Consider the following 72,089-nt stretch of genomic DNA (forward strand, 5'->3'; position numbering starts at 1 on the left):
ATTAATGCTCCAGGCTCTTCATGTGTAAAACAACCCCAAAACATTACTTTAGGGAGGTATTTGGGTGCTTGTTGGAGATGAGCTGCTGTTACTTTTTCGGATCCTTTCCGTACGTAAGAAACATGGTGGCCGTGGACCTCGAAATGAGACTCATCGGAAAAAAGTACATTCTTCCAGTCATTCACTGTCCAGTGTTGATGTAATTTTGCCCACATTAAGCGTTTTTTGCACATAACAGGGGTTAGCAGTTGCTTACGAGCCCTTCGTCCAGCTTCCAAAAGCCTACGTCGCACTGTTGTGACGTGAATATTCGCCCCAGTGGTAGCCAATTAACTCGCGGGTTAAGTCGACAGCAGTTAGTCTAGGATTTAATTTACTTTTCCGGACAATTAAACGATCATCTGCAGGTGAAGTCTTCCTTTTCCGGCCACAGTTTCCTTTTTTCTGGGGTGTGATGGATCCAGTCTCCCTGTATCGCTTTATGATCGAATTAACAGTAGCCAAAACCGATGTGACTTTCTGCAGCAATGTGCCTCTGTGTCGTAGAAGAATGCTCTGCTAATGTTATAATTTTAGACCGTTTTCGTGGAGTTGTATCCATTTGTGAAGACGACAGAATGTACACAGTATTGCAGTATTAAGTCTTCAACACAATTGAAATGCTTATAAGTACAAAACGACAGGCAAAATGTCACATATTATAAAAAAAAAATAATGACAGACCTTCAACAATGGAATTACAAGTACTACAGATGTCAATTAAAGCAGTATGAGCAGCTGTGAGGCCAACAATGACAGAAAATGTAAAAATATGTCGTGTTCGGATTAATTTGCACGCTACTGTATATGTATGTATATATATATATATATATATATATATATATATATATATATACAACATTTAATACTTATGTTTATCACCGAACACAAGATAAATTTAACAATAATAGTGTATTACAGTATATTAAAACATTTTTTCAATTCGATCAAAGTTCGATTAACCTATCGACTAATCGATTAAATTCAAATAGTTAATCGATTAAATATTTTGGTCGAGCGACAGCACTAATATCATCTCATTGACGCTGAATGACCTATACAGTCGAAGAATTTTTCAAAGAAGCAATAAATAAATATGATTGAATGAAACGCAGCAGGGTGAAAGTGCATCAAATAAACCTCGTGTTTTCCGTTTCGTGCAAATTAGAGGACAAAATTAGCATTAATGGACTAAAAGGCGCCAGAAAATACTCTGTTGCGGCCTTTATTGCAAACAGATCCAAAGATTGATCGAAGTCATTTGTTTACACATTGTGAAATGAATGGCCTCGTTTCAGCAGCTCAATAAACAAACGGACGGGCAGGCAGAGAGATATGAGCGGCTTCATCGCATCTGTCGTGAGGAGCGAGCAGGATTCTCGTGCAGGAATGCTGACACGCGCACGTGATGTATTCGACATCCGGCTCACCGCCACCCGGACCTGCGGCAGTGCTGCCTGGCCGCTCACTAGCAACGCGAGGGCCGGGCGCAGCGCCGTGACTCACTCTCCCACAGCCTGTTGCTAACTCGGAACCCGAGATTTCAAGAATCTGTGGCTCATTCTCGATATTCAAAAACCGGACTCGTTAACTTCGCTGGGAAACTTCTTAATAACTCGGAACTCAGATTGCAAGAAACAGTCACTCACTTTCAAGATCTAGAACACCATATGAATCACTAACTAGGAGGGGAAATATTACTGCTAACTCAGAACCAGGGATTTTAAGAACGGGTGACTCACTCTCAGTGAAGTAGTAACTCACATCAGTACTTAAAAATCTGACTCGTTATCTTCACTGGAAAGATTTGTTACTAAAGTCCGGTTCAGACCGTGCTATTTCTGTGATGGATTCCAAGGTGGCTGCGCTGATGGCTACCCTGCGTGCTCACTTGCTGGAAGTAATGAGCTCTGGTGGCTAGCTTTAACAGATAGGTCGGCCTTATAGGCTTTGACGTTAACAACTTTTGTCAGGTTTACTACGCTGCCATCTAGTTGTTACATAAGAAGTCACGTCATAATTCCCATTTTAATTACATTAGCGACTGTACTGCCATCTCGTGTTCGTTTACGGCGGACTGGTGGCGATCCTGGCGGTTGTTCTCTTCAAAGTGCTGCCAATTTTAACATAGCGATGAGTTATATGTTACATACTATCGCCTCCTAAAATATTGGATACTTTTTAACACTCTGTATCTGTGTATTGTGAATGTTATCAGCTTCCATCTCCTATAAATAATAGCCTACTTTAGAAACAATATATACATATTTTGTGAATTATTTATTAGTACTATTCCTGTTACTTTATCAAATTGGAACTGTATCCGAACACGAGCTTCGCCCTTTTGTTGTACTTTTATGTAACCTCTTATGTATTGTAACTATTTTGTTATTGAATAAATAAAACAAATCTGCAAAAAAAAAATATATATACAGTATATATATATATATATATATATATATGTATATATATGATCTAGGCTAGCTTGCTGGATTTCGAGGGTAGGTTCCTTGCTATTTTTCGTGATGGTTTGCAGGCTGGAACCAAAGATGATGATATAGTATCACCACTGAAACCATGTCGCCATGTTCGTTGTTTTCCAACTAAACCTGTTTTTTCTATATTCTCCAGTTTCTAAGAAACAACAATTAAATATCGGACTTTAGCTGTTTTGTACTTATGGCTTAATTACCTTATTACGACATTTATTGTTGTTAATGTAGGACTTTAGTTGTTTTCCACTTACGGTTTAGTTTCTTTTTGATCATAAGTGTTGGCAACAGATGAAACAGCATATGATTTTCCAATTCGAACTGTGATAACCGTAGCCAACACGGGAGCCAGCAAGTGAGCACGCAGGGTAGCCATCAGCGCAGCCATCTTGGAATCTATCACAGAAACTAGCACCGTCTGGACCAGGCTTAACGTTACAAGATTCAGTGACTCACCGTCACGATCTGGTAGAACACTTTTCTCATTAATTCCAATGGGAAATATAGAGTATTTCAAAAGTCAGTTCAAACATTACACCGCTATAAATATTATAATATTTGAGATAGGGAAAAAACAAAAGCATCACAGTGTTGGGCAAACAACAGGTTTACAAAACATTGGGAAGATGTCCGCCGTTCTCTTGTTCAACGTACAGCATTCTGTCTGCGACACCATGCACAGCATTTTGCAGATAATGTCTTGGAATATTGGCAATTTCTTGCGAGATGGCATCTTTCAGTTGCAGTACGGTTGTTGGATGTGTCAGAAAAACTCGTTCTTTAAGATAACCCCACAACCAAAAGTCGGCCGGATTGAAATCTGAAGATCGCGGAGGCCACGTTGTTGGAAAGAGCCTACTGATGACACGATCGCCAAACATCTGTGTAATTAATTGTTTTGCAGGGATAAAGATCGCCATCTGGCATGAAGATTATGTTTTCCATATCGTGATTCCTCAGTCTAGGGATGACGAAGTTCTGTAGAATGCTGTAGTAGCGCTCCCCGTTTACTGTAACATTCTGTCCTATTCCATTATTGACCACACCTGTGGAGTAACGGTTAGCGCGTCTGGCCGGGTTCGATTCCCGGTGGGGGCAAGTTACCTGGTTGAGATTTTTTCCGAGGTTTTCTCTCAACCCAATATGACTATTGTTGATTTTTTAGACGTACAATAAAAATGGAGCAATATTGTTACATAAAATGTAAATGTACCATAATGTTCTATTAATGAGATTGAAAGTTTTTATTTGCTGTTCGTTTTATGTAAACAACAGTATTATCATGGTCCGTTCCTGCATTAGAACAGAGCATCTGTACCAGTATGTCAGTACCCACTTCAGCTGTACTGTGTACTCATAAACCACTCCTCCCTATCCAGCAACGTTGCAAAACGTCTAATATTGTAAACTTTAATAATTAGTTAAATATTGCAATTAGAAAGAATTGTAAGGACATTTTTTCTTTCTTATGACATGAATAATTATCAGTTAAAATAATGGCACTTGTACCCCTTACAGCTCATGCATTTTGTCAAGACACTCGCAATGCGCAGTACGGGAACAACGTTTCTGTAGAGGGGGGTAGGAGTAGAAGGAAAGGTCGGGCGTGTGTCTACCGAGTTCAAGGCAAAGACTAATCCATTCCTCTTTAATTCGTAAGTAGACTCATCCGATCTTGTGCTCAGCTCTGTAGGAAGATTGGGAGAGTGTCTCGACGTAATGCATGAGCTGTACACTCTGTATATTCAAGGGTTCGAATCAAAATTGGTAAAACCTCACTTTTTATTTTGTATAATACGCTCATTTTAATTATTGCGATTTTATTACTATCAGTATCATATTATTACTGTTATTGTTTTATCATCATTATCACTATTAGTATTATTATTGTTATTATTATTATTATTATTATTATTATTTAATTTTTGTCTCTGAATATGATGGTTTTTTTTTATATTTACAGTCAACATTACACATTTACAAATATCGGAATTTCCTGATCATGAGGTCAGCATGGTACAATGTAACCCCCGAAGAAGAAACAGTACAAAGACGAGGTAACGGATACTCTACACTTCTCAATTGGGTCGTCGGATGTTAAACCGAGTACGCTGGTTGCCCAGTGATGAGAATGGAGGCAATGAACGCAGTTTACTCTACTCAGCTATAGCTCGGTCACTCAGCCAGACGACATTAGTATCGTGAACTGCAAAGACACGAGGAAAAGTGACTCAGTCTCGTCGCCCAAGAATCTAATCGGTTCACCCAAGTACTTACTGTTAGAGTTGCTAACTAGGAAAGAACCTTGTGACTCACTGCGACCCAGCTGTTCCGCTCACCTCATAGATGAGAGTCCTGTTCATTAGGAAAGCGAGGTCGTCAAAAGCTGGTGACCCACTCTCAACGTCAACCGGACGTAATGCTTTATGTATATACAATAACGTACAGTACGTACTCAATGTTACGACAGCCAATTATATTTATTCTTCTGATGTGACAGTCCTAGGTCCACCCCTTCAAATCTATGAATATAGTGAGAATCACGTAATTGTAGTTCCTAAAAGTCTACTTTGGCCGTCTCTTCAGTGTTGCCAACTAATACCAGTTATCATCAAAGAGGGAAAAATCACAATGCTACGCACTGAAAATAATAATAATAATAATAATAATAATAATAATAATAATAATAATAATAATAATAATAATAATAATACAGTAATTAACAATAACTACATGTCTTACTTATTTACTACATCTCATTTTATGTTGCGAATTACTTTCTACAGGATTCAATAATTTATGAAATAGTATATTTTCCTTCTGGAATTCTCGCACATTATGTTGGTACCGGTAATTAGGATTACTAAGTTATGATCTAATATTAAAATTTATTTTGCCTGGCAACATGAAATTCGTTGCTTTAACTAAACAGTTTACGATTCACGAGACCTAACCTAAAAATATAGTTTGATCACGTGAAATGATTAGTACGGATTCCGAAAACAGAACACCACTTTAAAATGTATCGCTCACTTAAAATACTTTCAAGCACTTTCTTTCTTGGAGAAGTCGCTAGCATGCTACTGTATTTCTCTTGGACATTTTATTAAAAATCTAAACACAAAATAATTTCATTAAAATGTCAATATATTTACATGTATGTTTCATACGAAGTAGGCCTATAACTTATTTCTTATTTAATTACACTTACCTGAATATAGAGTTGAATTGCCAACACAACGAAACAGAACTGAATTGTGTATTAATATTAATATCAGTATTACTAATTAATTATTCATTCACAAGCCTAGGTACTTGCATTTTCATCAGTTCACTTCACTGCAACCCGAAGTTATCGATGCCAACATAACAGCACAGTCTAGTATATACAGTCGCGAAGCTCAATACGTAGTAAATATGCAAACATTAGATAGTTGCTCACCACTAGGATCGCTAATATCGCCTCATTACAGTCAATGCAAAATAGTACCGTCACAGTCTATTGTTTCTAGTACCCTCAAAACTCAAGCTTCGTGACTGTATATAATAGACTGTGATAACAGTTAGAAAATAACTGCCAGTTGTAGTATTTGTTAGTACCCGAAATTCGAAACTAAGTTCGTGAAAGAAAATTCAACCTGAGAGCTAGAAAATCACTATAATCCACTAGCATATGCAGTAATAGGAAAAATGGTTAGGTTTCACCCTTAGGGTATTAAGTAAGCTGAACCGGACTATATTTCTATGTATGATTATTGCATATGCAGCCTCAGCAGATACGTGGGTATAACGCAGTGGGAGCATAACTTTCTTTTAGACACATGTCTAGCAAAAGTTTTAATACAATTTTATTCGCGGACTATAAAAATTGTTAGTACCATTGAAGGATAATTTTCGGCTAGTTGTGTCCCATAAATCGGAAAGGAAAGCAAAAAGTAATTTACTTTTAAAGCAAGAAATCATCCCACATTATTGTACTCAGTGGTCTAGTGATTACCATGCTTGGTAATACAACATCAGCAGTTCGTGGATTCAATCCTGGCTGACCAATTTCTCTTTTATTAAAACAGTTCTTCTGTTAGCTTTCTAGTTCAACACCGAATTTAAAACAAAATATCTTTATAAACTTTTTACATATATAGCCTAAATCGACACAGTTGATTGGATCTAGGACCTATACTTAGCAAAAGTATTGGTAATATTCCAGAAGTAGCTGGGATCGTTAAGATCGATACTGTAGAAACTTTACTTATACAGAGTGTAAGGGGTATAAGTGCCATTATTTTAACTGATGATTGTTCATGTCATAAGGAAGAAAAAATGTACTTACAATAAGGAAGAAAAAATGTATTTACAATTTTTTTCTAATCGTAATATTTAACTAATTATTGAAGTTTACAGTAACAGGCGTTTGGCAACGTTGCTGGATGGGAAGGAGGGAGTTTACAAGTACACGGTACAGCTCAAGCGGATACAGACATACCGGTATAAAACAGAGGATCTGTTCTAATGCGGGGCGGACCGTTGTTAACATAAAACGAACAGCAATTACAAACTTTCAATCTCATTAATGGTAAATTTCCATTTTATTTAACAATATTGGCAATATTGGTCCATTTTTTATTGTACGTCTAAAAATAAACATTAATGGCTTAGAGCACAAAATCACACAAACTTTCTTTAAAAGAAACATGTTTTAATCTCTCCTGCTTCCATAAAGCAGTACCATTTTTTAAGAAATTTCTGTTTGTGTGATCTTCGAAACGAGGCAAGAGCCTTCTACTTTCTAATAATCGTTGAGAAACCGCTACAAAAGTTCGCCAATTAGGTAACCTTCATTGCGGAAAATATTGACGGTACATCTTCTTGCTTCACTTTAATTACGACGACTTTCTCCATAAATTAATAACACATGATATTCCTAAACTGTGAATGACATTGTAAGTTGTTCATCGAATACCTGGCACCGAACTGTCATCCGCTAGGCAGTAGAGCTATGGACAGGGAGCTTGAACTCAGCTGACATGTATGTACGTCTGTGCAGAGTACTGCCTGCTGAACACGTTGCCACGTCTCTCACGTCAGAATATTAAATTTAAGCATGCAATTTTATTTAATTTCACGAAAACGTAATACAACGCACAAGTATTAATTTAAACTAATATTAACTCTTTGCTAGATACAGGTACCTACTGATGTAATTGTTTTCGTAATTTTACTAACGATCGAATAAAATAGGAAAATAAATATTTTTTCTGAGAAAACTATCAAGTTTTGACCCTATGTTGTATGGACATTTTTTTATCCTGTAGACCGTCCCCGACGACTGTGAAAAGGACAGCACTTATACCCCTTATACCCTGTATTGCCAACATAAATTCTACTATTAGTAGGTGTTATTCTCATACAAGTAGTAATAATATAATAAATTAATGTTTGTCTATTTACTTGCCTCGTTCAGAAAGATTTTTTTCCTTGGCATATCTCAATGTATTTGTTTTTTATTTTGTTGTTTTTTATCCATTCGCTTTATCATCTCCATCCTCATCATCAGGGCGCGGATTTTGATAACATGTCTTTTTTTCTTTCCATCCTTTGCAACCCCCGTAAATATATAAATCCAGGATACGAGCTGCCGGTGCACTTTTTACGTCAATTTTGGTCATTTTTCGCTGTTTTAAGTTTTTAGATCACTTCTTTAATTCTGATGGCATTTTTGGTCACTTCTTAAATTTTAAGGTGATTTCTCAGTCATTAAGCTAAAAATTCCAATAACAAAGTAAAATTTCCCAATATAGGAAAAATCGCAAAATTAGTACTGACACTACCCCATTCAAATTTGGAATCACAAAAGATTTTTTCGACAGTAAGTGCTGTGAAAAGGAAGAAGAGAAATTGAATAGGAGATGAAGCTCTCGGCTGACAAGCAAACATTCTGATGGTGGCAGATAAAACAGTTTAATATTTTTCTTCCACCATGTTAATAATGTCAAAAGAAGTGCTTATACAAATTTTGGCCACTCGGCCGCAATTACGAGGTCGTCCAGAAAATGATTTTCCTTGGGGCTATTTACACAATTGCATGAAAAGATTTATTGAAACAGATACAGCAATTGTTGCGCTATTTGTCAACATATTCGCCACTGGAAATGAGACATTTGTCATATCATGGGGTCAATTTTTGTATCTTTGTGTCGTAGAAGTCAGCCGCCTGGGATCGGAACCAGCGTTTGACAGCCGTCTGCATCTCTCTGTCGATCCCATCTCATTTCCGGTGGGGAATATGTTGAAAAATAGCTCAACAATTGTTGTGTCCGTTCCAATAAATTTTTCCAATGAAATTATGTTTTTTTTTTCTGTTAACGGTTTCTGGCGAACGTATTTTTACAGCCCTCGTAATTGCAGTCTAGTGGCAAAAATTTATATAAGCACTTCTTTCGACATTATTAACAAGGTGAAAGAAAAAAAGAAATAACTTTTTTATCTGCTCCCATCAGAATGTTTGCTTGTCAGTTGTATGCTCTGCCTTCCAAACAAAGGAATTGTGTTAGGTAAAAATCCAGGATACAAACTTTGTGCACAATCGTTAAAGTAATCTCAGGAGAAAGCTTTAAAACAGCGCAAATACGAGAAGAATTATATGGACATAATTCATAAAGAAAAGTTCGAATTAAATAAATTAAAACTAGGGGCATTCAGGGGATATCATTAAAAGATCATAAAATACGTACGAGAATTCGATGGATTGTATGAGAACAGGGTTGTCTCGTGCGCCCAGGGTGCCAGATTGGGCAATCTCATTAAAAGATCAGAGACGTGTGGTAATCACTAGCCTAGGGACATGTGGGGTTGCCTACACGGAACCTGGATAGGCAGCGGACCTTAGTATAGTCAGCTGTGTGTGCGAGGTTGCGCCTAGCTAAGGAGATGCTATAGACAGTTACCATGTAGGATTGTCGCAGTGCAGTAGGTTCGCCCTTCCATAGAAGAATGAAAAAGTATTACTGCAGCCAACACCGTGAATCGAACCAGAGTTCGCGACATGATGAATCCGCACTTCAGCACTGAGCTACAATTCTTGCTATTTCTAAATATTGGTTATGACATGACTTAAATAAGAGTATAGAGCAACTCAGTAAAATACAAGAATGGTTCAAAAATTAACCTAATTTATTTTCAAGAAACTGACTTATCATAACATTAATGACATGAAAGACACTTGTACTTAATAAATTTCACAAAACATGTAGGTGTTCGATGTGGGCGTCATTGGCAACGGGGCAGATATCAAAATGGTAGTCCGATATGAATCGCACTGCATTGGAGATGCGTTGTCGCAATTCGTCCAGTTTCTGTAGCAATTAGAGCACATACATAGTATCCTTAACGAATTTCCACAAAAAATAAGTTTGGGGTGATAAATCTGGCGATCTTGGAGGTCAAAACATAATCTGCAAATCCTCATTTCCAGCACGTCTGATCCAACGTCCCGGAAGAGTGGCATTCAGGTACTGACTATAATCCCGGTGGAAGTATGAAGGAGCGCCATCCTGGTGGAAGATTAAATCGGAAATATCTTCATCCAGCTGAGGCATAAGTTATTCTGTTATATTTAGGTAGAGATTGTCAATGATTGTAAACTCGGCAAAAAAAAAAAAATGAAGGGGCCATACACGTTGTGTCTTATCATTGCATAAGACACATTCACGTGGATTTTCCGAGTCAAAATTTGGTTACAAAGTGTCGCTGCACTGCCACTACAGCCTCTTTTCGGGCAAATCCCATCACGTAAAATGCTTTCTCTTATTTCTAAGTCGCCATTTTCTAAATAAAACAAAATGTGAAATGTCACAATGCATACAGCAACATATCAGCAAAACGCCACTAGCGTCATTAGAAAAAAAAATAGTCCACACCTGTGGAGTAATGGTCAGCGCGTCTGGCCGCGAAACCAGGTGGCTCGGGTTCGATTCCCGGTCGGGGCAAGTTACCTGGTTGAGGTTTTTTCCGGGGGTTTCCCTCGATCCAATATGAGCAAATGCTGGGTAACTTTCGGTGCTGGACCCCGGACTCATTTCACCGGCATTATCACCTTCATCTCATTCAGACGCTAAATAACCTTAGATGTTGATAAAGCGTCGTAAAATAACCTCCTGAAAAAAAAATACAATAAAAACAAGCACATAGCCTACAGGCAGGAATTAAGACCTTTCGTCTTCATTTTATTCTGTGACTGGTCGGTTACCATTTTCAACACACTCATTACAGTAATTTTATTGTTCATATTGTAGTTGGAATCTCCTGGTAGAGGGGCAGAGAAGGCCTGACGGCCTTATCTCTACCAGGTTAAATAAATAAATACTACTAAATAAATACTACTAATACAGGTATTTCTTCTTGCACCATCCTTTTTAATGACTAAAGCCCGAATTTCTAAGCACAGTCAAACAGTAAAATAAGGAAGTAAATAAGCTCGAAAAATGGTGAAAATAAGCACCAAAATAAGCAAAAACGATTACACGGAAACAGTAAAATAAACACGAAAAATGCTGAAAATAAGCAAAAAGGAATACATGGAAATATTAAGATAAATTATTTCTTACCTTATTATTATTATTATTATTATTATTATTATTATTATTATTATTGTTGTTGTTGTTGTTGTTGTTTAAAATGTATCACTACAACTCGATTATTCACCCGCACTGCTTTTAATCAGTTGCTGGTTTAACTTAGATTTATTCTTAAACCTCAGCTTATGCCGCGTTGTATTAATGTGCTGCATGATGTTATATTTTTTCTTCGCAGAAGCACTCTTTTCACACACCGAACAAAATAAGACACTGCTGTCCTCACTGAGAATATTACTTCCAATCTCATTTACGCATTTGCGTAAAAATGCTGATTGAGAGGTTTTTGTGGGTGGCATTCCTTAACTACAACAGCAAGCAATCTCACACACCTTATTGAACCAACGCGTGTTGCACAACTTGCACACTGCAGCTTGGAACTCGGGGATTCACCATCCATGCACATGACATCATTCCGATAACGCGACAAGTGCGGTAACCGACTGACTGCCTAATCGCAGAAGCTTAGTGAGGAATCCCAAGGTTCTCTCCTAATTAAAACTACGCGGTATTATTTAACAACAGCCTGGGTCATACTCTAGCATTGCTTTCTTACGCATTCGACTGAAGTTAATTTTTTATTACCCAATAAAAATAAAGAGAATCAGTGATAAATGACGGCTAGGAGAGAAATATGCACTTTTAAAATTACAGTTTTGGGTAAAATATGCTGTTTTAACCCTTTCCAGCCCAATGATTCCATATGGCATCATACACTTCACCTGCTCTGAGAATGCATGTAAAATGCCAAATGACTCCATAATATGTTATCATAGCCATATTCTTAGTTATTTTTAAGATAGCTGGCACTCCTGAAATCCCGAAACAAAACACTATCGGGCAGCGTTTCTCCTTCATGCCAAAATATTTTTTTTTTTAATTTTCAATTTAATTTGGGCTGGAAAGGGTTAATTAAAAATCGTAAACTCAGTAAGCAAAAACGTTTTCCTGCGAAATAAGCATTTATAAGCACTAACAAACAAAGTTAAAACTGCTTATCTAGGTGTGTCTTACGAAGTATAACCTTTCTGCTTAACTTTGAAAGTTTGGAAAAGAATTTGCATTTTGCTTAGAAATCCGTGCTTTATTAATGACGGTGTACTTACAATAATTTGGATAGTTTGTGACTCCGTGTGTAGTTGGTATAGTTCATGTATTTAGTTAGTATAATTTTTGTGTTCAATTGTATCGTTTTTGTGCGTTTAGTTTAGATAGTATGGGTGTTTAGGCTGTACAATTTATGTGTGCAATTGGTATTTAGTTTGTGTGTGAGTTAAGATTATGTATGTGTTCAGTTTGTGCAATTTTTTTCTTTTTCTTTTATCGTGTGTTTAGTGTGAACAGTTGTGTTCGGATTATAATTTATGTGTTCAGTTTGCATATTTTTGTGTGGATGTTTAGTTTGCATAATTTATGTGTTTAGTCTGTATAGTTTTTCGTGTTAAGTTAGTATAATTTGTTTATGTGTTTAGTTTGTAAGTGTATAGTGTAAGCTCTCTTGGACTGGCTTCCCAAGTGTAGTAGACCTTCAGCTCACCCTACACTCTCCTGTAGGAGGCCGTTGCCCTTATGGGATTTAAGGCTTTTCGTATTTCGTATTTCGTACTTACAATAAAGTGTCAATTAAGGTAGCCTACAGAAAGAAAGGGACGAGCCCCACAGTTTGAAAACTAAAGTCGTACGAGTCGAACTGCACGCCAAGACAGCGGCCGCTCCTTTTTGAACCACTGCCATCGTTCAGTTTCACATCTGCGCGGAGGAGGTATCAATAAAAATGATCACGTGAAGGAGTTATAGAAATTGATGTACTGCTCGTACCGTATTCGTGCCAATCGCATTGGCATCGCCGTATTAATATTGATTTCTACTTTTATTTTTGCTTTCTTACGCCATGGCGTGAGTCAAAGCAGATGGGAAAATTCTTCAGTGATTTCAGACAGTTCGTAATCGGGAGACGAGATTTGTTTTCGTGCCGCAACGGAACCAAGAATGTCTTTAGGAGTTACTGGCAGGAATCAGGGTTCGTATAGGTACGAGAATTCGATGGATTGTTCGAGATATGAGAACAGGGTTGTCTCGTGTGCCCAGAGTTGCCAGATTGAGCGATATTTCGCCGTTTGGTCTACATGAACAGAGATTTTGCGACCTATTTTTTAAGAATTGCGACTAACGCCATTTGGGAGACTTTCGCAAGGAATTTTGCGAAATATGGGCGACATAGGAAAAATAACTTAATCGTTTATTAATTTTATTTTATTGAGTAGACCAGTGGTTCCCAACCTTTTTTTGACTGACGACACACTTTACTGAACGCCCACCATATCGCGACATACTTATTTGTTTTTATTAATAATAATGTAATAACAACAACCAGCGCTTTTCTTCTATAGAAAAACGTGGTGGAACTCTGTGTCGAATATTTTATAGCGGACGGGAGATGATTACTATCATTTTTAACCTCCTATTCGTCCAATTAAGACTTTCAACGCTTAAACGGAATTCAAAGAAAAATTATATTAAAACATAGTTATTCACACATAACTAGGTTTCATGATAAAAAAAAATGCAAGAAAAAGGTGCTGGAACGCCGTTCAAGCGCGTTTCGCCAGAAAAGAAGTACTGATAATTTCTTTGTAGTGTCGGACATCTAGTGTTGTAGATAGGTCAATGTGAACACCCAATCGAAAAAAAAAAAACAAGCAGCAAATTGAGTTTGAGTGGTATTAGAAAAAAAACAAAGGAATGTATCAAAAATCCCAACATACCTATGCTGGAAGTCCGATAAAATATTTTATTATCGTTTTTGAAAACTCACCTATTTAAATTAATGTGAAGTCTGCGCTTGGTGGGTTGCACAGAGTTTCTCTATACATGGCCTTATGGTTGACAGGCCAACACGTAAATCATCTTCAAGATACAGCAGTCTGTTCCTTTGTATAGAACCCGCTATTTTCGTGGTATAAAATGCTGATTCACACAAGTATGACGTTAAAAACGGCAGTTATAAATATTTTTTAGTTTATTCGGCACCATCGACTGATTTGACAAAACATTTCCGCATATAAGACACTCGGGATATTGTTTATATTCATCGCCACGTCATATAAAACCATATTGCAAGTACAGTGAAACCTCTCATTTACGAACATCGAAGGGACGTAACAATCTGACCGCATCTGGGTGATGTCCTTTATTGGGAGGGAGGCTCACCAATCTAACAGTAAATTTATAATATGCATTATGTATTCCTTCACGCTTTAAATGAAATGTATTACTGTAGTTTAATTCTAAATACAGTATACAGTACTACAGTAAATTCTTTGGGACTTTGAATTACAGTAGACAAGACCAAAAAACAAAAATACAGTACTGTGTCATGCAATTTTATTCTAGGTCAACAGTTATGCAGTACTGTAATTTACAGTTTTCAACTTAACCTTTACACTCAGGTGCCATGTCTCTCGAAACAGAACAACTGATTGAAGTGAAGAGAATAATCCTACTAACCCTATCATGTATCGAATGCAATTTCACGATCGCGGAAACCTTGGATCCATCAGACAGGTAAAATGTTATGACTTTGTTTATCCATTCGCTTCCAGCTAACAAGGGGTAACTGGCTGGGCTAGTGGTAGCCTACGAGACCCTTATGTTATGTTTCATGTTAAGGAATTTCTGTCCTAAATTTTCCATTTTTGTAACACATTAGGTCTTCAAATCCAAGTTCTGTCCGCAGTCAGGAGATAAGGCAAGCTTTGGGACTATGAAACAGTTGTCCGTGTTCGTGTCTGAGAGTGTCCGTAAACATGAGTTAAATTTATCATTTAAATTGGGACATAAAAAATCTTTCCGTATATGAGGAGTGTCGGTATTTTGGGGGTGTCCGTAAGAAGAGGTTTCACTGTATTCATCACTATATTTACGAAACGGCAGTACGTTTTTGTGAACCCTGAAGGGAATTTTCGCTCAAATATTTCAATTAGACTGCTGTCATCTAACGCAGAACTTGATTCAAATTGTCTTTTTCGCATTAAAAATTTAACCATGATAAAATCTAAATAAAGCACTTTTGATAAAATAGTCGCACTATCACCCGCTTACACGTATATACTGTAACTGACCAATATGTTCTGACGATTCTAAACTCTGTTAATTACTGAGTGGGAAGAGTAAACGAATTACTAAGCATTGTCGCAGTGTTCACTCTCATTCGAATTTATCGCAAGACAGAAAAATTAAACTGAGTATTGTTGCAGGTGTTCACGTTTCATTGGTAAAGTCTGTCTTAAAATAAAATATACTATAGTCCGTCACTCTAATTTCCGGCAGCCAATCGCGTTGCAGGTCGGCTACATTTAAACGTGTGCGTCTTGTTATTCGCTGATTCATTTCTTAAGGTTCGATAAATACTTGATATATAATCGCCCGCCATTTTAGCTCTTTCGTTGGCGTTCGCAGAAAGCACACGAAGACGTTATTTGCCGCTCAATTATTTGCTGAATTACATTGAGTTTGATTTATTATCATAGGAGCTACGACATGATCATGTTTAACGGTGTGGCAAATAGATTCCTCATATGGTAGCTCCGCAACGTAAGAACAAAAATGGCGAACAATACTACCTACCTAGACTTTATAGAGCCTTCACTTTCTAAGACATAAGCAAAGAGGCGGAGTCACGCCGGAAATAACAGCGTCGGGACTATATATCAAAGACTTCGTTGTGAACAAAAAAAAAATGCGTTGTAAAGAGACTTTCTGGATGGCATAATTTTTTTTTTTTTCAATTTCAAAATTTCGCGACACACTCTATAGGACTCCGCGACACACCGGTTGGGAACCCTGGAGTAGACCATTGCTGATACATCGTTAATCCAATCCAATGACTGACATGAAATATTAGACTTATCATTGTTGACACGCCGGAACTTGTTTTTTTAATCCAAGAAATCTTTATTATAGTTGTTTATGTTTATTCTCAACATTATAGTTGAGCGCCGGAACTTATCACCGATCTTTGACACTTGTTTATTATAGTTGAGCGCCGGAACTTGTCACCGATCTTTGACACTTGTTTATTATAGTTGAGCGCCGGAACTTGTCACCGATCTTTGACACTTGTTTGCACAAACATATCGCTCTTTCTTCCTCGCCCCAGGAAGTAGGCCTACTGCACTATTTTTTCTTAATCTGAGGACCAATAAACTGATCAATACTGGAACTTATAGACGAAGCATTGTAGAGAATTTTATAACGTGAAAAATAGCAATCTAACCCTAGTTTATATTCCAGCTTCTTAAATATTTAATTCTTTTAAAGGTGTTAATATCGAGATTAGTTTAATTTATAGGGAGTATAACAGTGATTTGTGTTGTGCAAAATTGGAGAATGGGGAAAATTTGAGAAGACCGGCACAAAAATCCAATGTAAAGCGTATGCCATAAATACTAAATTTATAGAATTCATTACATAAATATGATATAAAGTAATGATATTGTAATATTATAAGACGCATACATTGAGATTTCTTATTTATAAAGTAGAAAATTGGCGACATAGGGCTACACTAGCACCAAGATTCGGCGACTTTAGATCAAATCAATCTGGCAACCCTGCGTGCGCCAAATACTCTTATACAAGAATTTCATCGAAACGACCATTTTTGTTAAGTTATAAGATCAGATTACATACATAGCATGCATTACATTACAGCAATGTAGTAATTTTGTATCATACTGGTTGAGTGGAAGAGAAGGCCGAACGGCCCTAACTCTACCAGTTAAAATATACAATTATTATTATTATTATTATTATTATTATTATTATTATTATTATTATTATTATTATTATTAGTGAATATGTTAGGAGAAAATCCACAAACGATTAGGGAAAACACGGAAATTTTACTTGAAGCAAGTAAAGCGATAGGTTTGGAACTAAATCCCGAAAAGACAAAGTATATGATTATGTCTCGTGACGACAATATTGTACGAAATGGAAAGATAAACATTGGAGATTTATTCTTCGAAGAGGTGGAAAAATTCAAATACCTTGGAGCAACAGTAACAAATATAAATGATCCTCGGGAGGAAATTAAACGCAGAATAAATATGGGAAATGCCTGTTATTATTCGGTTGGGAAGCTTTTGTCATCTAGTCTGCTGTCAAAAATTATGAAAGTTAGAATTTATAAAACAGTTATATTACCGGTTGTTCTTTATGGTTGTGAAACTTGGACTCTCACTTTGAGAGAGGAACAGAGATTAAGGTGTTTGAGAATAAGGTTCTTAGAAAAATATTTGGATGAAGTTACAGGAGAATGGAGAAAGTTATACAACCAGAACTGCACGGATTGTATTCTTCACCTGACATAATTAATAATAATAATAATCCGTGGCGCTACAGCCCGTGAAGGGCCTAGACCGACCAGCCGGCTGCTGGCCTCACGCCCACATGCCGAAGCAGAGGTGGACGATCATCCAACCAGAATGGAGGTATCGTGTGGTTAGCACGATGATCCCCCCAGCCGCACCTGACATAATTAGGAACATTAAATCCAGACGTTTGAGATGGGCAGGGCATGTGGCACGTATGGACGAATACAGAAATGTATATAGAGTGCTAGTTGGGAGGCCGGAGGGAAAAAGACCTTTGGGGAGGCCGAGACGTAGATGGGAGAATAATATTAAAATGGATCTGAGGGAGGTGGGATATGATGATAGAGAGTGGATTAATCTTGCACAGGAGAGGGACCGATGGCGGGTTTATGTGAGGGCGGCAATGAACCTGAGGGTTCCTTAAAAGCCATTTGTAAGTAAATATAATAATAATATTAATAATAATTATTATTATTATCATCATCATCATCATAATCATCACTATAGTGATATTTACTATTATTGTTATTAGACATACGAAAATTTTTATGTTGGTTCGAGAATATTACTGTAACTACAGTATGTACGAACGCTGGCAGGAATTTGCATTTTTATTTTGTAATGAACACTAGCCACAGTGTAGAGGCCTTTCGTGATCTTGTGAAACCAAATGCGTGCGTGCGTGCGTGCGTGCGTGCGTGCGTGCAAATAAGCGTAGATTCGGAAATTCTGACTTAGGCAGCATAGCGAGCAGTTCTCATTATAAGCTTCCTATGAAGAAGTGTTCGGTACTGCAATATATTACATGTTAGCTGTGTACACTTGGTCAAAATGAAAGTGGCCGGCGTCTGAGAGACTAAGTTCGAATCGGGTATTTCCGTGAGCGCTCGGGATAGCCAGGGTTTGTTCAAAAGATTGCGTATATTCTTCTAGTAGTTATAATGGGGAACACAACTATTAATCACTAAAATCTTCCGAGAAAATAATTCACATACGAGAGACTAAGTTCGAATCGGGTATTTCCGTGAGCGCTCGGGACAGCCAGGGTTTGTTCAAAAGATGGCGTATATTCTTCTAGTAGTTATAATGGGGAACACAACTATTAATCACTAAAATCTTCCGAGAAAATAATTCACATACGAGAGACTAAGTTCGAATCGGGTATTTCCGTGAGCGCTCGGGACAGCCAGGGTTTGTTCAAAAGATTGCGTATATTCTTCTAGTAGTTATAATGGGGAACACAACTATTAATCACTAAAATCTTCCGAGAAAATAATTCACATACGAGATTTACAACAGACAGATCGTTCAGAGTGTTTAAACAGTGAATATTGTAACATAAACACTACATACTGCATATCAGGTTCTCAAGTGAGTATCACCATTGCTCGTTACAATGCCATTCTGACACATTGTTCAGTAAATCAATTTTAGCGTAGTTTGTAGAGCGATAGCTAAGAGTACAGCGATAGCTATGAGGTCGGGAGGATGCAAGTTGAAATCTTCGTGGAGTTACTAAACTTTTTTTTTTGCCTTTTAAATGTATCAGTGAAAATATAATAGGTTTTCGTCATTTTTTTATCCTTAGAATACTTTTCGCTTTATTATTATTTTTTTTTCGTATTAATAGAAACTTTTGACGCTAGATGGAAGTAACACTAAAGACTTTCATATTAAAATGCTGTGTTAATTATTTCATTAATCCCTGCTGCTTTGCACTCTATTGCCTAAGGAACATTCAGTAAATATGTTGATGGTTAAATAATTGGCAGTAATTAATTTGCAAGTTGTGCTACAGGGAATATGATTATTATACTAATCTAAATCCGTGATCATCAAGGCCTAAACGTAGTAATTGTAAACAAGAAGAAAAGCCATAATTCTGATGACAAAATATATCCTGATTTCCTGGAATTATAACTACAAATTTTCACCAATTTTGTAATTATCTGTAAGTAACATGAATTAACATAAGCAAAATTATTTGATTATATTACACTAAAAGAAGTTGTAAAACATAAACGAAAGGACAAAACAAAAAATTCCCTACGGAGATTCGAAGCATGCTGTGGAGGTAGCCCAAATCAGCGCAGCGCCTTGTATTATGGAGTTAACTAAAGCGGCGTACGGAGGTTTACGGTAGTGAACTGTACCACTGCCATCGTGATCTAGACCAGGCCGTAATGCAGGTTGTGTGACGTCACTCGATGAGTCGGGCTTTTCTATTTGAGTATACGGAGCTGAGTGAAATATATTACTTTATAGCGTGTCGGCGCTCAATTTTATTTAGTGTAATGTGTGTATAAGACCCCTTCACACTTCTTATTGCATAATATGTTGCAGAAATAATTACAAAACTGTGTTATTTTAATGTGAACGGAGTTTTACATGGTAACATAACCTGGTTGCATCAACATTTTAAGTTTGGAATGGAAGCTATTTTGAGATTTAATAAAGAAGAATTATCTATATTGTGATTTTAATTTAGCACATCTACCTTCCTTACTTGTAGGTACAAAATTTACCACAGTCCCTCCTATGAAATTAGTGTATGTACAGTTGTGTGTTAATCTGGTAGGTTAGATAAATACAATTCATTACAACCCAGTATAGTAGGGAACAAATACATAATACAATTAAATTTTTATTCAATGTAATATGTGCATAAGTTCCATTTATGTGTTGCATAATGTGGCAGGAATAATAAATAAAACTGTGTTATTTTTATGAGAAGAGAATTTGCCATGTTAACATAAGCTATTTGCGTCAACATTTTAGGCTTAAGTTGAGAACGAAAACGGTTTTGAGATTTAATAAAGAAGAAAATATTTTTAGGATAAACTTCAGAACACGGTTACGTCCTTACTTATAGGTAGAAAATTCGCCACAGTCCCTCCTATGAAATGTACATACGTTATATTACTTAGTAGCGCTGAGGTATAGTTCCGGTAATTTCTGAACTGAAAACAGTTGAATTTATTTTTTGTGGAGATGCATTTGATCCTATAAGCAAGGCATATTAAGATCCTGAACGAACCGAACTAATTTGTATATGCAAGATGTATGAATACGAAGGGAACTACCTCAGCGCTAGTTTAGCCCTAGTAACATATTAAACTAATCAGACTTCAGACTGGAGTACCGTCTGAAACGAATAAATACAACTGAAGTGTAGACAAATTGCATTTATAAGTTATACGTAGCGTTATGCTTAATTATAATGCATAATTGCGAATATGGAAATAAGGCAAGTACTGATAGAATAAACATAACCTATAACTTCAACACAACTGAAAATTGTTGAAACGTGCATAAATGAATGTGCAAGAATTTCGTAATGAAGCATGAGTGCTTTATTTCAACTAATTACAATTCTAGATACTGTAACAGTAATGAAAACTATAGGGTATAATTTTTCGTAATATACTATATGTATCTCGTTTTTAGTTCAAATTGTGTATATTATCAAACGTCGTATTATTTACTCGTATAATGTAGGTTATTCACAAATAAAAAGGGCGCAATAATTTAAATTTAATAAGACAAGTACGGTAAACTAGCAATAATGGATTAGACAAGAGTAACATCGGTAACGCTGCACTTAGGCCTAATCACAACTTACTTTACATGCCAGTCAATGTTTCACTTTCACGTATATATTATTACACATACTTAGCCTACTGTTTATAAGACCAAAATTTCACTTAACCACATAAGGGCGCAACATTTAATCGAAATAAAGGCAGGTATTACACATACGAACTTTGCCTGCAACAACGTAATTTTCACACCAGAAATAATATTATACCTTAAATTGCAAGTAAATTGTGTCACAAGTGTCTCACAATCACTGTTTAAAATTTTACTGACGCAATTACACTGCATTTCAGAGAAATATATGTTATTCTTCATGCACTGCAACTAATTCATATGGTTGAAAGACCGCCTTTCGCGATCAGCTCTTAAGCGAGTCACGTGGTCTGCCTTACGGCCTGTATTAGATCACGATGGCAGTGACTGTACGCTCACCCGAAGGGAGTTAGAAAATTGTCGCTGCTCAAGAGACCGGCCACTTTCATTTTGACCAAGTGTACTATCTAAGTAGTTGACCAGTCGTTTGAAGGGGGAGAGGGAGAGAGGGAGGGGAGGGAGAGAGAGAGAGCGCTTTTGTTTGTATCAGCGTTATTGGCAGGATAGACATTTAGGGCCGTATTCATAGAAATTCTTAGCGCGGGCTTCCGGTGGATGATCAGCGAACTAACGTTTTTCGTATTCATAAACCAGTGTTAGCGATGTGATATGATATGAATCCTGTACAAGTAACCAGTCGATAGCCGGGGCTAGTTTAACACGCTCGTAGCGCGGGCTAGCGAAATGTCTATGACTAGCACCCTTAGTTTAATTCATAACTATTGATAAACTTAGTAGTGCATTGTCCAGAACATCAACATGTTCTAAATAATTGTTTATTTTATTTGTGATTCCCTTTTCTCTCTTTGCCGGCCTGCAGATTTAAGGAAAGTTTACATTTGTTCGTATTTGTCAGACATCCAGACTTATTTCATTGTGCACATTTGCTCACGACAATTGAGTTCCGTGTACCCCACGTCTTTGTCCACGTCTGCAGCTGTAACTCACGGCAGCACACGCTGTCCTTTTGACACCACTCTTGACCTAAGCCATACATAGCCCATGGGCGTTACCTTGCTGAAACAGTATTGAAAGCATGCCTTCAGAAGGTCAGTGCACTCGATTATGGAGTCCAGTTTCTACACAATGTCTCGAGTGATTTACAGAGACAATATGTATTTAAAGTAGTCGTGCAATGATAATAATGCTTGTCTGAAACGGAGCAATGTGCCTGAACAACGTGGATGGAAGGTAGGAAGTTTGGGTGGCTGGAAGAATAGATGGACAGATGGATAGATAAATTAATAACAGGATGAAGGGATAAATGAATGAGTGGAAGAAAGTGAACGAACAAATATATGAAAAAGAGCAACCAAGAAAAATTCAATAAGCAAAACAATGGGTGAATGAATAACACAGGTCTGCGAAATTGTTGTTTAGTCAACTGTTCGAAGACAGGTTTGAACCTCACAAGTGATACAAAGAAGGCACCACTTATGAGGCAACTAGGCCAGGAGATAATGGGGTAGGATGGCCAGTTCCTTTCCCCCTCCATTGCATACATCGCCGACTAGCTACATATTACACTAGTCAGACTTTAAATGCATACAAACAATTGTTCTTTCTCTGACACATATCGTCAAGTGAGATGTACTGCCTGATAATAGAAGTACACATTAGCCAGAACCTCAATCAGAGGAACCTGCGAAATTAAGGTTCATAAAAAGTTGTTTTTTAATTGTACTAAATTCACTTTTTTTGGACGGGGGGGGGGGGGGAGTGTTGAATCCAAAACTCAGCTCAGTTTTCTCAACTACGTATTAATTTCCCAAATTTTGATTGGAAATTTTATATTGAATTTAATGTTTCTTAACCATAAATTCACTATAAATGTAACAACATTTATCTGGGGCGGCTAGCCATGTTTCACAACGCACTACAAAGTCAGAGGTTCGAGGTTACACATGACCCAGCCTTCTAGACTTTGTTTGCAATGATCACACGAATGCTGTAAACTGTCAGATCCCCATTTTATAGGCCTATTTATTATTTATTTACTTGAATATACAGTAGAACCTCTATTGTCCGTGGTAATGAAGGGGGTGGACTGGACTGTTAATCGAAAAAAATCGTATAATCCGTACCATAAAATATTTTCATAAATTAAGGGTATATTACAGTTTTGTAATTCCCACCGTGACTCTGTGTTTAGCATGCTAGGTAGTGGATCAGAAGTTCACCAATTTAAGTCTGGTTGTCAATGATGGGTTTATAAGGGCCAAGAAAATTCCTTGTGATGTTTGTTTGCGGAAAGATAGGAATAGTAGAAGTGTCATGTTGTATATTTACATACTTCGTACACTTTATCCTTGTTTTTTCTTAAATCGCGCACAGTTTTAACGCCAATCTCGTATTCTGATGCAAAATGAGCCACGATTTCTCTTTTCCCAAAACTCTCAATTGTTTGCAGGTATATTTCAAAATTTAACAAAACACTTTTCATACCCGTGAAAGATGTTTTGCGTTGAAAATACAGAGTACGTACATTCGAACAGTAGGACAAGGACTGAATGCTGCTCAGGTTTGCTATATATTGTGCGGAAGTTCTTGGGATCATTTCTTTGAAGGCAGGTAGTGATTATTTTACAAGTTGGGGAAAAAAACCTTCAAGTAACTGTTCTTATTGCCGACAGTATAGTACTATTTAAGGGTAAAGGCTTATAATAATACGCTCTAGAAAAAATAAGTAATAATAACTTACAAGGCATAATACTACATTTTTTACGCTACAAAGAAAGAAAGAAAGAAAGAAAGAAAGAAAGAAAGAAAAGAGCGAGAGAAAGACAGTCGGATAATCCGACTATCGGTTAATAGGGTGACGGATAATCGGGGTTCTACTGTACAATTTATTGAACCCTATTTTACCCGAAAGTACATTACGGTTACAGTAATACAGTTATAGTCTGAGTTTATATTATTATAATGAGAATTCTTTTGACGTGGGTAACACAGTCTTGCTACTTGAAATTAACACTTACATCCACTACATTAATTTGAATTAATTACAAGTTCTTAAGTATATTACATTATAAAATTACAAAACTGTTTCTAACAGCACGTTTTTCTGAACCCATTAAATAATGGTTTGTCATATACTACATTACAAAGACATAAATGTCCGACCAAAATAAATCTTTTGTTTTCGAATACTGGACAATGAAACAAAAGGTGATCTACTGTTTGCTGTTCCTCACAGATACATTAATAGCCATTGTCCTTATGTAATTTAAATCGTTCTGAATAAGACCCAAATTTTCTATGACCCGATAAAAATTGCGTTAGTATAAAATCCGGTAAAATTTTGTTGCTATTTAAGCGGGTGTCGACGATAGGAAAAAAGATTTCTCTTGTAACTGAACCCTTTGTACAGCATAGCCACTGATTGTTCCACCTAGTCATTATGTCGTCGTTTATTTTTATTTTTGCATATGAATAAGGGCACAGACTATAGCTCAAATTGAAGTTCGAAACTGCAGCACTTTTTGCCAATTCATCAGCCCTTTCATTTCCTACTGTTCCACTGTGCCCTCGCACTCATGAGAAGCAAATGTGTTTGTTAATACCACACAAAGATTAATTTCAATTTTCTGAAAATAAAAAATACTTCATGTGAAATATTAAGCGTAATTTTCTCTTTTATGTAGTATACAAAAATACGCGACAGCTAAAATTTATTTAAAAACTAGCCGTACCCGTGCGCTCCGCTGCACCCGTTAGAAATAAATATAAAATAATTACGTAATTAAAATAGGACGTTTGATCCAGGGAACATTCGTGTTTGTTAGAAGGATAAATCGTTTAATATGTTACTTAATTGAAATTGTATTTAAATAATTAAATTGCGATCATTTTGGTCCAGAGACCACTCATTTGGTGCAATGACAATTCCTTTAACATGTTTCTTATTTGTTATTACACGCAACTATAGTTTAATGAAGATTGACATATCATTTAGTTTTATCGTGTATACTTTATATTATGATTCCATTGAATTAAGATAATAACTTAATTTTAATCCTTGTTTTCTACGTCTTCAGTAAATGGCGCTTGGCCCACTATGGTTCTGAAACCTTCAAATAACTTAAATAGTGATACAGCATAAACAGTGATATGTAATTATATTTCTTTCTTTCGAAAATATAAGAATTCACGATCTCCTATGTACCATTGCCATGGAATGAATAAATGTGTTTTTTCTTCCTACTCAAAAATTTTATATTTTGCACATGGGAATTACTGCAGGAACAACAACGCTACAATCTGAGGAGGTGGTGAAAACGTATTGTGTTATTATTTTAAAAGTCTATCAGACCTACCAAATTTTGCATACAATAAAACTTATCGGAAATCATTTTTAAAGAAACTTTTGTTATGTTATAGCCTAAAATCTAAATTACAACGAACTTAACTTATATTTCAATTTTCATCGAAATCCGTTCAGCCATCATCGCGTGAAAAGGTAACAAACATCCAGACAGACAGACATACAAACAAAAATTTCAAAAAAAGCGATTTTCGGTCTCAGGACGAATAATTATACATTTTAACACCAATTATTTTTGGAAAAGGGAAAATTACCAGAAAATTTTCGGCTACATATTTATTATTATATTATATTATATTATATTATATTATATTATATTATATTATATTATATTATATTATATTATATTATATAAAAAGTGCGTTGATAACGGATGTACTCCGATAAGAAAGTTTTTAATTTGTTGTGGGGGCTCTTGAATCTCAGAAGTAACAACCTTTACAACAGCGCAACATAATCTGCTTGGCTCATTAACCAAATTTTTTTTTTTGCATTGCATTTATTGCATATATAGTCTATGTTATGTATTTTAACACGATTCAATTGAGCATAGTTAAAATTTGAATTATAAAATAATGGATTGCTAAGCTAACGTCCTTTTACTGCATACTAAATCAATACACTCTCGTTGTTCATTAATTCTCTGAGATTAAAATGAGTACATAAATATTATTTTAAGAAATACAGAAAACGAATGTACAAAAAAGCCTATCAAATTTTCTGTGCATAGAAATAGTTTAATAGCTTTCGATTGTTGCTGTCCAAGGCCCCTTTTTCGATTGTTGTTGCCCAAGGCCCCTTATAGACGAAGTCATTTGTTATTTCATTGCACCGTCTTAGATGGCGTTATTTTAATTTTAAAACTCATTTATCTCATTAAATATCAGTCCTATCAAAATTTTGTAAAGAATAAAACTTATCGGAAATCATTTTTAAAGAAACTTTTGTTATGTAACATTTGTCACAAAAATCAATAATAAGCGAGATATTTCGATTTATTTAATTCAGGCCCCCTTGTAACCTCCCTTTTAAATAAAGTATTTTGAATGCCATATAGCCTAAAATCTAAGTTACAACGAACTTAATTTATATTCCAATTTTCATATAAATCGGTTCAGCCATTATCGCGTGAAAAGGTAACAAACATACAGACAGACATACAAACAAAAATTTCAAAAATGCGATTTTCGGTTTCAAGGTGGTTAATTATATATGTTAGGACCAATTATTTTTGGAAAATCGAAAATTACCAGAAAAATTTCGGCTACAGATTTATTATTAGTATAGATATCATTGCAGACTTGTGTAATCGGATAATTCTGTGAGTGTATAGATAAGAGGTTGGGGATACGTGGATGGATGAAAGTTTGGGTGGATGGAAGGGTAGATTAATGAGTGAATGGAACAATGAGAGTGAATGAACAAATATGTGAATTAATTAACTAACGAATAAACGAAGACCTAATTCTATAGGTGGTTGAATAGGTGCTTATGGGTGAGTAAAAAGAATTTTGGATATATGAATGAACAATGACAGGTACACGGAATGATATAAGAATCATTGAACAGATAGTTCAGTGAGTTGAAATGGGTATATGGACAATGTAAGAGTCACGGAAATTCATATGAATTAATTAATGAACAGATGGTTAAGTGGGATGGATATATTATGGACAGTGTTGCCAAGTCAGGGTTTTGTAGCTAAATCTGGTGTTTTCAGGACTATGGTCACCTACAGAATTTTACCGTCAGCGGCTAGCTATTTATTTGGCGTTTTTTATGATTCCGGGTAGAGGGAGATTATATATTTAAGTTTTTTTTCTGTAAAGATTTGTATTATTTTTATATGTACTTGCGGACAACAGTATTAGTTAATCATAAACCAGAATTTAGTATGGTATTATCACGCTTTTTAATTGTATGAGTATAAAATATTAACGTTTTCTGTTAACTCGATTTGGTGTAACCACCTTTGTCATCCATTGTTGTTGTACAAATAAGGTACGCCGCATCCGTTAAACTCTTAATCTAATGTATGCATTGTTTTGTAAATGAATTGATGTATTTAATCACAAAGAATAGATAATGAACTGCATTATTATTTTAATGTATTATATATTATTCAATTTATCATTCCACATTATAGTTTACGTAACACAGACACCGGACTCATTGTTGGCAGCCACATCTCCAGCTCAGTGTGAAATCAGATTTCGAACCGACTGGTGTGATTTTGAATGTGATTATTTCCGAAGTGTCCAGTATATTCTTGATTTACTTTACGGCCTTAACTGTGCCAGCTAAAATAATAATAATAATAATAATAATAATAATAATAATAATAATAATAATAATTTAAAAACAGTATCTTATCACAAAAATATTTTCATAATAAACACGACACGACTATGATTTCTTCTGTTTAGGTACAATGGCTGCATGTAAGTCGGGTAATGAAGGAGAATCATCTCGTGAGTTGCAGGGTTGTACGGTACATCATCTCTCCTGTACGTGGATGAAGACGATTTTGCATAGAATATAGAGCCCTAAAGTAATACACATTTTCTATAATTTAGTGTATATTTATATAAAATTCTCCAAGTCCTAAAACTGTACATATAATTTGTATTTCAAATTTGGAAGTGATGTGTTAAAAAAAATCTGGAGTTTTTAACTACAATTTAGCGGTTTTTTTAAGGTTGTGCAGCAGTAAATGGAACTCTGAGTTGGCAACACGGATTATGGATGAGCAATGAGAGACACGGAAAGATATAAGAATTAATCATCAGATACTAATACACGTTTTTAGGCTTTCACGGTGACTGTGATCGTAATTAAACTTTTGGGTATTTCACTTTGTCCTCGAAGAATCTACGTAAAGATTAATTTTTTGGTCCTACAGAAAATGTCTGTTACGGTAACAATTAATATTAGATTCTTCGAGCAACAGTGCATATTACTGTGGAATCCCGGCCACCAAGTCCCTCAACTGCGCCCCTTGTATAATGACAGTTGACTTAATATAAAAATGTCAACATGCATGTCGAACTTGGAGTTAGGCCACAAAGGGAAAAACACTAGAGGAGAGGGATTCGATCCGGTGCTGTGGATTGAACTTCGGCGTAGCTCAATGGTCAGAGCGTTTGGCACGTAGAACCAAGGCCCGAGTTCGATCCCCGGCGCCGGAGCGAATTTTTCTCCTCTAATATTAATTGTTACCGTAACAGACATATTCTATAGGAACAAAAAATTAATCTTTACGTAAACCTAAGAGTTGCCTAGAGGGGCAATTTCTAAGGGGTCGGCATTTTCTCTCTCTCTCTCTCTTTCTCTCTTTACAGTGAAATTTGTTTTTAAAACACTTGTTGGTAAATATTTTCTGAAGTTTGTTCTTCAACACCTCGTGGAATTCGGATATCGTTTTGTTATCGCATTGTCGCGGTCACAGCGAGAGTAAAAGGAAAGTGTGCAGCTTCATAGTTGTATTGTAATGCCTGTATCACGTTATTGTACTACGAAACTGCTTGTATAAACAAGAATTCATTGTTGAAAATAAAATTTTATGTACGTTTATTAGTTATTTATCGCTAATGGATAGTAACCACAACTCTGAGTTACATCATTACCAATATAATTGTATCGTCATCAATACTATTTAATCACTTTCCAGCATGTGCACTTACTTACAAAAGGCTTTTAAGGAACCCGGAGGTTCATTGCCGCTCTCACATAAGCGCGCCATCGGTCTCTATCTCTATCCTGAACAAGATTAACCCAGTCTCTACCATCATATCCCATCTCCCTCAAATCCATTTTTATATTATCCTTCCATCTACATCTCAGCCTCCCCAAAGGTCTCTCTCTCTCCAGCCTCCGAACTAACAATCTATCTCCGCAAAGAGCTGGAATTTATTTTTCAATTTACTTTATTTCCTATCTAAGTAAGAAATGAAGGGTTCAAAGCCATAGTGGGCCAAATGCCATTTATTAAAAACGGAGAAAGCAAGGGTTAAAGTTAATAAATACCATAGTTTAATGAAGATTGACATGTCATTTAGTTTTAATGTGCATATTTCATATAACTTGTTATATGTTTCCATTGAATTATGGTAATAACTTCATTTTAGCCCTTGTTTTCTACGGTTGTAGTAAATGGCGCTTTGCCCACTATGGTTCTGAACTCTTCAAATACTCGTAATAATTATACCACCAACAAAACCAATGCTTAAAAATAAACCACAGCCTGCCTTTCACAAATCAATTATTTTATTTCAACAATGAATACGTTTGAATATGTTTCTTTGCATTGAGTTTGATGTGCTTCATCAGATCAACTTTGATATCATCAATGCTTTCTCTGTGAAGAAAATGCGAAGGAGACCTTTATAATTCTCAAGTAAGATGCATGTATTTTGATTCCATTAATTTATTTTTTTCTGAATTGCAACATTTCATTTAAAACTAATTTAAACTAAGCATGACCTGTATAGTAGCTACTCCTAAACTGTTTGTGGGAATTGGGGGGTGGCAAATTTTAGCACTGCCTAGGGGCGGCACTGTAACTACATCCGGCCCTGATCACGATACATTTTCTGTACACTTCTTAGAATGAGAAAGTATAATTGAGAAAAGAAACATTTTGAAACATTGCAAAAATTTCTGTCTGCAAATTGGCAGTAATGTCTAAAAATATAAGCATACGTGCAAGTTGCGTACTTTCGAATTGTACATGACATTCTTCACCTTGCTGAAATCCGGGTGCATCGCGAGTTTCTGAAGATCTCCCAGTGGTCAGCGTAACGCTACCGGCATAATTCGGAGGAAGTTGAACCCGGAACCTCGGGAGTCGTGCCGTCCGCATGGCCTTGAGCCGGCCTGACCTACAATCACAACAAACATTATGCAGCGCAGGAACATCATGGCACACGGATTCTCCGTCTCTCTCTTCTGTTTCATCCTCTTGCTCCCCCTCAAATTCACTTCACATCACTCTTACTTTCTTACTTAGTTACTTCCGTTCAACCTTTCTTCCTTCTTTCTTTTTAATAAGCCTTTTTTTCACTTTTCCATCGTTTGCACAGTCTGTCTTCCTTGGTTTCTCTAAGTATAATGAGTAAATCAATATTGACGTCATCTTCCACACTTTGAGAATCAGTCAATCTGGTCTTTTCCGGTTTTAATTCGACCAGCGCTTTCTGTATCGTCTAGTGTCCATTGTCTATAGCTATATGCTATTGCTGGTTTTCTGTTCTCTTTTCAAACATTTGCACATTCTATCTCTTCCTTCCTCCGCTTGAAAATAAATAAATATGCTTATTCAGAAGTCAGGAGAGATTTGAAAGTCTTCTAACTTTGCCAAGAATTAAGTTTGTAGAAATACATAGGCTATATAATTCAATCTTCCTCAACTTGGTGAGGTTGCCAAAGACAAAGAATGTTAAACAGTAACATTTAAAATGACATTAAAAATGTCTTACAAGAAATTTGTTTACAAGAAACTAAAATTTGCAGTAGATAATATTTGACATAATTAAAATTTATAAAAATACAGATAAAAAATAGACTGAGAAAATTCAACTGTAATTTGAATTGAAATACAAATGTCGCCGTAAAATCTGCAGAGAACCCTTCAAAGCTATAATAGAAATTTTCTTAATTGTTGTTGTTGTTGGGACTCCAAATTTATAACAGAATGACACATTGTTTTGTTATGGTCCCTCTAGCGCCCACCATTAATCTGATGACTTCTATATCCCTGAGTTTATATGATGTTTTGTAATAAGGGATAGTGGGTTCATAAATTCTCCTTTTCTCTAGATTAACCTCCTCAGGTTGATTCTGATGCGTTTCGAATCTGATGGTCGGATCCAGAATATAACCTTTTGTCTCTCCAGATTTAAATGTTATAATATCAATACGCCGAAGAATTCTGGTATCCGCTATTCCATGAACTTCTTCATAGGTAGTGTAGCCATTGGACTTAAGGCATGTTGCGATTACAGATCTGATTTTGTGATGTCTGCTGTTACGAAGAGTTTCACCAAATGGGCATGAACCCAAGACATGAGCCAAAGTTTCAACCTCACTGTGGCATCGCCTACAGTGGTTATTATCTTGAGTTCTGCCTGGAATAGCGCGTAAAGGGGCAACATTACCGGTCATCTTTAGCGCATCTCTCCACTCGGAGCTGGAAAGGTCTGTATGATGTCTGACCCAGCTGTTTGCGGGAGTGAAGTCTTGATATAAGCCGACTCCTTTACCTTTCTGTGGCAGTTGACACCATTTATTAAATTCTTCAAAGCGCAAAATTTTCCTGAGTTTCCTTGAGTCAACTACAGTATTGTTCAGGAAATAATACGGTTTATTGAAGTATAAATCAATTTCAAGACATTCAAATAAGATAGCTATTTTTCTCCTTTATCATTAGGAGAGACTGTTCTAAGAAACGAAAAGCATCCAGAAGAAATTCTTGTGAAATACCTTCAATTTTATAAGAGCTTCCACAATGACAACAAATTGCAGGGTGTATATTCCAATCCATTTAGAGTTTTGAATCTTCTCAGTGCGCTGGAACAGTCTCTATTACACTCATAGCAACACTGAACAGGGCCAATTCGCATTTATAGTGACAAAACCATTGTTTTTGGTATAAATTGACAAAAAAAAACACAAACTCAAAAACAGGTTGAAAATTCCTGTTTATGTATTTTATTTTCCATAGCAACAATAGTAAAACAGTTTAAACAGAAGTTTCTGCGAAAATAAAATAATATTTTCTGACTTTTGAATAAACATTATATTTTATATTTATTCAATTATATTACCGGTTGTTCTGTATGGTTGTGAAACTTAGACTCTCACTTTGAGAGGAACAGAGATTAAGAGTGTTTGAGAATAAGGTTCTTAGAAGGGTATTTGAGGCTAAAAGGGATGAAGTTACAAGAGAATGGCGAAAGTTACGTAACGCAGAACTGCAAGCATTGTATTCTTCACCTGACATAATTAGGAACATTAAATCCAGACGTTTGAGATGGGCAGAGCATGTAGCACGTATGGGCGAATCCAGAAATGCAATAGAGTGTTAGTTGGGAGGCCGGAGGGAAAAAGACCTTTGAGGAGATCGAGACGTAGATGAGAGGATAATATTAAAATGGATTTGAGAGAGGTGGGATATGATGATAGAGACTGGATTAATCTTGCACAGGATAGGGACCGATGGCGGGCTTATGTGAGGGCGGCAATAAAACTCCGGGTTCCTTAAAAGTCATTTGTAAATAAGTAACTAAGTTAGTTTGATATTTATTTGTCAGCCAACTTTACAATTCATAGTTATGGTGGACCTTTACGTTTCTGCTTTTCGATCCACCATCCCTTTGATTTATACACATATCAGATTAGTGCAATATTTATCCAGTCGGAAATGTATGCAATGGAGGGGGGGAAAGGCAGGGTGCGAATTAAGATTTCTGATGAGAGGGAGGGATAGAATCCTAGATAGAGAATACCAAACATAAAATTATTATTATCCTCATTCGATACGGCTCAACGCTTCGTCGCACTGAGTTGCTTGTCTTGCATTTTGACCATAATAATAATCATATCCATGAGCAGGCTTAAGATAAGATGTGTAATTCCTAAGTTATTGATTGTTGTCAGCTTGCCGGTGATGATAATACATCAATATTATGTTCTTTGCTTACTTTGTGCTTTATAAAATACATATACTGGTATTAAAAAAGTTATATTTTGTGAGATGGGCTAGAAGTTATGGCAGGGATGTTAATATGAATTTATGAGAGGGGGATAACTTTCCAACCGGGAGATATCCCCCCATTCCCCTCGTTAATTCGCATCCTGGGGAAAGGAACTAGCCACCTTACCCCATTATCGCCTGCCTTAATTGCCTCATAACTGGTGTCTTGTTGGTATCACTTGTGAGGTTCAGACCTCTCTTCGGGCAGTTGACTAAACAATAGCATACCACCTTTTTGTGTAAATATATTAATTCGCCAAGTATTTCCTGATTACTTTCTATTCTGTTTTAACTGAATTTCTATCTACCCTTCCCTATCTATCCTCTTCTGTTCTCTCCCATACTTAAACTATCTCCCATTTCTCGCTTGTCTATTAAATGTTGCATATTCCTTTCCTTAATCATTTGCATTATTTTTTAGTCTCTATTTTCAAATCTACTTACTCTTAATCATTTTTTCCAGCTACTTTCTCCTAAATTATTTGTCTACATTTCCACTGTCTCTATTTTACAAGACCTACATCACTTATTATTTCCCTACTATTCTATCCCCTATTTATTTCTCTTCGCTCCACTCCTAAATTCCCTCTTATATTGCCTCTTTCCGTATATTTACAGTATATTTAGAATACTCCTACAATTATATCACCCCTCATGCTACTCCCAACTCACAACACTTATACACATAAATTATCTAATTCAGTTAATTACACTTCCAATTTCTGTCTTTTCCACTTCTCCACTTGTTCAGATGTTCTTTCACTTTAATTCTCTGAATAAACATTTATACATAAATAAATAAACAAATAATTCATCAACGACATTTTCAACACTTCACGGACTAATCACTCCGGTCTATTCTGGAGTTTTCTGGGTTGTCCCCCACCATCCTGAGCACTCGTCAACTTCAACTGACGTTTGTCTGCTTCTGAAATACGAATGCCACTCAAAATACTGCATAAAGTAGAAAACTCAATAGTAAAAATCTGGCAATGCATTGCGAAATTTCGGTTGCTGATTATTCAGGTTGACGCAAAACTTGACGTAAACACATCACTCGTTTTTGTCAGCCATAATGGGACTGTAGAACAGTTCTAACATGTGGTCACAAAATAATATGTGACATAAGTTCCAATGAGCATAGAACGGCGTCACTGGGCGGACTGACTCACTAGGCCTAAGGGTAATTACACCTACCGGCAGAGCCTCATACCTCTCAAGGTCATACAGAGATCCACACAGTCCGTTAACTTTCCGATAGTGCTTTATACGCACTGCACATCATAACTATGTTATACAAGGTCTGTCCGAAAAATATCAAGCCATTTTTAATATCTCGAAAATCTGGCGGCAGGCCTTCATGAAACTTGGCAGCTAGTCAGATGGAACCTTACTGCGCATACTTGAACAGTCACTCTATCGTGAATCTACCGGTACTCAGTCGACATAAGATACCGTTAAATGAACTTTTGTACTGCGTGACGGTAGCATTCACAATAATGTTTCCTGACTTGATTTTTCTAACATTTCCTCACTCTTTTCCTTCTCCGCTTGAAAAGTTAGATCAGCGAATCTGCATTAAATTTCGCTTCTAATTCGGACATTCGGAGATGATTCAGTGAGTGAAGTGCCGATTAAATAGTGGTACCGACGCTTCAAAGATTGCTGGAAGTTTGCTGATAGCGATCTTCATTCTGAAAGGTCTTCAACAAGCAAAACGCTCGAAAATGTAGTATACATGTGGGTTGCAATTAAGGAAATTCAGCGACTGATAGTGAGTTTTAGTGAATTATGGTTTCAGAGATGTTTAAATGGAACTTGTGACATTACCTTCATCATGACAATGCACCTGCCCATTCTTCACGTCTCGTACAGGGTTTTTAGGCAAAAAAAAAATCGCATCATACAGATCGTTAGTCCCTATAAAGGCCAGATTTGGCCCTCTACTACTTCTGGCTTCTCCAAAAGCTAAAATCAGCGTTTAAGGAGCATAATGCAAGCTGTGCACGGGATTTGGGAGAACGCAATCAGGCAGCTAAAGGTGATCCCGAAAGAGGACTTTTCAGACTGTTTTGAAAAGTGGAAGGAACGCTAAGATAAGTGTGTGAGGTATCAAAGTGAGTATTTTGAAGGGTGCTAGGGAACCATTGCCCTAGGTTGACTACTTCTTTTTTAAGCATTACATGGCTAGTCCTCGTACACTATTCGTACATGCCGCACTATGATTACTGTCTAGTTCTAGCCATATAACGCATCTCGTGGTCACTTTTATTTGTTCCTCTACCCTGAAGCTGGTGGTGAAACTGGCCGAAATGTTTGATTAAATATTTATTGGGATTATATTGTGACTTTAAAATGGAAATATTTTGCAAGATTCAAGTGCGATACTATGGGTAATATACCAAAATCTGCATGCATCTGTATTGTGTCAGTGCATCTGCAACACCTACTCAGAATTCCCATTCATCTCATTTGAACTTCTTTAATTCAACGGGCCGCACGGTAGCGTCGCGGATAATGAGCGTAACGCGACAAGCAGGAAGGTTGCAGGTTCGATTTCAGATGGGGTCACGGATTTTCTCCACTGATCTAACCCTACCGGTCGCACTATGGCCCTGGGGTTTATACAGTCTTTAACAGAAAAGAGTACCGAGAGTAATTCCCTGTGGAAAAGGCAAAGGACACGTACGAGTGACATCCCTACTGTCATTAATGCCGATTGTCTATACAGGTGGAAGTCTAAACCCTTCGGTACTCTCTGGGCCTCCATAGCCTGTAATGGGATAAATTTATGCATTTTAATTCAATTACCTTATGTAATGTAGAACATTATGTAACAACTTATTTTTTTTAGTGTTTACTGAAACATTTTCACAAAATTTTATAGTGTGTTTTGAAACTATATTTAATAGCATACTGTAAACAATGCTAAATCAGAAATAATGTTAATAATATTTTACAGAGACATAACCATTTCATTACCCGTAACTATATTTATTACATAAAAAGTATATCAAAAGCAAAAACTAATTCCATTAATTTAAAACAAACATTTATAAAAACGTAATTGAATATCAGTACACAGTAAACATCTGATTGTAAAAACATATGCATTTAATCGCGAGAGAAAGAATGTTATAAGGGGAGGTTGCGAATATAAAGAGGATTTTTAGTTGTACGATTCTAAGATACAGTATGTTTTACCACACACATGTTGTAGATATAGAAAAGTGGTCATTAAATATTGCAGTAGCTCCGTTGATTGTTGAAGCTCATACTGAGAATTTTATTTTCCTATAAAAGTCCCACAGACAGGCCGTTCTTACTCTTTGCCTCTTAAGAAACCATAGACTTATTACTGAGATCGCAAAACTTTCATCGTCTCCCGTTCCCCGCTCCCGGTTCCGTTTCCGTTTTTGTTATATATCACCTCTGCATATATCAGCCTTCTTTGATAAGCGTAGATAATGTCTTTACTAGTTTGAAGCTAAAACGAGGTATAAATAGAATTTGTAAATTACATTAATGCATACCTTTTGAAGTCCATAGTTCCTTATCTAGGCCAATAATTCAATATTATTTCGACTGATGTATATCTGACAGAAACAAGGGATTAAATAATTTCTCTACGTATTCAATTTCTTGCAGTTAAACTTAATACACGTAATTTAAAATTGAAAATTCATAAAATTGTGATGCGTCATTTCTCGATACTCCCAAATTCACTGCTGCATTAACGGAAACCTATCAGCAGAACATAAATAGGATATTTCATTACATGGATATTGTATCTTGTCCAGTCTTCACCGACACAAAACCATTCATTATTCGAGGTGGTGATACGGGCCCCATATCGGCGACCGGATGGCGGTGTCTACTACGCAGGAATGCCGCTTCGAGGCACAGCACCAATCCACAACAGAAAATTACGAAACCGAGAAATACCTACATAAATAAACTGTAATATGACATGGCACAAGAATTAAATGCAACGTCCTTCGTCGAAGGTAACAACAGAACTAGCTGACGAACAGGGAATGTTTACGTAACGTAATATCAGGAAAATGTAATATGAATATTCACAAAAATAAACCAAAAATAATCTGTGAAAAGAAGTAGTGGAACAAGTATAGATTTAAATTGCTCAAGATTTGAAACAGGCGGAACAAAATATTGAAATCTAGCTACAGTATTACCACAGTCTAGTATATACAGTCAGGAAGCTCAATACGTAGTAAATATGCATCCATAGATTGTTGCTAACCACTAGGATCGCTACTATGCTTCATTACAGACAATGCGAAATAGTACCTGCAGTCTATTGTTCCTAGCACCCTCACAACTCAAGCTTCGTGACTGTATATACTAGACTGTGGTATTACCTCTTTGTGCGCAACAGAACAAACACTACAAACTAAAGTAATCTCTCACACTGCAATGAATTTTACAAAGTACTGGCTATACATTTTTGGTTTATGACTTAGAATGTAAGACATTTAGGAAATTGATGTAGGTAAAAGAGTAATTTTATTGAGGCTGAATCAGCAGTTGGATAAGAAGACAGAACAGAGCTGAAAGCTTAATTCGTTAAAATCATGAATGAATTAATATAGAATTAAAATAGAAAAACACAATACAATAATAAATTATGCTATTTCTCAGACTAAGCAAGTAAAAGCTAAAGCCAACCGCATTACAGTCCAAGTCGGAAGTTTAGGGCTCGCACATATGACATTCTTTCTGTCGCGTTTAAATCACATGTTTCTACAATCATATCTTACTGTATACTGATATTCAATTACGTTTTTTTATAAAAGCTTCTGTTTTAAATTAATGGAGTTAGTTGTTGCTTTTGATTTTAAGGTGTCGCTTACAAATAAATGACTTTTTTTTGTCATTTTAAAGCAATATTTCTTGTTTATTTTCAATTTTCTAATTAATTGTAATGTAATGTGTATGAAATTCAAATATTTGAAACAATGACTAACTTTACTAACAATAGTAAATAAAATTAATTTAATTCGATGCTTAATCTGCTAGTAATCGTGCTTTAATGCTATTGGTGTAATATGAATAACGATCGACAAGCCACAGTTATAAAATACTAGCTGAAAGCACCCGGCGTTGCACGGCTTTCCTTTCTTCTTCTATTTTTAATTAAACTGGTTATTACATTTTCGGAAATCTCGGAAACCTAACTATAGACAACCAAAACCAATTGTCTTTACTAAGCCATAAAGATAAATCTTTACTTAACGTCACTTACATGAATTAATGAACTCCTTAGCCAAATGCCTGCCAGGGTTAACTCAATTTAAAACAGTTGTAAATCAGGCACTGAAAAGCAAACATATCATGTGCCTGACGTTAAACTGTTGTTTTAATTTATATATTTATTTGTTTTATATATTTATTTGTTTGTTTTTATTTATTTGTTTTTATTTATTTATTTATTTGTTTTTATTTATTTATTTGTTTTTATTTATTTATTTGTTTTTATTTATTTGTTTTTATTTATTTATTTATTTAATTTATTCTGGTGTAGTTAAGGTCATTAGGCCTTCCCTTCCACACAGCCAGAAATACAAATAAAGTAATAGAAAAATCAAACTATAAACAAAGTAAAATCCATCGAAAATATAATTCCTTCTCCTCTTTATGATCAGTTTCAGCATCGAATCAATATATACATATATAATTTAATTTATATTCGAAGATTTTTAACTCTTGACCGCTGTACATCCACTTATATCATACTCAGGTTCTTTTTAATATAACTTGAAACTGTATGTCATAAATTCAGAACATATTATATCAATTGTAATTTTATACACAGAATACAGGTACAATATAAACGCGCAATAAGTCATTTTTTAACATAAAGACTAATATTCTGAGAGACGTATTGGTCTACCGGTATTTTATTCACTTCTTTGTATAAAATATAGTTGTGGATGTGAAAAACACGCAGTTTTTAAGTTAATGTCTACAACTTTGAGCGACTGTCCTTGAGCTTCATTTTAATATGGCCATTACAAATGCTAGTGGCATTGAAATTGCGGTTGCTTCAAATCGAACGAGTATCCTATCAATACGTGGAATAAAAACATCTCTTTCTATTTTTGCAGTTAATATTGCCAATTGTATTACGTTTCGTACGAGTTTTTCACACCAATAAAATTCTTATTCGTGCATAATTTTGGTGGGTCAATATTTCACAATAGTACTATTGGTTATTCAATATTAATTAAATTATGTGGTAGCAATCCTTGCAGTTTCAAAGAATTCTAGAATTCAGTTGGATAAAACAGTCTGCTCACTATCTACAAAACTGCATCGAGAAATTCATAATACGGTCCTGGACTGCATAAAGATATTTATTGCATGAATTATCTAGTTATAGCCTTCATGAGTGTAACAACAATGTAATTCAATTTCGTGTTAAAATTTCCATGGCCTCGTGAAAGTCGATGTTGAATATAACAGACAATAATAAAAAACAATTGACTGTAGAATATTTTGTATTTTAATAATATACATGAATATTGGATCTATTTTTTTTTTTTAATTTATTTGACAATTTTTGTACATTAGTACTATCAATTGTGCTTAAATAATTAACGTTACAATAATATGAGACTTGTGGAGAGGGTGACGTCCAGTAACGTTCCTCAAAGCATCAACAAATCAGTGTGCCTTTTCCTCTTGAGGCGACGATCAGGCCGTGCAGGGGGCAGGTTCCGAGGAATCTGGTTGATTAAGTTGTTAGAATGTGTTGACAATGTTGCAAATAAGCGTGTGTAGGAAGAATGAATTACAGTCTCTATTTTGGCTAGGTCTAGATCTGAATGAAGTGTTTCATTTCTTACGTACCATGGTGCTCCAGTGATTATCCTTAGTGCCCGATTTTGGAATGTTTGAATACGCTTGATTTGGCTTATAGAAGCCGATCCCCATAATGAACATCCATAGAGCCAAATAGGTTTGAGAAGCATTACATATATTAACCTTTTGTTGGAAAGGGAAAGACTAGAGCTGGAAAGTATTGCTTTCAATCGATGAAGTCTGTATCTTAATCTCTGGAGGGTGTAAGTGAGATGTTTATTCCAGATCAAGCGACTGTCTAGGATGAGTCCAAGATATCGTATTTCTTCATGCTGTGGTACTGGTGAACAGTTGAGGTATAATGGAACTACTTTTTCTTTTTTGAGGTATGTGAATGTTACTGTTGATGACTTATTTGTGTTCATGACTGTTCTCCATTTTTTGTTCCATATTTCAATTTCCTGAAGAAAGTTTTGTAGAATGGTTGTCACTTGTTCACCAGTATCTCCTTTGCTAAGGACAGCAATGTCATCAGCGAACTGAGCTACAGTTAGAGAATCTGATTTAGGTGTTGGTATATCATGAGTGTAAATTAAATAGAGAAAAGGGGCTAGAATGCTCCCTTGAGGTACACCTGCAGAAATATATCTAATCTGAGACTGTACACCTTCGTATATTACTGAATAAGTTCGTCTTCTAAGAAATGATTGAATTAAACGGTAGTATGTGTCAGGAAGATGGTTTTTTAGTTTGAATAAGAGGCCATTATGCCACACTTTATCGAACGCCTTTTCTGTATCAAGGAAAAGGCCTAAACAGATTTGTTTCTTTTCATAGGTGTCAAGAATTATGTCAATAATCCTGTGTAGTTGTTGCGGACAGGAATGCATTTTTCTGAATCCAAATTGAGTATTTGGTAACAATGATTCGAGATGCGTTAATAGTCTAGGTAATAAAAGACGCTCAAATATTTTTGAAAAGAGAGGCAGAAGACTTATAGGTCTGTAGTTAAATGGATCAGTACGAATTTTATTCGGTTTAGGAATCATCACAATATTAGCGTGCTTCCATGTTGAAGGAAAATATGATAAGCGTATCATTGCATTGTATATCTGTGTTAACAGTACTATAGTTCTTCTAGGCAGTTGCAAGAGGAGAGGTTGTGTTATATAGTCATGTCCAGGGGCTTTTTTCGCGGGTAATCTATTAATCGTGTTTCTGACTTCAGCTGGAGTGAATAGTTTACAAATTGGAGACAGTTGTAGAGGCTGGTCTAGAGTATTATTCACTTCTAAAGTTGTAATATTATCTTCGTTGTCATTAGGTTTAAACTGGTCTTCTAAAATTTTGGAAAATATCTCAGTTTTATCATTCGGGCTTGTGAGCCACTGATTGTCATATTTTAGCGGTGGAATCTTTTCAGTTTCTTTAGTAATTTGTCTTGTTTTACGCCATAGACTGCCATCCTTTGAATCTAAGGATTTTAACTGAATGTCAGTTGCCTCACTGTATAATTCTTTTAGGGCTAATTTTAGTTCTTGTGTAGCCTTATTATAATTTTGCTTATGAGGAGGATATTTTGTTCTTTGCCATAGTGCCCTGGCTGATCTTTTCACATATTGGAGCTGTAAGATATGTGGTGGAAATACTGTTTTTCTTCTAATTCGATTAAAGTTTGAACTATTGGAAGAAGCCGTATTTGCAGCTGTTTTAATATTATTGGTAAGTGTATTTATTGCCATATCTATATCTCTTTTATTTTTTAGGGGAATCTTCAAGTTAGTAGAGATATCAAGACAAGATACATATTCATTCCAGTTAAAGGGGTGTCTTATGAGCGTGTATTTATTACATGAATTCGGAATAGCTGCTGATAAAGTCAGAAGAACAGGTAAATGATCTGAACTCAATTCATGTATAACTCTTGGAACGTTACAGAAATGTTGGAATTGTTTACCAATAAAGAAATCAAGCAGATCAGGCATATGTCCTGAATCTGGATAATGTGTAGGTTCAAAAGGGTATGCTATTTCCAAATTAAGTTTAAAAATTTGATCATATAGCATAATGCCTCGTGGATTGGTTACGTTGGATCCCCATCTAGGATGTTTGCTATTAAAATCACCTCCTAGTATGAATCTGAATTTCATTTCATGAACTATTCCCCAAATCAAAGTGGGCGTGACACGCTGGTCCGGAGCAGAGTAGAATGAACCTATTTGATAGTCTGTATTATCAATTTTTATCTGTACTCTTGAAATTTGTACTTCATCCTCTAAAATTGGGGGAAGTTCGTTGTGACACAAATCTGCTCTGATAATTACTGCAGATCCACCTTTTCTGCTTCCAGAGGGATGATCAGCTCTATATATCTTATATCCAGATATGAAAAAGTTTAGATTTGGAGCAAGTTTAGTCTCAGTAATCAACATTATGTCAATATGATAAGTATTCAGGAAGCAGACTAATTCATAGTATTTATTATTTAAACTCTGGCAATTCCATGTGCTGATAATGAAACTTTTCTGTGGAATGTTATTCATTTTGCAGTACTCTTGGGAGTAACAAGTTCAATGAATTAACCAGAGGTTGTATTAATGATATGAGCATATCTAGTTTCTTAATCATATCAGAGAATAATGCATTATTTGCGATTAGGGTATTATCTACAGTGCCTTGCTTGTTAACCGAAGATGCTGCAATACTTGAATATAAGGGCCGATTGGAAAATTCCCTGTGTACATCTGAAAATGGAGAGTCCTGTGCAGGAACCTTTTTCAGCTCTGGAGGGGAAGCTGAAGTTTTATCTAAAGAAGATGTTCCTGGTGCTGGTTGAGATCTATATGGAATTGTCTGATGCCTAGTTGCTCCTCTTTGTAGTCTTGTATGTTCAGGACAACCTCTGTAGTTGGCTGGATGATTCCCTTTACAGTTTGTACAAATGGGAGGAGTGTCTTTTGGTTTATTACATTTCTCTGTAGGGTGAAGACCTTCACATTTCACACATCTTGCAGTCTGATTACAGAAGTTTCTTGTGTGTCCAAATTGTTGGCATCGCATACATTGTACAATAGTTTTTCTTGGTTTAGGCGGCTCCACTTTTATTATTCCGTTATAAAGTCGGGTTAAGCTGTATATTTCAGGATTCTTAGGATTGTGTTTTAAATCTAGGAAAAATAAAGGTAACGGTAATTTGGTGATTGGATGTCTAACTGGTAGCATCTGTATAGGTTCATAACCCAATTCTTTAAGTTCTGACATCATGAATTCTATATTACAACTGTGATGTAGTCCCCTGATGACTACACGAAAAGCTTTCTCAGATTTCATCTGATATGTATGGAATTCAGCATGATGTGATTTTAAATAATCAATTGCCTTTCTGTATCCATCTATGAGATCCATATTTAGCTTCACTTTGTCATTTTCGATAGTTATGTGTCGAAAACCGCCACAGTCCAGCGTTTTGAGCTCATTAAGCATAGAATTAATATTCAGAATATTGTGAATATAAATTGGTGGTGGTTTCTTTGGTGTAGATGTTTCCATCTGAATGTGATACGAAGACTCTTGTTGGTCTCTTTCGTTCAAGTCAGCTAAAGGTGCAAATGCATTTGATGTCGGTATAGTGGTTTCGTGATGTAGTTTTTGACGTTTTGTTGAATTTGTATCAGTCGCAGAGTTGGACATGTTATTTTGAGACATATTAAATTAATTTATACAAATCAATGTAATAGACGTGATTGTTTGCAATATGAGATAGTCACTTGTCACTATTGTCTTAAGTTATGGCAAGATTCACTGATAATATTAAACACAATTAATAATAAAATAAAACTTTTCAGTAGAATGAAATGTCACAACACATCAATGAGTTCACAATTAACAATTATTAATACACAACAAATATTATTGAACACGAATTCCTTTTAAAAAACTTAATATTGAGAGCACACAATCAATCTCTATTCTGCTTATTTCACCGCCTTCTTGATCCTTGGATCTATTTATTTTTATTTTTTATAATTTTAATTATTTAACAACCATTTGCACAATTTTAATGTTGTCTATGCTTTTCTCCTGGTTATGAAGGTTAAATGTGCAAACTTTGGCACATATCGGTCAAAGGGTGTAGATTTCTATAGAGAACATACACACATACATATATACATACATACTCACATTCACTTTTACATATTAAGACTAGCTGAAAGTACCCGGCTTTGCTCGGGTTTTCCTTTCTGCTTCTATTTTTAATTAAACTGGTTATTAAATTTTCGGAAATCTCGGAAACCTAACTATACACAACCAAAACGAATTGTCTTTACTTAGCTTTCCTCGCCCATAAAGATGATTCTTTACTTAACGTCACTTACATGAATTAATGAACTCCTTAGCCAAATGCCTGCCAGGGTTAACTCAATTTAAAACAGTTGTAAATCAGGCTCCGCAAAGAAAACATTTCATCATGTGCCTGAGGTTAAACTGTTGTTTTAAATTTATCTATTTATTTATTTATTTTTATTTATTTATTTATTTATTTATTTATTTATTTATTTATTTTTATTTATTTATTTATTTATTCATTTATTTATTTATTTATTTATTTATTTATTTATTTATTTATTCTGGTGTAGTTAAGGCCATTAGGCCTTCTCTTCCGCACCGCCAGAAATACAAATAAAGTAATAGAAAAATCAAACTATAAACAAAGTAAAACCCAACGAAAATATAATTCCTTCTCCTCTTTCTGATCAGTTTCAGCATTGAATCAATATATACATATATAATTTAATTTATATTGGAAGATTTTTTTTTACCTCTTGAACGCTGTACACCCACTTATATCATATCCAGTTTTTTTTAATATAACTTGAAACTATATCTCATAAATTCAGAACATATTACATTAATTCTAATTTTACACACAGAATACAGATAGAATATAAACTCGCAATAAGTCATTTTTTAACATAAAGACTAATATTCTGATAAACGTATAGGCCTACCAGTATTTTAGAAATTAAGAGATTTTTATTTCCACAACGCTTAACATACTAAATTTGCAACGTGAACAACAATATTTTGAGAATTAATAGAATGTTATTTTCAGTAGGCTTATGTACATTCACATACCACATTAGCAACATGACAAAAGTATCATTGAATTGCTTATTGATATGTGTAAAATCTTTTTTTTTATTTATTTTTTTTTTACTTCTTTGTATAAAATATAGTTGAGGATGTGAAAAACACGCAGTTTTTAAGTTAATGCCTACAACTTTGAGCAACTGTCCTTGAGCTTCATTTTAATAAGGCCATTACAAATGCTTGTGGCATTGAAATTGCAGTTGAATGAGTATCCTAGCAATACGTGGAATAAAAACATCTCCTTTTATTTTTGCAGTTAATATTGCCAATTCTATTACGTTTCGTATGAGTTTTTCACACCAATTCTTATTCGTGCATAATTTTGGTGGGTCAATATTTCACAATAGTACTATTGGTTATTCAATATTAAGTAAATTATGTGGTAGCAATCCTTGTAGTTTCAAAGAATTCTAGAATTCAGTTGTATAAAACAGTTTGCTCACTATCTACAAAACTGCATCGAGGAATTCATAATACGGTCCTGGACTGCGTAAAGATACTTATTGCATGAATTATCTAATTTTAGCCTTCATGATCTGTAACAACAATGTAATTTAATTTGATGTTAAAATTTCCATGGTCTCGTGAAAGTCGATGTTGAATATAACAGACAATAATAAAAAACAATTGACTGTAGAAGATTTTGGTTTTAATATTATACATGAAAATTTGATCTATTTATTTTTATTTTTTATAATTTTAATGAATTTAACTTCCATTTGCACAATTTTAATGTAGCCTATGTTCTTCTCCTGGTTATGAAGATTAAATTTGCAAAATTTGGCACATATCGGTCAAAGCATGTAGATTTGTACAGAGAACATACATACATACATACATACATACATACATACATACATACATACATACATACATACATACATGCATGCATGCATGCATGCATGCATACATACATACATACATACATACATACATACATACATACATACATACATACATACATACATATAATCGGCGCGCCAGTCAGACTAACGACCGGCAGATCAAAGAAAAGGTTAACAACAATAACAGACCTGTCGATTGCATACTGTTCTAAAGCGATGTTGTCGCGTCTTTTTCAAACTGCAGGGCGTACAAACGAGAAACACGACTACTTTATAACTAATAATAATAATAATAATAATAATAATAATAATAATAATAATAATAATAATAATACTTTCATGCTAACTACATTAATTAAATAAACATGTAAATTACAGTTATTAATTACCTGACATCCTAGCTCTCATCTGAACTGCATCCTTCACTGTCACTGTCACCTACGCTTATAATGAACTAGTCTCTGTCGTTTTCAGAGTCGCGAACAATATATTGGCGTTCTATTTCTCTTGTCGTGTTAACACACTTTGTCCACAATTCCGAATTTATAAGTTCAACACATTCTCGTATAGTTCTGCATACACTGTCACTAAGTGATGGAGTCACATTTCGTTTTCGAACTTCATGTTTTAAGAGCTCCCAAATATGCCTAAGTTCAATAGCATTTAAATTACAGTGATATGGGGGGCAACCGCAAACCCTCATGGCCGAAATCTCTTGCAATTTTGTCAATGACAAACTTTCTACTGATATTAGCTTCTTTCATAACTTGAAGCAATAAATATATAGTGGGGAATGGATTACGTACTTCTAGTGCACCATGAAGCTAATAATATCATCCTTTCTTGTGGATCTATTTGGCAGTCTAAACTGTAGCCTGGAATGACAAGCAGCGTTATCCGTTACAATTATACATGGAGGGCTTGTTGGAAGATTTTTCATTAATTTGGTTGTAAACTAGTCCTCGAAAATTTCAGAATTCATTTCATCATGTGAATCTGCTTTGGAATCACCCATATTTCTAGCTGAAAGCAACAAACAATTTGGAACCCAGCCGTCACTACTACCTGCGTGTAAAACCATAATTCGTTTCTCGCGAGATACAGTAGCACTGAAGGCACATGAGCAACTCCCATCATCCCAACCTCTTTTGGGACATCATGGATGTCATACCATGTCTCGTCCAAAAATATAATTTTATAGTCTGCCGATCTTTTAGAACGAAGTGTGTTCAACTATTTGTACCTCCACGTTACTATTCTCGATGACTCCATTATCACGCGTCTTTTGTTAAGAATTCGGAACCTGAATCATAACTTTTTCAATAATTCTCTCAGTGTTGTTTCTTTGTAGGGGAATTCACACGTGTGTTGAAGTTCTATGAATATTTCACTAACTGTTGCCGACTGTCCATTTTTTTTTAAAATCATACACCGTTCGACGAATCAGATCGCAGGTGAAGTTATCAGCTTTTTCAAATTTCTGTTTTTTATTTTTACATTTTTTGGGTGTTTTAGGACCTCTTTCTACAACTGCTTACGGCTTGCCTGCTTAATCCAACAGCTTTTGCGGTCTCTGTAATCGGTCCCTTGCCCAATTTATTACTTTTGACGTAGGCATACACATTACAAATTATTTTCTGAGACTGTTTATACATTTGCTACCTGTAATTGTCTTACTTCTACTAGTTGAAGAAGCATACGCATTTACATTACTTTCAACTTCATCATCGCCTTCCCACGGCCTCCACATCTTAAATATTAACACCAACTTACAACTTCCACTTGAAATGCTTTACTAAACTGAACGAAGCATTTGCTATTAAAAATGGCAACCTTGGTTCTTACTCCACGTGGACTTGATATGTATACGTCAAAATTCAATCCTGGATTGCCATTGGCTGCAACAGTTTTTTGTAGAATATGATTGGAGCGGTGAGACTGAAAGAACCACGATCAGAAGCGACAAACAACGACTTATAAATATCAAAGCCTCGCCGGTCATTACTCAAGCTAGCGCGGCGATAATACATACATACATACATACATACATACATACATACATACATACATACATACATACATACATACATACATACATACATACATACATACATACATACATACATACATACATACATACATACATACATACATACATACATACATGCATGCATGCATACATACCCACATTCAATTTTATATTTTAAGATAATATTGTCATGTCTTGAAGCTACCAACAATCAGCTTTATAATTTTAAATATTAAGTTCGTTCTCATAAAAGTTGTCACGTAGCATTTCCAATTGTTTGCTTTCATATTTTCAAATCTTACTGTTAATAATTTTGTGCTACACGTGTTTATTATTGTAGAAGAAAGAAATTTGAGTGAGGAACAGTCAGTTATTGTCAAGTGACAAGGTATAAGATCGGTTAGCTAGAATGCCTAAATTCAGTAAATCATTGAAAAGTAAACTTCATGTTTATGTTAGGTAGTGAATTTGATGCCATGTGTTTTCAACAGATGGAACAGTTTTGTTATGTAAGGTTTGTGAAAAGACAGTTAATCACGAAAAGTATTTTATAAGTTAACATGTGTCACCTACGAAGTAAAAATTTGAGTTATGGTGATATAATTTAAATTTATTGCTAAAATATATTATGCGTTTTTTTAAATTTATAATGCCTTTTCCAAAGATTATTGTGCCTTTCTTTTACGTTTTTGCCTGGCAATTTTAACTGTTATAAATGTCTAATAACTATAGTTATGGGTAATGAAATGGTTATTTTCCTGTAAAATATTAGTAACATATTATTTCTGATTTAGCATTATTTACAGTATGCTACTAAAAATAGTTTCGAAACAGTAAAATTGTCATCTGCAAAGTCTCCACTTTGCAGATGACAATTTTAGGTTTCCATCATACATATTTATGCCATTCTTTCTCCATTCAAGTTTTCGAAAAAGTCTTCCAGTGTACCTGTGAATGGGTTGAATGAGACTGGATCTCCTTGTTTGACTCCTTCTTCTAAAGTATGTGGATTATACTGTATTTATACTCTTTATCTTTTAAATTCCCACAGAGATAAAAGTCACTGGAGGCTAGGCCAAAGGATCAAGGGGATCACGTATCCCTATTGATAATTCTATCCTCGAACACTATATGAAATTCGACTATAGAATAGTCGACTGTATGTACTTTTGCAGAAACCTGCTGGAAAAAGAGAAAATCATGCTCCCTCTCCATGTGGAACAAGAAGACATTGTTTTATAACCTCTTTTCTAATTTGAGTGAATAAATTGCGATTTAACGTTTGTATGACAATAGTTTACATTAATATTTATAGTGTATCAAATCATGTTTCCGTAACTACCGTGTGAGAGTTCTCCCCCACATAGCTAATGTTGCGTTTTCTGGTCGGAGGTAAATTGTTCACCCATTATGTATACGACAGAGCCAATAGTTTCCTGCACTATGGCTCCTATGAACAACCATGACGTTACCGGCGTAGCTCAGTCGGCTGAGGTGCTTCCCTGCCGATCCGGAGTTGCGATCGGATGTGGGTTCGATTTTCGCTTGGGCTGACTACCTGGTTGGGTTTTTTCCTAGGTTTTCCCAAACCGTAAGACAACAAATGTCACGTAATCTATGGCGAATTTACGGTCTCATCTCGCCAAATACCATCTCGCTATCACCAATCCCATCGACTCTAAATAGCCTAGTAGTTGAGACAGCGTCGTTAAGGGGACACGCTACTGAGTTTTCGTCAATTTTGGTCAATGTTAAAAGTTATTTTTTTTTTTTTTACTGATGAACTGTATTGACTAGGAACAAACCCATGCACCATTTCATTGTAGGTAGTCATAGCATCATTTTAAAAGTTTAAGAAACAAATTATCTTTATATGAGACCCAGATATTTGTTTACTAAAATTATAAACACTTTTTTATATTTTATTTTTTTCCGAGTACATTTTTCAACATAAAATTTTGAAAATAATTGTGCACACGTAACTCATCAACATCTATTCGATTTCAAAATTTCAAAAACTTACAACCAAAATTGTGGAGATTAGAAATCTCAGTAGCATGTCCCCTTAAATAACCAACTAAAAAGGAAAACAACATGACACAATTTTGCAAGTCAGATGCTTTCATCTTCAACGTAATCCTCTTTGGTTATAATGAATTCTGTCGGAGTTGACAACATTTTTTAAAACAAGCCTGAAAATCGTTGGACTGCAAATTTTGTTTTTCGTCCTCATTATCTCATGCGACCGCATGTGCATCACCTTTCATATTACGCAAACCTTCCGGGAAACGTCTGTGCCTCTTAACACTGCCCTACACCTAACTTCTTCATCAAGTAATAGATGGATATTTTCAATTTACGTTAATGTTTTCCTTACTTGTTCATAATACTTCATATTTGCACGCCGATGGACTCAAGCCACTACTACTGTAAACACACTTAACATAAGCAAAAGCTGTATACACAACCACTAGCTTGGACAAGTCGCTTATCGCAGATGAACAGTATAGGCGGGCGACAATACTTGACACATTCTATAATGTAGGCCTATTTCATTATGCAACGCCCTTCAATGCCTCAAGACTTCAGAAAATTCTTTACTCTCTTATGCACAGTACATTAGTGTAGAAGGTTACTCCCTTAATGATTTCAACCGAAAAGGTTTAAATTGCATTATTTTTCTTCCTTTATATACAACATATAGTAACTCTTTCAAGACTAGTTTTGAAGAAATTTATTACAAAGAAATTGATGTAGATAATATTATCATCTATACCGGGGATATCAAAGCAAGCGCATTTTTCTGACCTTGACGTCGTGCGCGGGCATTAAGCGCTAGTTATGGAAGGAAGAAGGATTACGTATGGGCTATTCCATATGAAATCGATCAGCAAAAAACCTCGCATTTTTTATACTCTAATTTTTTCCCTATTTATATAAGGTAATGAGAAGAGTGCATTTGCAAAGATATACTATCGAAAGTCAAACGGTTTTCGTATTGTTGAGCGACAAATTTAGCGTATTTTAGAAAAACAAGCCTCTTTCAGCGCTCAGAACTCTGGAACCATTTACTGCAGAACATTGAACGAGAGCTCATTTTGAAGCTGACATTTGGTAGGTTATTTTTATTGCATACAGAGAGACAGATAATCTGATTTTACTTACCTTTAGGATTTTTGCCCATTTGTAATTAATGTAAAAAAATAATGAGGAAAAACCTTGCATTATTAAGAGGGATTCGGCATTGTTTGCTTAGTGTCACGGCAATAAGTTTCGGGGGTATTAAATAAATTATTTTCACACGCCTAGACTTGAAAGGCGCAACACAGCACACACTGGCCGAGATATGAAGATAAGCGAGCATTGGGCGTCATTTTACTCCTGTGTTTATGAAAACCTGTGATAAAGCTAGCCCAGCTATGCGCTACTAGACGAAACATCATGTGTTTATGTCTCCTGGCCTTGCTTCCCTAGGCTAGCTCCCGCTTCACAGTCAGCTGGTTAGCTCACGCGCGTACTATTTATTTTCTTTATTTGATTTTTCAATACTTTCTTATTAACGGTGCACCAGTAAAAAAAATACGTGTTTATTTGTACTTTCAATGCGGAATCTAAATATATATTTTTAAAATATTTTTTCGTGGGCAAAGATGTCTTAATTAAGAAAAATCTAAATTTCTCCATTTCCATAAAAAGTAAGAAAAACTGTTTACATGTCAATATGAACCTTAACTTTTCAGCATCAAAATAAACCATGATTTTGATCATTGAGTGGAAGGGTTTCAGAGCCACAACAGTTTAAAGGTGCTAATTTTATGAAAATACGATAAATTAAAATATTTTAAATTTAAACACTATGAAGTTCTGATGCCTCAAACTTTGCATAAAGCATTGTATGATAGTTGTCTACAGAGAGAAAAAGTTTCATTGTATTTAAAAATTTCAAGATCAATTTTCTCTATATTTCGGTCGATTTGAGATGGAATAGCCCGTATATATGAATAACCAGCCTGTTGGATGAAGAAAACAGTGGTACACGAACTTTTTTCTATATTGTATGTAAAACAAAAGTAGCCTACTAACACCAATTTCTTAATATTGCAGCTGTGTTTTAAACGTTAATAACATAATAAAGAGTTAAAAAATTAATTTCCCAAAATTAAAAAAATTAAAATGTGAAAAGTGTTTAAAGATACACCCGTGCCCCCTACCAAACGAAAGCAAATGCAATCTGACAAAGCGACGTGTTTACATTTTCCTATGTTTCTAATGAAATTAAGAATAAAAAAGAAGCAAAAACAAAATTTAATTTGCTAGAAGAGGAAGCAGCAAAAACAGAGAACACATGAAAAAATAACTCGTAAAATCGTAACATCCTAAGTACAATTATTGCAGTCTGTAAATTAGAATAGATGAAATCGAAACTCAACGAAAAACGAATTATATAAACGTATGAACCTCAACATTCTACATCAGTACGTTGCGAGAGAGTCTGATTAAGAATTCTATGCCAGAACTACATTCTCGGAAAGGCCAGAACACTTTTCAACGGTCTTCCCAGAAAGCCCCTACTTTTCTAAAGAACCGTTTTCTGCAGTTTACTGGAGACCTTAAACTTACGTAATATGCATGTTGCACAAGCACGACTCTCTTGACAACGTTTGCTCTTAAAGTAAACAGGAAACCGACTTTATATTTTTCCCTCAGAACGAAGTATTGCGTACGACTATTCATATATTTTTGTTTAAATGATCACAGCATACAATATATCAGACACGTCTGTTACGAAAAAGCGCTCGGCTTTTGGTAGGAATACAGTTGTGAAAATGAAGATGAACATAACGAAAATACTACACGAAGAATGTGTGATATGTCAACACTAACGAAAAGGTACTCATACATATAATTGAATAGTGTAGACATAATTTAAAATAGATGCACTGATGAAGAACGCATCAAACACAAAGATTTTACATGGCATGCAATAATGTCAGAGAAATTGATGCGAAATGAATATGTCGCTTTACATGTTAAAAGATAAAAAATACAGTTGTGAAAATGAAGATGAACATAACGAAAATACTACACGAAGAATGTGTGATATGTCAACACTAACGAAAAGGTACTCATACATATAATTGAATAGTGTAGACATAATTTAAAATAGATGCACTGATGAAGAACGCATCAAACACAAAGATTTTACATGGCATGCAATAATGTCAGAGAAATTAATGCGAAATGAATATGTCGCTTTACATGTTAAAAGATAAAAAAACAGCTTATGTGAACAGGTAAATAACCCTTTTGCACAACTATATATTATTGTGCAGTTGTGTGCGAAAAGTATTCTTGTGCGAGATCGTGCCTATTTGCTTGGTTTCCGCACAAAACCAATCCGCGGAAAGTCTAAAATTCCACATTCAGTATTCCCAACCTAACACACATAACAATTTCCCTCTTCTTACCGCTTAAGTGACATATTGATTTTAATGCTTTAGGCTTTTAACATATTATTTTTAGAGACGTTCAATACAGTAATAATTATAAATTGGAAACTTACCACTGCAATTTCACATAAATTGCACTGTTAATTATTGTTTTTTAAATATTTGCGAAATTTAAGTAAACTCTACAACTCCACTAAAGTTACTGCATTCGTGATGCAAGTAACATTAAGGAAGCCGTGAAAAAATCAACAAGATTCCAGACTCATCATAGACTGGGGGAAAAAAAAGACAGACGTATATCACGGCCTGCTGGAGTATAGTAAACACATAAAATATTTTAAAGCAACAATGTTGAAGATAGATATTTTTGTTTTGAAAATTTGCCGTCATTGAACAGAAACCAAGATGGAGATTTCATTGCAACTAATTAGAAATTCCTCTTTCAGGTATGTAATGAATGATCTTCGCACAAAATAATGTACGATACACGAGCGGTATGTTTTCTTTCAATTCTCGGAAATTAAAAAAGCTCAACTACGTTTCGCTTTTTCAAACTTTTCCTCGAACATGAAAACTTCAACATACCGCTCTTGTAAAGCATATTACTATTAACATTGACATTTAACATTTTGTGCAGATTGTAAAATTGTCAATGTCACACGGGAACAATCTCAAGAGATGAATAAAGCGCACTGTGGTCCAAAACGTAAATCTAGCTGGCCAAAATTAATAACGTTTCTCCTAACATATTCTTGTGAAACTTAGTACAGCAGTTACAAGTAACATATTTGTTTTGCATTCAAACTCTCATTACGTTTGTGCAAAAGAAACTAATTTGAATGTACATAAAATTGTCAACTCTTCTCTTATCTAAGAGATTTCCATCAAACTTTATACAGTACTTACAGGTAACACATTTGTTTTGCATACAAACTCTCATTACGTTTGTGTAAAAGAAACTAAGTTAATTTGAATGTACATAAAATTATCAACTCTTCTCCTATCTAAGAGATTTCCATCAAACTTTATGCAGTAGTTACAGGTAACATATTTGTTATGCATTCAAACTCTCATTACGTTTGTGCAAAAGAAACTAATTTGAATGTACAGTTACCCTTAAAAAGAATGAGACGATTCTTGGTCGTCGGAAGTTAAAGTTCTACAGCGCGGTTCACTCGATATCGACAATAACGATACATAACATGAGAAATAGTACAAGAATTTTTACAAGGACCACAACAAGGACAAGAACCAGAATAAGGATCACGAAGAAGACTGCCATTTAAGGCCAGGATTTCACAACATAGCTCGAGTCACAAAATATCATTGCTTCACTGTACCGAATGGCAAATGCCTACTAAGGGATCTACATTCTGGACTGCTGCTGTCACTGTCTTGTCTCGGTAGCTCATATAGTAGCGTGTTGGTTCCGCTGTATAACCGAAACGTCTCGTGTTCGATCCCGGGTAAAACTTTTTTTTATTGAGGTGTAATTAATTTGTTCAGAGTTCCTCGACTGTCTAATTTGTCGAAAAATATGGAATAATTTATGCCCAATTTCTGGGTTTTACAAGTTGGCTGAACCTCGTCAAAAAAAAAATAAAACTTACTTGGAAGTTAAAAGTATTCTTCCCCAAACAAAAATCATAAGAAACAAAAATAGACCTGTTAACTTAAAATCTTGTCCACATGCCATCAGCTTCTATTACAGATCTAAGTCGATCCGGCATGGATGTCACGAGATTGTGAAATAAGTTCTGATCCCCGGCGAGATCTTCCCAGGTGTCAACAACTTGATCCCACAATTCGTCTCGATTTCGAGGGCGTCGGTGGGCATAGGGACTATCCTTCTCTTTTTCAATTCCACCCATAAATTTTCGATGACATTCAAATCAGGTGACTTTGGAGGCCAATTAATGATTTCGATCTCGGGTCTCCTTTGAAACCATCTTTGAATGCTTGCAGCATAGTGCACGGGATGGCTATCCTGCTGGAAGAGCAATGTTCCTTCGGGAAAACGTTCTCGGGCGGAGGGAAGGAATATATTTTCCAGAATGTGCTCGTAAGTTTCCGCATTAAACCGGCCATAGATGCTTCCATAACGCCAGGTCCATCGTAAGACATCCACCCCCAACACGATATGCTAAAGCGCCCCGATCTTTCACGTCGGTGCACATAGCGCTGGTCATGTCGGAGACCATCCTCACGATAGACACGGACAGGACCTAAATCACTCGAGATGGTTGTTTCGTCGGAGAAAATTACATTTCTCCAATCGAAATCCACTCGATTGGTAGTGAAGGCAAGACGGTCGACAGCTTGTGCTTCCCCCAATATTTCCATTTGCGCAGCCCTCCGGCTCCTAATACCGCGGTTCCTCAACCTGCTGATCACAGTCTGTGAAGAGCCGGGAAAGTTAGATACTGCTCTTATTTCGTTAGCAGTCAGAAAGGGGCCCTGTCGAACTGTCTCGAATTAGAGAGCATCCTCTTCCAATGAAGAAATCCGCGGACGCCCAGGAATAGGGCGATTTTCGACCTCCTCTAAATTTTGGTAACGATAACCCACCTCGCGGCTGTACTTCCAGGAACACCGACCAAACGGCCAGCAGATCTAGCCCCATATCCAGTATCAACTAGAGCTATAACTCTCTGTCTCATGTCACGTCGGTTCGCCATTACGATGAGAAATGAGGGATGACGATAATACTTTAGTGTAGACAATGACTATTTAACGTGATATAGAATTATTGAAATAAGAGGCATCTTGCATAGTAAGAGTTAATAAATCAACCCTAAATTAAATATCTAAATAACAGGATATAACAGGAAGTCCAACTGTTGCGAAACTAATCAAATTAAATCTAAGCTGAAGTAGCACAGCCATTGATAAATGTTTTGTACACAGAATTAGACTGAATTCCTATTCGACAGAACCTATAATCAATGGCTTGCCTGAACATGATAAACAAATCCTAACTGTTTCCAATGTCACTGAACAATTTCAAAATATTAATTTAAAAACTAAGAAAGGATCGTAAATGTTGTATCTAATGATTATTTACATTTATGTCTACAAAATGAATCTTGGAAAAACGTATATGATACTGGTACTACTGATATTAAGAGTTAATGTATTGCATTTTTCACTTAATTTCATAATCACTTCAGTGGATTTTCTCCACTCAATGTTGGGAAAAAATTCAAAAGTAAAAACATGTAGATAACGCAGGGACTTCAAAATCTCATGTATTAAAAAGAAGAATCTCTATGTAATGAGTTGCAATGTAATGATCCTCATGATCTTAAATACTGCAAGGAGTGCAGTGTAATTTATCAAAAATTATGAAAGAGGGAAATAGAATATATTTGAATAGAAAAGTACAAAATTCAGATAATGCAATTAAATCTATTCGGAATATTATTTAATTTAAACTTGTAGATATCCTAAAAAAGAAAATATTTTTTTCACTAAAACCAATGATTATAAAGTAGAGGATCCCAAATCTATTGCAAATTCTTTTAACGTATTATAGTATATAGTACAGAAATATTATTGACAACTTAAACATTCAAGATTTTGCAAAAGATACTGCAATTGGTTACTTAACAGATGCATTTAATAATTAGTATTAATATATGTAATTAGTCAATAACTGCAACAGTGCTTTTCCATTCAATCATAACATGAATAAAATTGAATGCATACTAAATTAAACACTATTGCAAACACGTAGATAAAATAGTTAAAATTAACTGAAGGTGTGAGAATGAAATAATCTAAAGCCATACTTTTAACAAAAATTGTTTTGTGCGAGTGCATTTCTTACACATATGGGAAAGCTATTAATAAAATATTGTAATAATTACTCAACAAATTACATAGCCTAAGGACTCTAAACCTTTGTAAAAGTTTGTCTATTATTATATATATTTTTATAATTTCATTTTAATTGTTAGTTTTTAATATATATGCATTTACATTGTATATGTGTGTGTATAAATGCATTCATTAGATTAACGTTTATAATATTATAACTTGTAATTTTGTATTGTTTGCGATCATTAACACTTAATCTCAGGACTTTGTAAAACTCTATTTCAACGTTATTTAGACAAAAAAAAATCGTTGTATAGACTAAGAATCGAACTCGCACTCTTCTACACAACACGCAGAAGTCTAACCGTCTGAGCTATTGAAACGACATGAAAGCTTTCCTTTCTGTGTGGAGTGTCGATCTAGTCATGAAGGTCCATTGTCGATTTAACTACACGATTTATGTATATATTTATCTTTCATTTACGTAATATTATCATATTTTTTGCAGTTTTTGAAGTGAATTTCGGAACGATGCTAGTAACAAACCAAATAGTCTGAATTTAAGTAACTCAATATTCGTTATCTTGTGTATCAGTGCTCTGGTCTCCGATCATGCGCAGTGTCTCACATCTGAGACTTAGGAATATTCAATCGTCTCATCCTTTTTCAGGGAAACTGTACATAAAATTATCAACTCTTCTCCTAGCTAAGAGATTTCCATCAAACTTTATACAGTAGTTATAGGTAACATATATGTTTTGTGTACATGCTTTCATTACATTTGTGTAAAAGAAACTAATTTGAATGTACATAAAATTGTCAACTTTTCTCCTAGCTACGAGATTTCCATCAAACTTTATACAGTACTTACAGGTAACACATTTGTTTTGCATACAAACTCTCATTACGCTGCTCTGGTCTCCGATCATGCGCAGTGTCTCACATCTGAGACTTAGGAATATTCAATCGTCTCATCTTTTTTCAGGGAAACTGTACATAAAATTATCAACTCTTCTCCTAGCTAAGAGATTTCCATCAAACTTTATACAGTAGTTATAGGTAACATATTTGTTTTGTGTACATGCTTTCATTACATTTGTGTAAAAGAAACTAATTTGAATGTACATAAAATTGTCAACTCTTCTCCTAGCTAAGAGATTTCCATCAAACTTTATACAGTACTTACAGGTAACACATTTGTTTTGCATACAAACTCTCATTACGTTTGTGTAAAAGAAACTAAGTTAATTTGAATGTACAGTTTCCCTGGAAAAGGATGAGACGATTGAATATTCCTAAGTCTCAGATGTAAGACACTGCGCATGATCGGAGACCAGAGCACCGATACACAAGATAACGAATATTGAGTTACTTAAATTCAGGCTATTTGGTTTGTTACTAGCATCGTTCCGAAATTCAATTAAAAAACTGCAAAAAATATGATAATATTACGTAAATAAAAGATAAATATATACATAAATCGTGTAGTTAAATCGACAATGGACCTTCATGACTAGATCGACACTCCGCACAGAAAGGAAAGCTTTCATGTCGTTTCCATAGCTCAGACGGTAAGACTTCTGCGTGTTGTGTAGAAGAGTGCGAGTTCGATTCTTAGTCTACACAACAATTTTTTTTTGTCTAAATAACGTTGAAATAGCCAAGTCACGTTGAAATATAGTTTTACAAAGTCCTGAGATTAAGTGTTAATGATCGCAAACAATACAAAATTACAAGTTCTAATATTATAAACGTTAATCTAATGAATGCATTTATACACACACATATATACAATGTAAATGCATATATATTAAAAACTAACAATTAAAATGAAATTTAAAAAAAATATATAATAATAGACAAACTTTTACAAAGGTTTAGAGTCCTTAGGCTATGTCATTTGTTGAGTAATTATTACAATAATTTATTAATAGCTTTCCCATATGTGTAAGAAATGCACTCGCAAAAAACAATTTTTGTTAAAAGTATGGCTTTGGATTATTTCATTCTCACCCCTGCAGTTAATTTTAACTATTTTATCTACGTGTTTGCATTCAATTTTATTCATGTTATGATTGAATGTATAAGCACTGTTGCAGTTATTGACTAATTACATATATTAATAATAATTATTAAATACATCTGTTAAGTAACCAATTGCAGTATCTTTTGCAAAATCTTGAATGTTTAAGTTGTCAATAATATTTCTGTACTATATACTATAATACGTTAAAAGAATTTGCAATAGATTTGGTATCCTCTACTTTATAATAATTGGTTTTAATGAAAAAATATTTTCTTTCTTAGGATATCTACAAGTTTAAATTTAATAATATTACGAATAGGTTTAATTGCATTATCTGAATTTTGTACTTTTCTACTCAAATATATTCTATTTCCCTCTTTCATAATTTTTGATAAATTACACTGTACTTCTTGCAGTATTTAAGGGAACCAGGTAGTGATTGGGAGTCAAAAATCCGATTATTCATTTTGTGTTTAAAAAAAAGTTAAAACTTCCTGTTTAAAACAATATAAATATTGTGCAAATAAGCCATTCAAACGGCCTCCTTAAATTTGGTGGTGTATGTAATTCACATATGTTTCTTTTTTTAAATGCAGTTTTCCATAAGTTGACATTTTTCAAACTTAAGTGCATTTTCCTCTGAAACTACTGAATCAGTTTATATGAAATTTTTACAGTGTTTTCTGCAGCCTGTGTTATACATAGCAGACCTACGGGTTTAAAAATATCACACACATAACACGAAAAAAATATGCACTAAAAATTGCAAAAAAGTTAAACAACGTTTAATATTTTTTCTGTTTCCCTAGAAGTGAAATATTTAAATGAATTTTGCTTTAGAATTTACAATATACATTATTTGATAACTTAAAAAAAAATACAAGGTATATGAGTGAAGATTGTAGCAAGTAATGTGCACCTGAAAAATTAGGTATACTTAGCAAAGTGGGAAAACAGGTCAACAGTTAGGGACTTTATTTTACACTTGGATTTGAAACTAATTAGTTCTCTTATATACAACTGAATTCAGAATGATTGATTGTATAAGCCTGGAAATTTTTATTCCACTCTGAATACTAAAAGCCTAGAAATATTGAACTAAACTTTTGTGGTGAATTTTTTTAATCGCATAGGCATCACTACCCACTTCCCTTAAGAACATGAAGATCATTACATTGCAACTCGTTACATATAGATTCTTCTTTTTAATACATGAGATTTTGAAGTCCCTGCGTTATCTACATGTTTTAACTTTTGAATTTTTTCACAACATTGAGTGGAGAACATCCACTGAAGTGATTATGAAATTAAGTGAAAAATTCAGTATATTTACTCTTAATATCAGTAGTACCAGTATCATATATGTTTTTCCAAGATTCATTTTGTAGACATAAATGTAAATAATCACTAGATACAGCAATTACGATCCTTTCTTAGTTTTTAAATTAATATTTTGAAATTGTTCAGTGACATTGGAAACACATAGGATTTGTTTATCATGGTCAGACAAGCCATTGGTTATAGGTTCTGTCGAATAGGAATTCAGTCTAATTCTGTGTACAAAACGTTTATCAATGGCTGTGTTACTTCAGCTTGTATGCTATGGGAAAATGACCCTACGAATAAGGTTTCCAGTTTCAAGGAGTGAATTTAATTTACTTTTACGGAAAAGTTCCGAGAGATAATCTATGTTTATGTCACTACAGATCACAAATTCCATATGAGATTTCTAAAGTCTTTTCTTTACAAATTCAATGTTGGCTATAAATATTAATAAATAATCTAAGAAATATGAATGATTGTAGTTATAAGTCTGATTTACATTATAAAAAGCAAGAAGTTACATTCCTCGGCAAGATTCGAACTTTCGATGTTTGGTTTTGTCGTCCAACGCACAACCACGGACCTATTCAATGCTTATGTTAATAACATACAATTTAGCTGTAGCAATGTGGTGTCATAACTTGGGGTTTGTTTATTTGATGTAATTAGATTTAATTTGATTAGTTTCGCAACAATTGGACTTCCTGTCATATCCTGTTATTTAGATATTTAATTTAGGGTTGATTTATTAACTCTTACTATGCAAGATGCCTCTTATTTCAATAATTCTATATCATGTTAAATAGTCATTGTCTACACTAAAGTATTATCGTCATCTCTCATTTCTCATCGTAATGGCGAACCGACGTGACATGAGACAGCGAGTTATAGCTCTAGTTGAGGCTGGATATGGGGCTAGATCTGCTGGCCGTTTGGTCGGTGTTCCTGGAAGTACAGCCGCGAGATGGGTTCATCGTTACCAAAATTTTGGGGAGGTCGAAAATCGCCCTATTCCTGGGCGTCCGCGGATTTCTTCATTGGAAGAGGATGCTCTTTTATTCGAGACAGTTCGACAGGACCCCTTTCTGACTGCTAACGAAATAAGAGCAGCATCTAACTTTCCCGGCTCTTCACAGACTGTGATCAGCAGGTTGAGGAACCGCGGTATTAGGAGCCGGAGGGCTGCGCAAATGGAAATATTGGGGGAAGCACAAGCTGTCGACCGTCTTGCCTTCGCTACCAATCGAGTGGATTTCGATTGGAGAAATGTAATTTTCTCCGACGAAACAACCATCTCGAGTGATTACGAAGGTCCTGTCCGTGTCTATCGTGAGGATGGTCTCCGACATGATCAGCGCTATGTGCACCGACGTGAAAGATCGGGGCGCTTTAGCATATCGTGTTGGGGGTGGATGTCTTACGATGGACCTGGCGTTATAGAACGCATCGATGGCCGGTTTAATGCGGAAACTTACGAGCACATTCTGGAAAATATATTCCTTCCCTCCGCCCGAGAACGTTTTCCCGAAGGAACATTGCTGTTCCAGCAGGATAACCATCCCGTGCACTATGCTGCAAGCATTCAAAGATGGTTTCAAAGGAGACCCGAGATCGAAATCATTAATTGGCCTCCGAAGTCACCTGATTTGAATGTCATCGAAAATTTATGGGCGGAATTGAAAAAGAGAAGGATAGTCCCTATGCCCACCGACGCCCTCGAAATCGAGACGAATTGTGGGATCAAGTTGTTGACACCTGGGAAGATCTCGCCGGGGATCAGAACTTATTCCACAATCTCGTGACATCCATGCCGGATCGACTTAGAGCTGTAATAGAAGCTGATGGCATGTGGACAAGATTTTAAGTTAACAGGTCTCTTTTTGTTTCTTATGATTTTTGTTTGAGGAAGAATACTTTTAACTGCCAAGTAAGATTTATTTTTTTTTGACGAGGTTCAGCCCACTTGTAAGACCCAGAAATTGGGCATAAATTATTCCATATTTTTCGACAAATTAGACAGTCGAGGAACTCTGAACAAATTAATTACACCTCAATAAAAAAAGTTTTACCTGGGATCGAACACGAGACGTTTCGGTTATACAATGGAACCGGCACGCTACTATATGAGCTACCGAGACAAGACAGTGATAGTAGCAGTCCAGAATGTAGATCCCTTAGCAGGCATTTGCCATTCGGTACAGTGAAGCAATGATATTTTGTGACTCGAGCTATGTTGTGAAATCCTGGCCTTAAATGGCAGTCTTCTTCGTGATCCTTATTCTGGTCCTTGTCCTTGTTGTGGTCCTTGTAACAATTCTTGTACTATCTGTCATGTTATGTATCCCTACGTCGATATCGAGTGAACCGCGCTGTAGAACTTTAACTTCCGACGACCAAGAATCGTCTCATTCTTTTTCAGGGTAACTGTACATAAAATTATCAGCTCTTATCCTATCTAAGATTTTCCATCAAACTTTATGCAGTAGTTACAGGTAACATATTTGTTTTGCATTCAAACTCTCATTACGTTTGTGCAAAAGAAACTAATTTGAATGTACATAAAATTATCAACTCTTCTCCTAGCTAAGAGATTTCCATCAAACTTTATGCAGTAGTTATAGGTAACATATTTGTTTTGCATTCAAACTCTCATTACGTTTGTGCAAAAGAAACTAATTTGAATGTACATAAAATTATCAACTCTTCTCCTATCTAAGAGATTTCCATCAAACTTTATGCAGTAGTTACAGGTAACATATTTGTTTTGCATACAAACTCTCATTACGTTTGTGTAAAAGAAACTAATTTGAATGTACATAAAATTATCAACTCTTCTCCTAGCTAAGAGTTTTCCATCAAACTTTATACAGTAGTTAAAGGTAACATATTTGTTTTTTATACAAACTTTCATTACATTTCTGTAAAAGAAACTATCCCATTATAGGGGGTGAATTTAGTAAAATTAATCACTTTTCTCATATGAAACAGATTTTTATAAAACTTTATACAGTAGTTAAAGGTAACATAATTACTCGTATTTGTTTTGTATACAAGCTGTAATCATATTGTGCTGAAGAAACTACAACAAAATATAGGTGAATTTATACCGGTTTAATAACCTTCCTCCAATCTTACAGATTTTTATGCTCGACCATGCCGAAATGTAGTAATTATACACCTGGTAGCAGCCCTTTAATGGACCTCATTAAAGTACACCTATTCATTAATGTTCAGGTGTCCCACCAATCAGAAAATATCATTGTATCAATATGAAAGCGCAAGTATCGATTATTCTCGGATATGCAATCGAAAGACAACTAGCGAAGCGTCACGGAGGCTGGAAATCCAATACTGTCGCTGTAGGTTATGTTGAAGAATCGATCCAAAATAAAATTGAAATCTCAAATACAATATTAAACTCTGTCGAAAAAAAAAAAACAACACACAAATTAACATCAATTCACCGTCATCTTCCAGTCTTTCACAAAGCAGATTCCCGCAAATTCATTTCAGCAATTGCACAATAAATCACCTATATTTGAAATAAAGTCGGTTCTGTTACTATAATAATTAGCGTTAATTGTAAATAATATTCAAATAAATTCAATTTGTCACCTCGTTTTTCAATGTCTAATTCAAGTTCAAGGTTATATCAAGATTAATGTTTATTTTACTCTCTAGATTATATCAAGGTCAATGTCGAGATTTGTTTCTCGGAAAAAAAATCAATACTCTAGCGTCTGCGCACATCTCACAATTTACGAGGTATTGCACAAGGTCAGTTCCGCTCCTCAGTTAGATAAGAATAACATGAATACTTATAAATAATTTCAAGTTAGAAATATGGTCGAGCATAAAAAGTCGTTTGAAACTTGCCTATAATGGTAATTAAGACTCTCGTATGAAAATTATGAAACTCGTTTGCGCTCGTTTCATAAACATACTCGCGTCTTAATTACTACCATTATAGGCTCGTTGCATAATGTACTATTATGAAACTCTGTGTAGTACTTACAGGTAACATATTAGTTTTGTATACCATTACGTTTGTGTAATTTAATAAGGTTGATTTGATTGCTATTGCTAGTAGCTTCACAGTTGTATCTAATAAATGTCGCAATGTAATTTCGGCAGAGTTGTCTGTAATTTTTATGGAATTTTCAGGAGGATAGCAGTTTTTCTTTGCTTGTACTATTTTCCACTACGGATATAGGTTTGCATTACAATCAATTGCTGCTCTTCGAACTGATAAATACTTATGCTTAGTTTGTTTTGCACAATAAGAGCCAAAACGTTCTCAGGAGTTAGTGGAATAGGCTTTTTTGGTACGCTCTTTTTATTTTTGTGGCACGCCTCGTTGTAGTATCTGTAATTTCCTTGACAAGATCAGCATCATCTCTCTTTCGCTTATACCTCATACTCATCTGTGTATGAAAGAGAAGTTCCTCTTTGTGTTGGAAATGCAGTGTGTTCCTACAGGTACGGTCACACGTCGCTACTTTTGCAGCGCTGCAGTACAAAAAACTGCACAACTCTCGTACTGCGACGTGTGAACAACGGTTAAATTCGAAAAGTAGCAGCTGCCGAACCTGCTGCTCGCTACTTTTTCATGCTGCACGCAGCTTAAAAGTACCGGTAGCGACGTGTGAACAGGATTCTCAGGGTTGCAGCCGCAGCATTTTTGATATCGGGTTTGTTGAAACTTTTGCTGCGGTTGCAACCAGTGTTGCCACCCAAATGTGCCAATGATACTTTTATTGTTCGGATATATTTTAAAGTTAGATGGGATGAAAATAAATTATTTGTAACAGTTATTAAATGCACAACACAGTGTGAGCATATTTGCTGACGATATAATTCATTTTTTAAATTTTCCGTAGCGTAGTTTCAAACAGGAGGGTTGCCAACATTGATTACGTGAATATGCTGTTGGTTATCATTTAAGTATACAGGCGTTTTTAAAAGCTTTATAGTAAAAATAATCCCAATTTCTGAATACTAGTTAGGACAGAAAAGCGCCTTGTGTGTGAACAGACTCGCAACCTCCAGTTGCAACTTTTGCAGCACTCGGGTTGCGCAGCACGAAAAGTAGCGTGCAGCGCGCTACTTTTGGCTTACGTGTGAACACGACACGCAACTTTTGCAGCTACAGTACAAAAGTTGCGCAGCAAAAGTAGCGACGTGTGACCGTACCTTACCTTTCCTTCCTTTACAAGCATACATTCTCATGGTGGCAGATAAAGTTAATTTTTTTTTCCACTATATCAATAATGTCAAAATAAGTTCTTATACAAATTTTGACCCCTCGAGTGCAATTACAAGACCCCTCTAGAAAGTACGTTTCCCCTGGGGCCGTTTACAGAAAGAAAACATAATTTCATGGAAAGATTTATTGGAACAGATACGGCTATTGTTGAACTATTTTTCAACATATTCTCCACAGGAAATGAAACGTGTCATATCGTGGGATCAACTTTTTTATCTCTGTGTCGTAGAAGTCTGCCGCGTGGAATCGAAACCAGTGTGTGATAGCCGTCTGCACCTCTCTGCTGATTCCACGGTACGAAAAGTATCTCAGTTCGACTGGGGAATATGTTGAAAACAGCTCAACAATTTATTGCTGTATCTCTTCAATAAATATTTCCATGAAATTGTGTTTTCTTTCTCTAAAGGGCTCCCGGGAAACTTACTTTCGGGGAGAGGCCCTCGTAATTACGCTCGATTGGCCAAAAGTTGTATAAGCACTTGTTTTGACATTATTATTTGTTTATTTATTTATTTATTTATTTATTTATTTATTTTATTATTTTAGTGTTTATTTATTTATTTAACCTGGTAGAGATAAGGTCATCAGGCCTTCTCTTCCCCTCTACCAGATATTAACACTGTGGAAGAAAATAAGTTAACATTTTTCATCTGCCCCTATGAGAATCTTTGCTTGTTAGACCTTTCAGGAGATTCAGAAAAAAGTTTCCTTTGCCTATGCGAAGATATCTCTTTGCTAGTACCAGGAACTGGTTCAGCATGCCTGCTGATGTCTAATATTATGCTTTCATTCTGTCATTCTAGTTTTTTTTTTTTTTTAAGAAATATTTAAGTTATAGCGTGCAACTTTTCGCCCACCTTTTTGTTAAACTTACTGCGAAATTAAGTAGCTGTGACAATATTTTATTCTTGGCAGCTTATTAATGAATAATAGTGCTCCATGTTTATTTTCCAAAAATACAATGTAAGTTAAATGAGGGGTTCACAACCAGAGTGGATCAAGTCCTTCTGGAATGATTTTGAGAAATTGAGTCTTAAAGTTCCATAGGAAATGCTGCCCTTTGTGGAGTAACAAATGAGTTATGGACTTGGTTTGTTATGGCAATGAATAAATCTAAGTTTTCTTCATCTGAGATTGTATTAATCCAAAAACTGACCACTGGTGGACTTGGTCCACTCTGGTTGTCAGCCCCTAAAATATTGACGGGACTGAACATTCTCTGGCTGTAGTTTGCCTCTCCTCAGAACGTCGAAGATTACCTTAAGCGTGACAGACACCTGAAATGCGGAATAACTGCTAGGAAAGCAGAGCGTACTACAACAACAACAGCTCAGTCTAGAGCAGGCATGTCAATTGATGCCCATAGGAGCAAGCGCGCGCTTTAGAACCCAGGAGAGCCTGAGCGCTTTACAGCGGAAAGGAAAGAGACAGAAGAAAGAGGTGGTATATGCCGCTTGGTCGAGCTATATTCAGGGATGGCCAGCACTGATTCAATAGGTAAAGGGAAGAGGACTTATTAAAACTGTATCCATGTTAATTTTTAGATTTGCCTGAGAAGTATAAGTGCATTATAAGAATGTAAGTTTTAATTTTAATGCTCATTTGTAACAAGTTTGATTTTTTTATTCAAAAGAAATATTTTCTCAACTTTTCGTATAGAAAAGTAAAATTTTCACGTATAGACCTATTTATTTAGTAGCCTTACAGAATGTTTTCGTAAATCTAATATACCGTATATACGTATTACTGAAGATAGTGTATTGAAAATTTTGAAAATATTCGCATGGAAATTGTTTGTAAGGAAATGAATTAACAAAGCAACTACTGTTACATCATAAGCAAAAGATACGTGCCCATGTATTGTAAAAATGTCAGCTCTATAGCTTCAGCAGATTTCGAGAAAATAATTTAATATTCTGAAGATAGGAAGTTGCTCACCAATATCACCTTAAAAGCATAATGCAATAAGGGTTTTGTTATGTAATATTAATTACACTTAAAAAATGTACAGCATGTAGGTAACTTTGCTTTGTACTATAATATTGTTTTGATTAGTTTATTGATTACTTTTATAAGACTAAGGGTACCATTAATATCAATTCCAACTTATGTCATACTCAATCTCTTTTTTGGGGATCACTTTCTTTATGAATGATGTGTTTCATCCATTTAGTAAAGTATAGTTGTACTACTATGGAATTTATGTGAATATTCCTTCTTAACTCTCTATTATGTTATTAAGATTTAAAACACAAGTGCAATATTAAGAAATCAGTGTTAGTACTTTTGTTTTACAGACAATATAGATAATATTAAACAGAAAGACATAAAATTTCACGTTCCGTTTGAAGTTTGTGCACCACTGTTTTCTTAATCCAACAGGCTGCTTATTCATATACACAACCCTTCCTCTTTCCATACTTAGCGCTTGCTGCCCGCGCACGACGTCAAGGTCAGAAAAATGCGCTTGCTTTGACATCACTGGTCTAGAGCTTCAGCTCCTATTGTATTTCTCTTCTTCCTTCTGACATCACTTACTATCAAGAAAATCCTTTCAGATTCCGCAACCGAATGGGGTAGTGTCAGTACTAATTTTGCGAGTTTTTATATATTGGAAAATTTTAGTTCGTCATTGAAGTCTTTAACTTAAATGACTATAAAATCACCTTCGAATTTTTAAAATGACCAAAAATGCCCTCATAATTTAAAAAATGGCCTAAAAGATTAAAACCGCCAAAAAATATGATGTAAAAATTCTACATTTTTGTAACCAGCTGCTCATATACAGGATTTGAAGAGTCCACTGCAAGAATGATGGATGTCATTTGGAATACATTTTGCAGGAGAAGCAATTTAAAGTTTGAAATGCTTAGCGCTCAAAGCTTAACTGTGATTTTCCGATCATTACTGGACAATGACTATCAGTGTTAATGCCATATAACTCTCTATGTACATTCTATATGTCTTAAGCTATGCATTGACAGTCTTGGTACATTTTCTTTAAAAAAAGTGACATCCATCAATCTTGCAGTGGACTCTTATTTATATTTTGCGGGCGTTTCAAAGGATGTAAAGAAAAAAAGATGACATGTGATCAAAATCCGCGCCCTGATGATGAGGTTCAAACATGTCTTCGGACAGTTGACTAAACTAGTGGTTCCCAAACGGTGTGTCGCGCAGACCCATGGAGTATGTCGTGAAAGTTTGGAATTGAAAAATAAATTTTATGCCATCCAGAAAGTCTCTTTACAACGCATTTTTTTTATTTATAATGAAGTCTTTTATAAAAATAAATAAAAAAAATAATAAAAATAGGCTTAAGGACTCTACTAATAGACGGTAATTATACACAGTATTTAACGGGTGTAAATGATATTTTGTTATTGAAGTGTTGTATCAGTGAAGAATTATGTTGTGTCAGTGAAGTGTGTTGTGTAAGTGAAACGTGTTTCTGTCAGTGAAGCTTTATAGTTTATAGTGGCAGTGCAAAGTATTTGAACAGTGAAATGTTTTTGAAGTGTTAGTGAAATCAGGATAGAATCAGTGAAATGTGTCGTAGTTCCAGTGCAGTGAGTGAGTTGACAGCGAAATGAGTGTAATGTTGAAAGGTACTTGTGCAGACATGAACATATCATACTCGTGGGTTTTAGTTCGAACTTAGGTTTAAGATACAAATTAGATTTATTTTAAATGTTATTTTAAGTGATCGTGCTTCATTTAATTTAGGATATTCCCTGTTATTATTATTATTATTATTATTATTATTATTATTATTATTATTATTATTGTTGGTATTAATTATTAGTATTATTATTAATTGTATTTTTAATTAATAAGTTTATTATTGTCATTATTGAGTGTAATTAGTTACCACTGCCACCGGATACATACCCATTGCAGTGTGAATAAATACATACATATTTATATGGTATATTTTATTTGAGACAGACTTTACCAATGAAACGTGAACACCTGCAAAACTGCTCAGTTCAATTTTTCTGCCTGGCGATAATTCGAATGAAAGTGAACACCTTCAACAATGCTTAGTAATTCGTTTACTCTTCCCACTAATAAAAACAAGAATTTATAATCGTCAGAATATATTGGTCACTTTCAGTATATACGGTACGTGTGAGCGGGTGATAGTGCGACTATTTTATCAAAAGTGCTTTATTCAGATTTTAACGTGGACAAATTTTTAATGCGAAAAAGACAATCTGAATCAAGTTCTGGGTTAGCTGACAGCAGTGCTAATTCAAATAATGTGAGCGAAAAGTCCCTCCAGGCTTTATAAAAACGTACTGCGTTTCGTAAATATAGTGTTTAATACTTTCAATATGGTTTTACGTGGCGTGGAGATGAATATAAACAAAATCCCGAGTGCCTTATATGCGGAAATGTTTTGTCAAATCAGTCGACGGTGCTGAATAAACTAAAAATACACGTAGAACTGCCGTTTTCAACGTCATAATTATGTAAATCAACATTTTCTACCATGAAAATAGTGAAATATAAACAAAGGAACAGACTTACTTGATGATTATTTATGTGTTGGCCTGTCAACCATAAGGCCACGTATAGAGAAACACTGTGCAACCCACCAAGCGCAGACTTCACATTAATTTAAAAAGGCGAGTTTTCAAAAACGATCATAAAAATCTTTTATAGAACATACAGCATAGATAGGTTGGGATTTTTGACACATACCTTTGTTTTTTTCTAATGCTACTCAAGTGCTGCTTGTTTTTTTATTATTTTTTATTGCGTATTAACATCGACCTATGTACAGTAGTGGCAAAAAAACCGGACCGACCCTTGTAGCTGATACAAAAGAATCCTGTGCTGTGCATTGTGTCAAACTGTGGTAATTTCAATATGGATAGTGAAGCCAGAGGTATGTACTGCTATTTAATGTAAAAATATGCAGTTATCTTTGCCGAATAGAGGTAGAAATGTAATATTGATGTCACATGAAAACAAAACTCACAAAGTTTTTTCGTCTGTAAGTTTGAGGCACTGAAGGAAACAAAAGACGGTAAGAATCGAACAAATGCAATCAATTTCATTGTTACAATTAATTATACAAGATGGATGTTTTTTGTGACTAGCAAAATTTGAATCTGTGACTCTGAAATCAGCTACAAGGATTGGTCCTATTTTTTTGCCATTATCGTACAACACTGGATGTCCGACACTATATAGAACTTATTTTCAGTGCTTTTCTCTGGCGGAACGCACTGGAACGGCGTTCGGGCTCATTTTTATTACATTTTTCATCATGGAACCGAAATATGTGTGAATAACTATGTTGTCAATATAATTTTTCTTTGAATTTCGCTTAGACCTTGAAAGTCTTAGTTGGGCGTAAATGAGGTTAAAAACGACAAAATTCCTGTGCAGTGAACAGTAATCATTTCCCCGTCCGCTATAAAATATTCTACACAGAGTTCCATCACTTTTTCCTCCAGAAGAAAAGCACTGGTGGTTAATATTATATCATCTATACTAATAATAAATCTGTAGCCGAAATTTTTCTGGTAATTTTCGATTTTCCAAAAATAATTGGTCCTAACATATATAATTAACCGCCCTGAAACCGAAAATAGCTTTTTTGAAATTTTTGTTTGTATGTCTGTCTGTCTGTCTGTCTGGATGTTTGTTACCTTTTCACGCGATAATGGCTGAACCGATTTATATGAAAATTGGAATATAAATTAAGTTCGTTGTAACTTGGAATTTAGGCTATATGGCATTCAAAAGATTTTATTTAAAAGGGGGGTTATAAGGGGGCTTGAATTAAATAGATCGAAATATCTCCCTTATTATTAATTTTCATGAAAAATGTTACATAACAAAAGCTTCTTTAAAAATAATTTTCGATAAGTTTTATTCTATGCAAAATTTTGATAGGACTGATATTTAATGAGATAAATGAGTTTCAAAATTACAATAACAACGCCATCTAAGGCGGTGTAATGAAATAAAAAACAAATGACTTCGTCTATAAGGGACCTTGGACAACAACAATCGAAAGCTATGAAACATAGCCT

The sequence above is a fragment of the Periplaneta americana genome, chromosome 6 (assembly GCF_040183065.1).
Source record: "Periplaneta americana isolate PAMFEO1 chromosome 6, P.americana_PAMFEO1_priV1, whole genome shotgun sequence".
NCBI classification, from domain to species: Eukaryota; Metazoa; Arthropoda; class Insecta; order Blattodea; family Blattidae; genus Periplaneta; species Periplaneta americana.